The sequence below is a fragment of the Pteronotus mesoamericanus genome, unplaced genomic scaffold, assembly GCF_021234165.1.
Source record: "Pteronotus mesoamericanus isolate MK-2021 breed Mesoamerican mustached bat unplaced genomic scaffold, CSHL_Meso_final scaffold_232, whole genome shotgun sequence".
NCBI classification, from domain to species: Eukaryota; Metazoa; Chordata; class Mammalia; order Chiroptera; family Mormoopidae; genus Pteronotus; species Pteronotus mesoamericanus.
This window is the reverse complement of record NW_026555311.1, coordinates 14,591,111-14,663,199: the sequence shown is the minus strand read 5'-3', so window position 1 is coordinate 14,663,199 and position 72,089 is coordinate 14,591,111. Positions and strand designations below refer to the sequence as shown.

The window sequence follows — 72,089 nt, the reverse complement described above, 5'->3', positions numbered from 1 at the left end:
TTGGAGCTTCTCCTGCTTCTCCTGCCTCTCCTCATTCTCTTGCCCCAGCTTCTGTCATCGGGAGGATGGCCATCCCCACACAGAGGCAGACAACCTCATGTAAACAGACCAGGCAGTATCCCAGGAAGCAAGGCTATGTGGCTGAGATCCTGAGAAGGCAGGATCTTTCCCTGCCCTTCTCTCACCCTGGGTCCTGGGATGGTCTTCGAAAAAATGCCTGGTGGGATCCACTGTTTTCTTCCCAAGAACCATCTCTAAGATGTAGCGGAATCTGAAGCCTTGTTGGAATCCATGCCAAATGCTAATTCTGAAGTGGCCACATTGCTTAATGTGCCGTTGGTGGCCTCCATTATAAAAGGGGATAATAACAGTACTAGGCTTATGATGGTATGGTGAAGATTCAATGGGAACAATACAGGTAGAATATTTAGCATATGTAGTGAGAACTCATCACTCAATTAACTCTTATTATTAATAATACAAGTCATCATCTAGTTTGACCTGATGAGTAGCTGTTTTGTGTGAGGCATCTGCCTCTTAATATTGAAAACAGTTTTGAAAAGCTACATTTTTCATATTCATTTGGAAGGTAGGGGATAATCTGGCTGGATATTGCTGCAAACCAATTTTCACCAAACTAAGGAAGATTCATCTAAGAAAATTCCCTACAGATGCCCTGCTCTGATCTCTGTTAATAGAGTCTGCTCAGTTCCTGGACACTGTGATGCTAAAACACCAACTCCGTTCCATAAGGACATGCTCAGGCAAAGGACTTGAGTAGCATGGTGGTCCTTTGATCACAGACCTATAATGAAAACATGGTTTCTCTTATTTGTTTTAAGGTATTAGTCTTCTTTCGTTCTTGTCCAGATTCTCTCATTTTTCCTGTTTTTCTCCTCTACTCTGTTTACCTTGTTTCCTGCCTTCCAAATGTGATGGGACATCCTTGCCATCCAGAGAAAAAGACCAAGGCTGCCATATGCTTTTCCACCTTGCTCCAGACTAGTGAGATGGCTCCCGAGAGCTATTAAATGGATAAAGTATTTCCAATACTTCTAACGTGAAAAATTATGATACATTGGTAACAGAGGATACCTAATTGAGTTTGACAGAACACTATTTCAACTGGACATGAAAATAAGCTTGTACAAGTAATAAACAACATTTCAAAACTAAATAAATTGAGCTTGTACATAAAATGTACATACGATGGCAAGAGGAGACTTGATAGTGGGTGTTAGGTGATGATGGAAGGTAGTAGGGGGTCAGGTGATTGATTTTCAAGTAAGTAGCCTGTGTATTGTGATTTGTATTAAGAAATAGATTCTTGGTCTTCATTCCATTCCTGGCAGTGCTCCTCAATCTTGGAATTTCCCAAGCAATAAATAAGAGAGATAAAGGTGTTATTTAAAAGAAGCTTTTTCAACCACACCTGAGTTTATCTTAATGAGGTGCCTTTTGCAAATCCCTTAAGGATGCCAGCTGGTTGCCAGGGGCACCATCCCTGTGATAAGAGGGCTCGAACTTTCAGCCTCACCTCCCTCCTCAGGGGACAGGAAGAGGGGCCGGAAATTGAGTACAATGGCCAATGACCAATGGTTTAATCAATTGTGCCCGTGTAATGAAGCCTCCATAAAAATCTGTAAAGCAGCAATTTCAAGCAGTGTGCTGAAACAATTTTTTAAAATACAGAATACCTGACTATTTCATCAGGGGCACTGATCTCTTTTTCCTTAGATTGTCAAATTAAAAAATGACAACAGCCAGCACTACAGTAGCCTTCTGGTGTGAATGCCCTGCCTTGAACAATAAATATCTATGTCATATGGTAGAGCTGCATCTTTTTGGTCACGTCTGATTACAGTTGCATAATAAAGTTGCGTCTGATTAGTTAATTCTTGGTACCAGAAATCCTCATATACAAATATAGGCTCCTGATTTTTTAAAAAGTTGCTTTGAAGCAAAAAGTGTAGGTAATTACTATTCTTATTAATTTTTTGTAAATCAATCAAAATTATACCTATTTTTGTCACATTGGAAAAAAATACATCTTTTGGTATGCCACAGAATTTTAGTAATTAGTTTATGTGCCATGAGATGAAAAAATAATGAGAGCTTCCAGGTTGGTGCACTTGTGGAGGTGCTAGGAAGGTGGCTGGGCCTGGGGAGGGCAGGGAAGCTCTGCCCCCCCGCCCACACAGCCCAATGCCACTCTTCTCTCTCATATGCTTTGTAATAAACCTGTAATCTAATAAATAAACTGTTTTCCTGAGTTCTGCGAGCTGTTCTACAAATGATTTATAGGTGGTCAGTCAGAACTCCAGATAACAAATAGGAGTTGCCATTGGTATCTGAAGTTGATGTGCAGTCTTTTGAGATGAAGCCCTTAAACTGTAGGACCTGACACTTTCCAGGTAGACAGTGTCAGAATTGAGTTAAATTTGTAGGACACACACACACATTTCATGCCCAGATGAACTGATTGTGAGTAGAAGAAAAAACAGTTTTTTCTTTACACAGCATCTTTGGGGCTCAAATTGCACTTAAAGTTATAGACAGAGAAAAGCTAAATAAGAGAGTGCATGAAAAAATGGCTTACAATCACTTCTTTTATATATATAATTTCCACATATTTAAAAATCTGTTGCTGGATTCTCTATTCTGTTCCAATAATCAATGTTTCATGATTATTTACATTGTCATTAAGACCATCCTGTCTACATAACTACATGTTTTTAATAAGGTATGTATTAAAGTAAGCCCCTGAACTTTTATTTTGCCAAAATTTTCTTGGCTCTCCTTGGTTCTTTATGCTTCCATACACACATTAGAATTAAATTTTCAATAAAAAGGAAAAAACCTATTGACTTTTTATTGACATCACATTGATTTATTCTACTAATTTAGAGACATTTGATTGTTTTAAGTTATTGAGTATTCCCATCCAAAGGTATGATATATATTTCTGCTCATTGGCTTTAATTTTTATATTTTATAATTACCTACAAATTAGTCTTGCACATCTTTGGAAAGATTGATTCCTCTTTTATTGTAATTACATTTGTTACAGTTGTTGCTACTGTGTAGGAATGCAATTGATTTTTTAGGCTCTCATATCTGGCAATCTTGCAAAACTCATTGGTTAGTTCTAAAACTTACACTGTGGATTCCCCTGGACTTTCCATGTAGATAATTATAATTTGTGAACAATAGCAGTTTTGATTCTTCCTTGGCAAACTATATATTTTTTACTTTTTTTTTTCAATTTAGCATTTTTAAACTTACTATTCTCATAGGACCTCTAGTACATTATAAAATAGATACAGTGATAGTGGGTATTTTATCTTGTTCCTGATTTGTAATGAAATGCTTTTTACTTTTCATGATTATTTGTGATGTTATTGGTGAGTTTTGGTAGAAACCCTTTATCAGGTTAAGAAAGTTTCTTTTATTACTAGTTTTCTAAATGATTTTTTTTTATCAGAAAATTATGTTCAATTTCATCTAATGCTTTTTAGATTAGATTTTTATATGATCCTGTAGTTTAGTTTTTCTCATAAAATATTAATATAGAGAATTAGAACAAGAGATATCTATCAAAATTATGCAGAACATGGTTTAAAGAGTCAAACAGTTCTATGACACACAATTTGCATGTCTGCCAGGAATGCATGAGCATTCCAGCTACTCCTTGTTCTCATCCACCCGGTATTCTCATCAATATATTTTATGTTAGCCATTCTATTGGGTGGTATCTCATCATCTATAAAATTAGGAGCTCTTTAGTTTCTACTGGGAGTAAAACCAACAAAAATCAACTAGTCTAGGGTGAGCCACACCAAAATGTTTGTAAACTGGTAGATAAATCAACTTGTATAATAATAGCTCAGTTCAAAGTCAGATTCCAAAACTCCTGTGACTGACCATTCCAAGGACTCTGTGAATCCATTATCTGCAAATTGTATCTGTAATAATTTGTGAATCTATTGTTTGTAAACTAAACTGATAAATGGTAACTTTATGTGGGTTCTCAGGTTTTTTTACTGAATTTTTATATCTTGTATTTTTATACCACTTTTCAATTTTCTATAGAACTCTTTTTCCTTTTATATATATATTTTATTGATTATGCTATTATAGTTGTCCCATTTTTTTCTCCCCTTTATTCTCCTCCACCCTATACCACCCTACACCTATACCACATTTAAAATGGGTGTAGTCTTCAGGGGCTAGGAGCACAGGCCAGGCCAGGGCATGGGCTTGAATCCTGGCTCTGACAAATATTATATATGATCTTGTGTAAACTCTAAAACCTGAACTTCAGTCTTTGCATTTGTAAAATGGGAATAGTAGTAGGAGCCACAGAATAGGTTGATTTTGAGAATGAAATTAGATAATCTATATAAAGCATTCAGTCCATGGTCTGGCTTGGAACATGTGCTCATTAAAAGTTTAGTTGTTATTATTTGTCAAAAAATGTGGATATTAGTTGCTTCACTAGTAGAGGAGAAGGGGAGCGGTCAGGCAAATCTCTAGCAGATGCGTATAAAGACTACACAAAAGCGGAGACAAAATTTACAATGTCTGAAAGAAGCCCAAAGTAGACTGAAATCAGAGGAAAATTTAGTTTTAACAAAACTAAAGGCAGAAGGGTTAAAATCTGCAGACACCATGCTTCTTGATCCAAGGAAGTAGCCCGCCTCCCATGGCTATAGCTGTGGGAAAATTAGAAAATTAAAGAAAGCTGTTACATAATCGATGTCCTTGGAACTGGTCTACATTAATGATGTTGTAAGTGGTGGTCTTTAGATGTATAGAAAAGGGAAGATGAAAAGAAAAATATTTTTTTAATTAATTTATTTACTTTTTAAATACATTTGTCTCTGCCTTCCCCCCACCTCTTTCCCTTGCCCCCTCCCACCTTCCCTCCCTCAGCTCTTCCCCTTTGGTTTTGTCCATGAGTCCTTGCTATATGTTCCTTGACTTTCCCCTTCCCTTCCCTTTCCCTGCCCCCCCCTTCCCTCTTGTCTCTGTTGATTTCTTTTCCTTTCAGTGTTGCTGGTCATATTTTCCTTGCTTCTTTGCATTGTTGGTTAGGTTCCGCTTATAGGTGAGATCATATGGTATTTGTCTTTCGCCCCCTGGCTTATTTCGCTTAGCATGATGCTCTCCAGTTCCATCCATGCTGTGGCAAAGTTTAGTACTTCTTTTTTTCTTTCTGCTGCGTAGTATTCCATTGTGTATATGTACATTGTTTTTTGATCCAATCATCTACTGATGGGCATTTATTGCTTCCAACACTTGGCTATTGTAAATTGAGCTGCTATGAACATTGGAGTGCCTAGGTTCTTTTGAATTGGCGTTTTGGGATTCTTAGGGTATAGTCCCAGCAGGGGAATCACTGGATCAAAAGGCAGTTCCATTTTCAGCTTTCTGAGGAAATTCCACACTGCTTTCCATAGTAGCTGCACCAGTCTGCATTCCCACCAACAGTGGACGAGGGTTCCCTTTTCTCCACAGCCTCGCCAGCACCTGTTGTTTGTGGATCTATTTATGATGGCCATTCTGACCGGTGTGAGGTGGTACCTCATGGTGGTTTTGATCTGCATTTCTCTGATGGCTAGAGATGCAGAGCATCCTTTCAAATGCCTCTGGGCCCTCTGTATCTCCTCTTTAGAAAAGCATCTGCCCAGGTCCTTTGCCCATTTTTTGATTGGATCGTTTGTCTTCTTGGAGTAAAGTCGAGTGAGTTCTTTGTATATCTTGGAGATCAAACCTCTATCTGATGTATCATTAGCAAATATATTTTCCCAAGTGGTTGGCTCCCTTTTCATTTTGCTGATGTTTTCTTTAGCCGTGCAGAAGCTTCTTATTTTGATGAGGTCCCACTTGTTTATTCTTTCCTTTATGTCCCTTGCTTTAGGAGACATATCAGTGAAAAAATTGCTGTGTGGGATATCTGAGAGTTTCCTGCCAATGTTCTCCTTGAGGACTTTGATGGTGTTGCGACTTATATTTAAGTCTTTTATCCATCTTGAGTTTATTTTTGTGTATGGTGTCAGCTGATGATCCAATTTCAATATTTTGCATGTAGCCATCCAGCTCTCCCAACACCATTTGTTGAAGAGGCTGTTATTGCTCCATTTTATGCTTCTGCCCCCTTTGTCGAATATTAGATGTCCATAGAGACCTGGGCTTATTTCTGGGCTTTCTATTCTGTTTCACTGGTCTATGGGTCTGTTCTTGTGCCAGTACCAGATTGTTTTGAGTATAGTGGCTTTGTAGTAGAGTTTGATGTCCGGTATTGTGATCCCTCCTACTTTGGGTTTCTTTCTCAAAATTGCTGCGGCTATTCGAGGTCGTTTATGGTTCCATATAAATTTTTGAAATGTCTGTTCTATTTCTGTGAAATACGTCATTGGTATCTTAATAGGGATTGCATTGAATCTATAAATTGCTTTTGGTAGTATGGACATTTTAAGGATATTAATTCTTCCAATCCATGTGCACGGTATATGCTTCCATTTATTTGTGTCTTCCTTAATTTCTTTTTTCAATGTTGTATAGTTTTCTGCATACAGGTCTTTTGTGTCTTTGGTTAAATTTATCCCTAGGTACTTTATCTTTTTTCGTGCTATATCGAATGGTATATTTTTCCTGATTTCTTCTTCTTCTATTGTATTGCTGGTGTACAAAAATGCCTTTGATTTCTGAATGTTGACTTTGTATCCTGCTGTTTTGCCAAATTCACTTATTAGGTTGAGGAGTTTTTTGGTAGAGTCTACAGGGTTCTCTATGTACACTATCATGTCATCTGCAAACAATGATAGTTTTACTTCCTCCTTTCCTATTTGGATGCCTTTTATCTCTTTCTCTTGTCTGACCGCTGTGGCTAGGACTTCCAATACGATGTTGAAAAGAAGCGGTGAGAGCGGACATCCTTGTCGTGTTCCCGATCTTAGTGGGAAAGCTTTCAGTTTTTGCCCATTGAGTATGATATTGGCTGTAGGTTTTTCATATATGGCCTTTATTACATTGAGGAATGCCCCATTTATTCCCATTTTGCTGAGTGTTTTGATCATAAATGGGTGCTGTACCTTGTCAAATGCTTTTTCTTCATCTATCGAGATGATCATGTGGTTTTTGTCTTTTCTTTGATTTATGTGGTGTATCACGTTTACTGATTTGCGTATATTGAACCATCCCTGCATCCCTGGGATGACTCCCACTTGATCGTGATGGATAATCTTTTTAATGTATTGCTGGATGCGGTTTGCCAATATTTTGTGGAGGATTTTAGCATCTATGTTCATCAGCGAAATTGGCCTGTAGTTTTCTTTCTTTGTAGGGTCTTTATCTGGTTTTGGGATCAGGGTGATGCTGGCCTCATAGAAGGAATCTGGGAGTCTTCCCTCCTCTTGGATTTTTTGGAATAGTCTGAGAAGGACAGGGGTTAGCTCTTCCTTAAATGTTTTGTAAAATTCTCCTGGGAAACCGTCTGGCCCTGGGCTTTTGTGTGCTGGGAGTTTCTTGATTACTGCTTCAATTTCCCCAACTGCTATCGGTCTGTTCAAGCTTTCTGTTTCTTCCTCCTTCAGTGTTGGAAGATTATACTTTTCTAAAAATTTGTCCATTTCATCAAGATTTTCAAATTTCTTGGCATATAATTGTTCATAATAGCTTCTGATAATCATTTGTATTTCTGTGGTATCAGTTGTTATTTCTCCTCTTTCATTTCTGATATTATTAATTTGGGTCCTCGCCCTTTTTTGAAAAGAAAAATATTTTATCCAGAGTCATGCAAGGACTCCCTGCCTGGCAGAAACCATTATAAAGGAATTAGTAGAGTATTGCATGCTTGTTGGGCAGCAACTATTCATTCATACGTGTGTTCAGTCACCTCCGCAGTCATTTATTCAACGCATTTTTATCAAGCATGTATGATTTTATCACTAAATGTTAATAATATAAAGGTGAATTTCTGGACTTTCACTATATACTTTCTAGACACTGCTTTGACAAAATCCAGAGATTATTTTAAAACTTTAACTCAAAATCCTGTACCCAGTCTTGGCTTCCACCTGTTCAAATCATCCTCAGCGACAGAGGGTACATGGCAACACCTGCAGTTAGCTTGAATTTCTACTCACTTCCACAGATGTGACAGAGAGTGTCTGTATCCTGACTATCAACCTTGGCTGCACATTGGATTCACCTGGAGAGCTCTAAAAACCCTTATGCTTTGGCTTCTTTCCCAGATCAATCACATCAGAAAATATGAGGGCGGGACCCAGGCATCAGAATTAACAAATTTCCAATTTCCAGTCCGGATGGCAGTGCAGGTAAATGTGGTGCTTGGGAACCTCCCACATTCACATCAAAATTACAACTAAATTACAGAACAACCATCGTTCATAACTGCCTGAAATCTAGCTGAGCAGAAGTCCTACAACTAAGAAGTCCTACAATGGGGTGGAAGTGAATTGTCTGATATCAGGGAGAGGTGTAGGGGCAGCTTTCTCCCCGACGGATGTGGTGATAGAGGCTATTGTTCCTTTTGTGAGCCCTGTCTTCACAGAGCCAGCAGGTGGGCGCCATATCTGTCTCCTTCAACCTTGCTAACACTGTTTGCCCCTGATTTGCCCTTGATTGTTTGCCACTGGGGATACCCTGCACCACCCAACTTGCAGATCCACTGAAGCCATTTCCAGTGGCTTTTCTATACAAATGGCCTCTCTTGCCTCATGCTTCAGACCTTCCTAAAATCTCTAAATTGCACCTTGTACCTCTTGCTAAGTGTCCTCAGGCCAGGCATTAGTGACAGCTGACCCTGATTGACAGCTTGGCCTCTTCTGGGTACCTCCAGGCCCAGCACAAGTAACAGCTATCTGCAGATCACTCTGTAGCTCATGCCAGGTGGCCCCAAGCAAGGCATAGGTGGTGGCTGACCTTGTACCTCCTGGGAGGCCCCAGAGCCAGTGCATCCAGTAAACAGCTTCAGACCACATTGGGTTACAATGCTACCACCTCCATGAGGGACACACTCAAAAAATGGACTTGATGTGCACCAAAGCCTCACCAAAGCAAACCCTGTTCCATAGCATTGGCCCCTGCACAGCAGCTCCTCCACTGTAGTGACAGCCAGTCCTTTCATCCAAATTGTCCTGGAGGTACATCCCTCCCACTGATGTGCCAACAGCAATCAAGGCTCAACTCCAACAGGACAGTGCACACAACCCACACAGGGGATGCACCTGGAGCTCAGGTGACTGGGAAGTTTTGTCACTGGGCCCTACAGGACACCTACTACATAAGGCCACTCTACCAAGACCAGGAGACTGAAAGGCTCTACCTGATACGTAATAACAAACACAGGGAAGCAGCCAAAATGAGGAGACAAAGAAACAGGTCCCAAGTGAATGAATAGGAGAAGCCTCCAGAGAAAGAACTAAGTGAAATGGAGGCCAGCAAACTATCAGATACAGAGTTCAAAACAATGGTTATAAGGATGCTCAAGAAACTTAGTGAGAACTTCCACAGTATAAAAAAGGACATGGAAACCATAAAAAAGAACCAGTTAGAAATGAAAGATACACAAACTGAAATAAAGAATAAATTATAGGGAATCAACAGTAGAGTAGATGAAGCAGAGGATCAAATCAGTGATTTGGAATGTAAGGAAGCAAAAAAAAAAAAAAACAAAACACCCAATCATATCAGCAAAAAGAAAGAAAATCCCCAAAATGAGGATACTATAAGGAGCCTCTGTGACAACTTCAAGCATACCAACCTTTGCATCATAAGGGTGCCAGAAGGAAAGAGAGGGAGAAATTAAAAACCTACTTGAAAATTAATAATGAAAAACTTCCCAAACCTGGTGAAGCAAATTGACACACATGTCCAGGAAACATTGAAAGTCCCAAATGAGATGAACCCAAAGGGACCCATACCAAGACACATCAAAATTAAATTGCCAAAGGTTAAAGACAAAGAGAGAATCTTAAAAGCAGCAAGAGAAAAGCAGTTATTTACCTATAAGAGATCTCCTCTAAGGCTGTCAGCTAATTTCTCAACAGAAATTTTGCAGACCAGAAGGGACTGGCATGAAATATTCAAAGTGATGAGAAGAAAGGACCTACAATCAAGCTTACTCTACCCAACATAGCAATCATTTAGAATTGAAGGACAGATAAAGAGTTTCCCAGACAACAAAAAGCTAAAAAAACCTCATCACCACCAAACCAGTATTATATGAAATGTCAATGTGCCTTTTTTAAGAACTATAAGATAAAAATATGAAAATATAAAAAGATTAAAAATCTAAATAATAAACAGCCATAAAAAAGAACAAAATCTTACAATTTGTGACAGCATTGATAGAACTAGAGGGTATTATACTAAGTGAAATAAGTCAGTCAGAAAAAGACAAATACTATGTGATTTCACTTACATGTGGAATCTAAAGAACAATATGAGTGAACAAACAGAAATAGACTCATAGATAGATACAGAGAACAGACTAGTTTTTGGCAGAGGGGAGGAGGATTGGAGGACTAGGTAAAAAGGTGAAGGGATTGAAAAGTACAGATTGGTTGTTACAAAACAGCCACGGGGATGTAAAATACAGCATAGGCAATATAGTCCAATAATATTGTAATCACTCTGTATGGTGCCAGGGGAAACACTTTTTAACGTATATGATTGTCTAACCACTATACTGTACACGAGAAACTAGTATAAAATATTACTGAATGTAAACTGCAATTGAAATTTTAAAAAAAAAGAATTTGTAGATTTCCTAGGTGATTCTGGGTGCAGCCAAGATGAAGGATCATGGGTCTACATGAATACCACCAGCCTGGCTTAGTTGCATCAGCACAAGAGAGAGCCCCTGGATGATCTCTGGGAGCAGGGAGGTGGCATTGCTACTGATGGTGAGACAGGGTGGAGTAGACACAGGAGGAAGCTTATGGGCAAGTCCTATGACTGCTCTGCACTGATCAGGGTTAATACCTATTAGAAAGTATTGTGAGCTGAATTGTGTCCCCCCAAATTCATACATTGGAGTCCTTAGTCCTAGTACTTTAGAATGTGACTGTATTTGGAGACAGAGTCTTCAAAGAGGTGATAAAGGTGAGCTCTCATCCAATATTACTGATGTCCTTATCAGGAGAGGAGATTAGAACACAGGTATGTGTAGAGGGAAGAGCATGTGAAAACACAGGGAGAAGACAGTCACCAGTAAGCCAAGGAGAGAGGCCTCAGAAAAAAACACTGGCTAACACCTTGATCTCAGATATCTGGCCTCCAGAACTGTGGGAGAATACATTTCCATTGTTTAAGACACCCAATGTGTGATACTTTGTTATGGAAGCCCTAGCAAACCAATAGGAAAAGTATAGGTACCGTGTTGATGATATGGTTGTCTGAATGTCTCATCATTGCTGCTATTGTTAATTTAAACATGTTCATGGTTAAGAAAAAAATTCTACTGATAGAAATGGTATACAATGAAAATTTTAATTTCTTTTTTCTCCCCTGAACACTCTATATTCACTACCTTGAAGTAAGTACTGCCAATAGAGTATTACATTAAGTAATATGTGAGAGTATCAGGGTTTATTTATTCACTGCTCAGTGAGCATGAGTCCCGCCTATGTGCCAGACATTGTGCCCAGCAAGATACAAAGAAAGATAGGACGTTGTTCAGAGCCTTAGTGCTGACAGTGTGGTGGTGCCTGGCTTCTGTCTCTGGGGTCAGGGCACCTCAAACACGAGAGGCCTATGCAGGGGTCAGATTGGAATGAACACAGTTGTTACCTGCAGGAGCCAAAAGCAATCACAACTAAAAGTTTAGTACCAACAGGAGCTAAGGTATGTGCCCAGGCCTGGAGGAAAGATATCCAGCTACATTGCAGGATGGGCATACCAGGCCGTGGAGGGCAAGGCAGGAAGTCATTTCTGGGAGGGCCCCAGGATGAACTGCAGAAATGAAGAACTGTAGGACCCAGGCTGTGACTCAGCAGAGAACAAGGTTTGGCTGAATGGACCCTGGGAGACCAAGCGGGTCAAGGCCTTAGGGCCTCCCATGACAAACACATGTATGTGGGGAGCCAAGCAGACTTAGTAATGAAAAATTACAGCCATGTGAGAATCCCACCCAGAGTGGCGTGGAACACAGAGAAGGACTTGAGAAAGTCAGAGAAGAAGGTGAGGTCAGAAATGGCCCTGAAGAAGAGGCTTTACATCAGATGAGGGTGTGGAAGGACATGATAGGAAAAGGCAGCCAAGTGTAAAGCCACGATGGAAGTACAAATGCAGTATGTTTGGGGGAAAGGGAGCAGTCTGTTGACAGATATAGAAGTGTCTGGAAAGGTACTCAGAGTCAGGCTGGACAGATGGATTAGAAGCAAGTGTGGGCTGCATCCTGAAGAATTTTAATGGGGGAGAGAAGAGCTGGATCTGCCGTGCAAATATGGAGCCCCAACCCCGCTCAGGACAGCGAGGAGACAGGGCTGCACTTGGAAGAGCGTGCTAGCACTGGGGAAACACTTTTAACCAATGGCCCCCTTCTCACCTTCTCCACAGCTGGGGCACTTTCCCTGGCTCTCTTTTCTCTTCCATTCCTGCAGCTCTTTATTTCCCAGCTAGTCACTGCCTGTGACAAAGGCAGGTATGCTCCGTGCAGGAGTCACTGCCGTGCTCCGTGTCCCTGAGGAACGTCCTGGCACAGACTGCCCACCAACGGTCATGCTGAGGCCTCAAAGACAGTGGACAGCTGCAGCCTGGGTTATGGGCACGAGCCCTTTCACAATTTACAGAGTGAAGCACGTGTCCATCTGTCTGGTGACTATGCGTATGTATGGGTCTTCATGATGATCATCAGATTGGGACCGCGGTTTCCTCTCTCTCAAGGATGGCGTGGATGGCTGCCTCACTTAGGATTCCTAGCATGTAAGACAGAACCTCTGCAGGGTTATCTGTGGTTGAGGAGGATCCAACAGCTGCTCCCTGCTGTCTCAGTGGAATAAAATGCTTCCACTGAAGCAAAAATGACACAGTTGCACAAAACAGATAAGCTTGAGATCTGGGTTGTGGGAGGCATGGTTATCTGGAATCCTTTCCTTACCCAGGAGAGAGGCATTTATTTATCTGAGGAGTACTGGAACCATGTACCTCAGATAACAAATTTCCTAGGGAATCCCTCATATCAGTAGTAACTCTTTAAAGGGAAAAAAGTTGAGTGCATTTTTCTTTGTCTTACATGACTGAGAGGACGTGTATGAGTGATGGGGAGAGGAGGATTGCAAAGAGCTTGTTCAGTGTGTGCTAGTCCCTGTCTGTCTTTAGCAAGGGATAGGAAGCTGTGAGAGTTATGAGTGAGGACTGTCTCTCAGTGGGGAGGCGTAGAGGAGGTCTGACTCAAAGGCCCTTGAAGGCCACTGCCCTGTCCCCTCCTCCCCAAAGGAATCCTTTCCCCAGGGATAATGCCTCCAGTTCACTCATTAATGATTCCTTCAGGCTAAAGCAATAGTTTTCAATCTGGGTTGCTTGGAGCTCTGGGAGCTTCAGGGCATGAAAGACCAGGAGAAGGGGGTATCCTATTCCTTCCTCCACCCTTTAAATAGATGGTGCTCCCAATTCCTCATTTATGTATCATGCTTACTTTTGAGGTTACTTTTGGAAAAGTTTTCTCCTTTGTAAATATGATGGTTAATTTTATGTGTCAACTTAACTAGCCCACTGTACCAATACTTGATATTTACCAATGTAGACATCACTGTGAAGGTGTTTTGGGGATGACGGTCACATTTAAATCAGTAGACTTTGAGTAAAGCAGGCTAACCTTCCTAATCTAGGTGGGTCTTATCCAATCAATTGTAGGCCTTCAGAGAAAAAGACTGAGGTCCCCCAGAAAGAAAGAATTCTGACTCGAGTTACAACATCAACTCTTTCCTGGTCTCCAGCCTGCCGGTCTGCCCAGAGGTTTTAGACTTGCCAGCTTCTACAAGCTTACATGCCAACACCTTTAAATAAACCTGTCTCTATTTAGTCACATTTTATTTCTTCTGTTCTCTGGAGAATCCTGCCTAATATAGTAGGTTTATTAAATTTAGTGGTACGGGTGCAACAGTTTGGAAACTATTTTTTATATAATTCAGAATTGAGCAAAAGAACAAATGTATTGATCTTGTTGGGTTCTCACTGTGCAAGCAGGGCCATACAAAAACAAAATGGGTCCAGGCGAGAAAAAATTCTGCAGGAATGGATGGAATTGGAGGTATTGTGCAAACTCAGGATTTCTAAAATAGATATGTGTGTGCATGTATATGTTCATGTGCCCATGTGTGCCTATTTAAGTATGTGTATATATATATATGTTTACATGCATATACATGCTTATATCCTAGTTCTACCTACTGAAAACACCAAGAAGTGAAGACACCCCTGCAGCAACTGCAATGATACACTTGAGCCCAGATAGTGTTTCCAAAATTTCCCATAAAAATGGACCAAGCCTACTCAGAAAAATGGTTGGTTCCAAGACTAGGACAAGGTGGTACAAGATAAGCTGAGACATGCTGTTAAGCCAGGAAGTTAAAAAGTGCACACAAAAAATAACAGAGCATGTTATAAGGACTTGGGAGACAGCTCAAAGATGTCCCACTGACCAATTCGGGTACAAGTGGAACACTAAAATATTGAGTACAATGATAAACTCCTGAGGAATGAAAATACATTAATGCACATTGATGCTTTTAAAAGCTATATAAATAAATAGGGGATAAGGTTATTCTACTTAAGTTAGAACGCTGAGGCCCAAATGGCAATGTGCAGAGAGTGCTGGGGAGGGGGAAAATCATCTCTTTGCAGTCACAGAGTAAAGGTGAGATGACGAAGAAACACCAAGGAGTGCTAAATCTCACCGGGAGACTGTGATGAGGAGCAGATACTCACATGTCTTAAAGTGTCTCCCCACAGGCTGATTATTAGTTCAAGGAAGAAAATAAAACCTAATAACTATTTAGCAGAGATCAGAATTACCCTTACCACCAGTGAACATCTTATGTCTCCTGGTATGCTACCCTGGGAAGAAGGCAACCTCACCTGTGCAGCATTATGGCCAGAAATGCCTCACCATTGTCCGTCACAAAGAAACATCAGACAAACACAAAATGAAGACTTCCATTTTTTTTAAAGGGTGCATAAGTGGGAGTGGAGGACTCTATTTTTCAAAATGTCATGAAATATAATAAAAGACTTTGGATGTACTTCAGATTAAAGGAGACTAAACAAGGAGGATGAAATGCTAAAAAGAACATGATTAGATCAACTGACACCACTGGAATATGGCTCCCAACTTAGATAAAAGTATTATATCAATGTAAATTTATGAAGTTGATAACTGTACTGTGGCTGTGCACTGAAGTAAAGGTAAAATGCCATAATGTAATTTACCTTCCATTGATTCAGGAAAAAAAGAATTTCATACTTGCACACATATACGCGTGTGTCTGGAGATAGACAGATGACAGAGACACAGAGAGAGAGACTGAGAGGAGAGGAAGGGAGGGTAGCAGGAAGGAGAAAGAGCAAGAGGGCGAGAGAACAAAGTTTCCCCAAAGCTCCTTTTGGGGAAACATGATGCTCTGTGAGGGAAGAGAGACATTTGTTCCCTGTGCCTGCAGCAGCATGCGTTCTAGGGACATGGCATGTCAGGCTGGCCTGAAGAAATGACAAAAAATATATGAGGCAACACCAGGGGCGCTGGTTAGAATCAGGTTGGTTAGACCAAGTGACTACACCTAATACACCAGCCTCCCTCGGTGTCCATGAGCCACGATGCATTACACAGAATGCTAGCTAACTTAATCACAGTACCAGTCAGTTTTCCAGCAGAAACAGGTGGCACACTGGAACTAGATAATTGAGGACAATGTAACAAAGGGACTATTTACCAAAGAGTGGGTGTTGCAGAGTTAGAGAAACCAACCAGAAAAGTGCATCTCCCCATGAAAGGTACCAGTGGTGAGCCAGTGCTGTCAGGAAAAAAAAATGAGTGGAGGAAGCTGTTACCAGAATCTGAAGCCAAGAGAAGAGCTGTTTGGAGAGCTGATCTGGCCACCTGATGGGAACTGTGGTCTTTGGAAGAGAGCTACAGCTGACTCTGCAGCCAACCTTCAGCAACACAGCAGAGAGGGGGCCATGGAGCACAATCACCTTGCCCTACTTTCCTTGCACCTCTGGTCTCCTGCCAAGGTTTCCCGTTGGCCAAATCCACCTGGTGGCCAGAGGACAAGGGCGTTGAATGAGGCAGCCTCTATAGGTCAGTCTCCCAGAGAACAGAGCAGGGTGGAGAAAGGTAGAGACTGAATCTGGAAGGGGAGGTGGATTAAGCAACCAGTGACATGAGGCAGCAATGAATGTTTAGCTCTGTGGAAGTGCAGAGAGCTGATGTTTAACATCACCCAACTGATCGTATGTAGATTCGTGGAACTGAAGTGGTTAAAGAGTTTGAGAGGGAAGCTGGAAAAAAAAAGTACTGCTTTCCTGATCATTGGAAATGGGATTTTTAAAAGCCCTATTTTTTCTAAATAAGCTATTTTTCAAATTGTCAACAAAAGTCAGTAGAAAGATAAGTATAGGAGAGTTCATTAACAACATAGCAGTAATATTCAATATGGATAGAGAAATTCTGCCCTTAATTTCTCCTAGAAGTAGAAGACCTGTCATATTTGACTGACGGTGGTAAATTTCTAGAGTGCTCCACCAAAGTGTGGTTCAGTGTCTGTGTATTCAGTGTGTGTGTGAGGAGGGTAGTCTTTGCAGAGGGTTGGGGGCCAAAGCAAGATATTGACAGGACAGCCAGTTTACAAAGAACATTAAAGGGGCAAGGTGAAGCTGTCAACTAGAAGATAAATCACAAAACAAGAAGTTAAAAGATTTGGAGGAAGAGGCATGCTGTGTGACATTGCATGACCAGGGATTTGGGATGGAGGCTGTAAGAAGCCAGTGTTAAAGTGTCATTTACTGTTTGTTTTGGAGGCAGGACTCACTGTGGAAAAGAGGACAGACCTCACTGCAGGCCTATTAAGGCCAAGACTATACCTACACAGCACAGCACTGCCTGGTACAAGAAAGCAAACCCAGGCACGATTTCCAGCACAAAAAACTACACTGATCCTTGATTCTCTAACCTTTCTAACCCCACCTCCCTCCACTGCCAAGAACAGCGCAGCTCCACATGGCCACTCAGGTACCCAGGTTCCTAACATCTTGTGACTTCACCATTTCCAGGGGTATTGCCATCATCCGCAGGGTTGAAGTGGGCAAGAGAGGATAAGCACCTTTGTCTCCAAGGAGAGAACTCAGAAGTTGCACATATAACTTTTGCTCACATCCTCTTGCCTGGAGCTAGTCATGGCGATCTGTAAGGGAGGCTGGAAAGTATTGTCTTTACATGGTGGCTTATGTTCTACCCAAACACATGGTGTTCCATGAAAGGGGGCAATTAGAAGTTTCTGCCACTTGTCTAGTATTTTCTTAGGATAGAATGGCCTTTGCTCACCTTGATCACTTCCCTGACCTTCCCTTTCTGCCCCTTTGTGACTTAATTAAAAATAAATTTCTCAGTTTTTTACCCCTGGCATTTTAATTCCTCTCTGTTATAATTATCTGTGTACAATTTAGACTGTGAGCTGAAGAAGCAGCCAGCAATAAACTACTGAAATCACTCCTGAAATACAACAATTTTATAGTGCCTATAAAACCTCCTAGTTGGTGTTTACTTGGTCACCCTTAAGAACAGTATTGATATTGAAGAAAATTGTTTATAATCCTGAACACACTCTTTTATATACTCCTGAAGTCAAAGATCTTCTGTGTCTGTCTTAGACACTGACTTTACTTTCCTTCTTAGCTGTTATTCTTTGAAGCAACTCGTGTCCCACTCTACCACTGTTCTCTAAGACCTGCTCAACTTTAGGAACCAGACATCACAGTAATCACAAGATGCTCTCATCTATATAAAAATAAAAAAGAATAAAGTAGGCCTTCACTGAGTGTTTAGTGAATGAATGATTTACTTATTGAACAAATGAACAAATAAATAAATGAAAGAATAAAACTGGTTAATATTTTAACCAAAAGCTAGTTGTAGAGCCTGGTTCCTTCAATTGTCTTAATCATTACATGGCATTTGCAGGTGGCACATCTGCTCACTAGCTTTCCATTGAACAAAGCAGGTTGTCATGTTGCATAGACTCTGATCTTGAGGAAGGGGTAATACAGGGTTTCATGCTTTCTTGAAATCTTGGAAGTTAGAAGGAGTAAATCCTATTGGACTGCTTGTGTGGAAGGTGGCCTAGGAACGTGCTTTTTCTGGCTTACAGGACAACTGTCCTCTCCCCCAACCATTTTGTATAGCCTTTATTTAAGGCAGAGAGGTGACAGCAGAGCACACAGTCCTCCTGACACTTCAGAACCCACCCAGGGCTGCTTCATGTAGTGCAAGTTCCCAAGAGCCAACATATGTATAGGCTGGCATCTCCACCCAAAACAGGTTTGCTTGAGCTTGAAAATTTAGGAGAGCAAGGTAAATAAGAAAAATAACCTGATATCAGGATTCATATTTAAAGACAAAACAACCAACCTGCTACCTCCTAGCATCAATAAACATTCAGCCCTCACTACAATAATATCCAAAACACCCTGTAAAAATCACTTCCAGTGATCTTACTGGTTAACAATGTTGCTCAGGCTCTAGAAGACACCAAATCATCATAGAGTCGGTCATGATCAGATTCCTATACTTCTCAAACATGGGGAGGAAAGATGGCGGAGGAGTGAATGGGAGTCACGCTGACCTCCTCCTCCCAAGACCAAACTGGAATTGCGACTAAATAGTGGAGTAATCACGTGGAAAACAATGGAACGATAGTGGGAGAGGAGCCTTGGAACCGCAGACAGACAGTGGATTCAACTCTCACACATCCCAATGGGTGAGAAGTGCGGTGGAGGCTCGAGAGGGTGGGCTGGGTTCCCAGGGCATCAGCACCAGAGGGACATTGAAACGGCCAGTTAGCTCTCCCCGAGAAGAACGGGGTCTGAATCATAAACAGGGACCTCTAAACTACAGCAGATAAAACCAGGAAAACACACAGGCAAAACGCAACCCCGAAAAGCTTAGGGGCGCTCTCTGCCAGAGACAGGCAGCTGGGGATGCAAAGAGACATTTAAAGGGCCAACGCAAAAATTGCAGTGGCAGCCACCCTCCTTGACCTCTGGGTAGAGGCGGCAGCAGGGTGGGCTGGTGCCTGGGAAAAGAATGGTGAGGAAAACTTTGTGAAGAGAACTGAGACGGTAGCCAGCAGAGCCCCGGTGATAATACACCTCCCACTCTGCAGATACCATCTCACTCAGGCATGAGGGAATCAATTAACCTGCCTTTTGTGCACCCCACACACAGCTTGTGCACGTGTGAGCTGGGGGGCTAAGTGCAGTGTGGCTGGGAGAGCCTTGAAGAGAGACTGGAGACGGAGGCGTTGGGGAAAGAATGGGAGGAGGAACCAGGGAGTCCCCACTCCCTCCCCATTCTGCAGTCTCCATTGTGCAGGAAGAGGACACACCCCCAAAGAGCCAAAAGCCGAAAAACACACAATAGAGAGCCCAAAACCACCCAGTGCAGGAGAGCACACTTGCACCGAGTGGCTGGCAAGGGTTGGCGAGTGTGTGGGTGGATCCGCGTGGGCTGGAGAGGGCTTGCGCTGGCTGGCAAGGCCTCCCACAGGTTGGCACCGATGAGGCCTTTGAGGGAGTGCACAGATCGGCAAGGGGAGGTGTAAATCGGCAAGGGGAGGTGGGCCCGGGAGTGCAGAGCAGTCCGCAGAAATAGTGGATCCCAGGCCGAAGGGGTCACAGAGCTCCTCAGAGTCCCTGGAGGAGAGACTGGAGACAGGATTAACCACAGCGTCCTGGAGCTGACTTCCTCCCATTTCCGTAGTCCTCATTTGGAGAGGGCAAGCAATGCACCCAAAGAGCCAAAAGCGGGAAAAGCACGCAATAGAAGACCCTAAAGAGACCAGTGCCAGGGTGCCCGCCAGCCTGGGGGGCCAGACGAGTACCTGAGGTTGCGTATAAGCTCCCTGGGCTGGGGCAAGCACGCGGGAGCCCAGGTGGGCGGGGGATCCTGCCCCGCCTGAGAGCGCAATCAAGGAGCCGGCAGGAGAGTGCAGAGCGATCCACAGAAATAGTGGACCCCTGGCCGAAGGGGTCACAGAGCTACCCAAAGCAGGAGTCGGACTCAGCCAGTAGACTCCTGGAAGGCTCAAACAAACGACCCAAGGTCACGTGGGGTCAACAACTGACATCATCAGAAGCAGGCCCAGAAAGAAAAGTAAAGGAAAAATAAATAAACAAACAAACAAATAAATTACTTAACAGACTCTCACAAAAATGGGAAGAAAAAGAAGTTCCCCCCAAATGAGTGGAAAAGGGGACTCCCCACAGAGAGAGCTAAATGAAATAGAGGCAAGGGAACTATCAGATATTGAATTGAAAACAATGGTTCTAAAAAAGCTCAATGAACTCAGCCAGCTCAAAGAGAACTATGAGAAACTGCAGAGAAACTATCAGGATCTTACAGCAAACTATATCAACCTGGAAAAAGACATAGAAACTATCAAGAAGACACAAGAGGATATGAAGAATACCATTTCTGAATTGAAGAACACAGTAGAAGGAATCCAAAGCAGGCTGGATGAACCCGAGGCTCGAATCAGTGAGATGGAGGATAAGGTAGAAAAGAGCTCCCAGAAAGAACAAGAAATGGAAAAAAGACTCAGAAAGAACGAAGAGGCATTTAGGGAAATGCAGGACAACCTGAAATGCAATAATATCCGCATAACAGGGATACCAGAAGGAGAAGAAGAGGAGCAAGGGATAGAGAACCTCCTCGAAAAAGTAATGATGGAAAATGTCCCTAATTTGAGGAAAGAAAGGGTCTCATGGATCCAGGAGGCACAGAGGACCCCACTCAAGAGCGACTCAAGGAGGTCCACTCCAAGACATATCATCATTAAAATGGCAACTATCAAAGACAAAGAGAGAATCCTAAAGGAAGCAAGGGAAAAGGAGAAAGTAAGATACAAGGGGGCCCCGATACGCCTAGGAGCTGACTTCTCAACAGAAACACTACAAGCCAGAAGGGAATGGCAACAAATATTCCAAGTCATGAAAAGACAGGGCCTACAGCCAAGGCTGCTCTACCCAGCAAGGCTCTGAATTAAAATAGAAGGGGAAATAAGGAGTTTCCCAGAAAAAAGAAGGCTAAAAGAATACATCTCTACCAAACCAGCACTCCAAGATATGCTAAAGGGACTGGTTTAAGAAGATGAAGGAAAAGAGTGAGAAAGAGAAAAACACAGGTACAAAGAGAAAAAATGAATAGGTTTCTATCAGTAATAACTCTCAATGTAAATGGACTAAATGCCCCAATCAAAAGACACAGGGTAGCTGAATGGATAAGAAAACATGACCCACACATATGCTGCCTACAAGAGACCCACCTCAGAGCAAAAGACCTACACAGATTGAAAGTAAAGGGATGGAAAAAAATATTCCAAGCAAATGGGCAAGAGAAAAAGGCCGGCGTTGCCATACTTGTATCAGACAAAGTAGATTTCAAAACAAAGGCCATAAAGAGACCCAGAGGGGCACTTTATAATACTTAAAGGAAGAATCTATCAAGAAGACATCAACATTGTAAACTTATATGCTCCCAGTATAGGAGCCCCCAAGTATATAAGGCAATTGTTGGACGACTTCAAAAAAGATACAGACAGCAACACAGTGATAGTAGGGGATTTCAACACCCCACTGTCAAAAATGGACAGATCTTCCAAACAAAACATTAATAAAGATATTGCGCAGCTGAATGACACACTGAATCAAAGAGACTTAACTGGCATATATAGAACCTTACATCCCAAAGAAGAAAAATACACATTCTTTTCAAATGCTCATGGAAGTTTTTCAAAGATAGACCACATGATAAGACACAAAACAAACCTCAGCAAATTCAGGAAAATTGAAATAATACCAAACTTTTTCTCAGACCACAAAGGCTTGAAACTGGAAATCGACCTCAAAGAGAAACTTCAAAAACTTGCAAACTCATGGAGACTGAACAGTACACTATTAAACAATGAATGGGTCAATAATGAGATAAGAGAAGAAATAAAAAAATTTCTGGAAACAAATGAAAATGAGCAGACAACAGTCCAAAACCTATGGGACACAGCAAAGGCGGTCCTGAGAGGGAAGTTCATAGCAATACAGGCTTACCTAAAAAAGATAGAAACATTTCAAATAAAAGACCTAACCCTACAACTTCAAGAATTGGAGAAACAACAACAAATAAATCCTAGAACGAGTAGAAGGAAGGAAATAGTCAAGATTAGAGCAGAACTGAATGACATAGAGACGAAAAGAACAATTCAAAGGATCAACCAAGCCAGAAGCTGGTTCTTTGAAAAGATAAATAAAAGTGACAAGCCTTTAAGCAGACTCATCAAGAAAAAAAGGGAGAGGACCCAAATTAATAATATCAGAAATGAAAGAGGAGAAATAAGAACGGATACCACAGAAATACAAATGATCATCAGAAACTATTATGAACAATTATATGCCAAGAAATTTGAAAACCTTGATGAAATGGACAAATTTTTAGAAAAGTATAATCTTCCAACACTGAAGGAGGAAGAAACAGAAAGCTTGAACAGACCGATAACAGCTGGGGAAATTGAAGCAGTCATCAAGAAACTCCCGGCACACAAAAGCCCAGGGCCAGACGGTTTCCCAGGAGAATTTTACAAAACATTTAAGGAAGAACTAACCGCTGTCCTTCTCAGACTATTCCAAAAAATCCAAGAGGAGGGAAGACTCCCAGACTCTTTCTATGAGGCCAGCATCACCCTGATCCCAAAACCAGATAAAGACCCTACAAAGAAAGAAAACTACAGGCCAATTTCGCTGATGAACATAGATGCTAAAATCCTCCACAAAATATTGGCAAACCGCATCCAGCAATACATTCAAAAGATTATCCACCACGATCAAATGGGATTCATCCCAGGGATGCAGGGATGGTTCAATATACGCAAGTCAATAAACGTAATACATCACATAAATAAAAGATAAAAACCACATGATCATCTCGATAGATGCAGAAAAAGCATTCGATAAGGTACAGCACCCATTTATGATCAAAACACTCAGCAAAATGGGAATAAAGGGGGCATTCCTCAACATAATAAAGGTCATATATGAAAAACCTAGAGCCAACATCATACTCAACGGGCAAAAACTAAAAGCTTTCCCACTAAGATCGGGAACACAACATGGATGTCCGCTTTCACCGCTTCTTTTCAACATCGTATTGGAAGTCCTAGCCACAGAGGTCAGACAAGAAAAAGAAATAAAAAGCATCCAAATAGGAAAGGAGGAAGTAAAGCTATCATTGTTTGCAGATGACATGATAGTGTACATAGAGAACCCTGTAGACTCTACCAAAAAACTCCTCAACCTAATAAGTGAATTTGGCAAAACAGCAGGATACAAAGTCAATATTCAGAAATCAAAGGCATTTTTGTACACCAGCAATGCAATAGAAGAAGAAGAAATCAGAAAAAAAATACCATTTGATATAGCAAGAAGAAAAATAAAGTACCTAGGAATAAATTTAACCAAAGAGGTAAAAGACCTGTATGCAGAAAACTATACAACATTGAAGAAAGAAATTAAGGAAGACACAAATAAATGGAAGCATATACCGTGCTCATGGATTGGAAGAATTAATATCATCAAAATGTCCACACTACCCAAAGCAATTTATAGATTCAACGCAATCCCTATTAAGATACCAATGACGTATTTCACAGAAATAGAACAGACATTTCAAAAATTTATATGGAACCATAACCGACCCCGAATAGCTGCAGCAATTTTGAGAAAGAAAAATAAAGTAGGAGGGATCACAATACTGGGCATCAAACTATAGTACAAAGCCACTATACTCAAAACAATCTGGTACTGGCACAAGAACAGACCCATAGACCAGTAGAACAGAATAGAAAGCCCAGAAATAAGCCCAGGTCTCTATGGGCATCTAATATTTGACAAAGGGGGCAGAAGCATAAAATGGAGCAATAACAGCCTCTTCACCAAATGGTGTTGGGAGAGCTGGACGGCTACATGCAAAAAAATTGAAATTGGATCATCAGCTGACACCATACACAAAAATAAACTCAAGATGGATAAAAGACTTAAGTATAAGTCACAACACCATAAAAGTCCTAGAGGAGAACATTGGCAGGAAACTCAGATATCCCACGCAGCAATTTTTTTCACTGATATGTCTCCTAAATCAAAGGACATAAAGGAAAGAATAAACAAGTGGGACCTCATCAAAATAAGAGGCTTCTGCACGGCTAAAGAAAACATCAGCAAAATGAAAAGGGAGCCAACCCTATGGGAAAATATATTCGCTAATGATACATCAGATAGAGGTTTGATCTTCAAGATACCAGCCCGTGCTAGCCCATCTATAAATGTTTTGTAAAAGAGGAGGGGAGTACCAGATTTCCTCCGTTAGTTGATCCCTGGACAAATATGTGTGAGCTGGAATTTCAGCCCCACCAGCCCTCAGTGGACACTTTTGTGCAATGAAACTGCACAAACATCTACTAATTTGAGTGGTTAGAAAAGTAATTACTTTCAGGATTCTGAGCTATGAATTAAAAAATTTTATGAACATTGACTGTCCTTACATCCACAGAAAAGAAAATAACTCCTGTATTAATTTTCAGAAGAGCTTCAAAGGAACTCAGGCCTGGTATATTTTTGAAAATTTCATATCCAGCTTAAGTAAACTTTGCTTTGTTTTTTTCTATTTCAAACAATCATATAGGAATGTTTTATATTTCATCTTTAAATTTCATCTTTTTAAGAGAAATTTTGGAGGCAGGTGTTCTATTAAAAGAGAAAATGCAAAAGTTTGTATTTGTTATTTCATTTTGAATATTAAGTAACCCAAGTAATATCTTACTAATGAACGATCTTTATGTTTTGGATGCGGAGAGAGAGAACCAAGCCAGGGGGCCTCCCCTCCCCACCTCAGTGCCTGTCTTGCTGCCAAGAGATGAATTGAAGCGGGAGACAAACATGTATAGTGGAAGGGAGAAAGCAAGTTTACTTATGAAATACATACAAGCACAAAGCTGCAAGCAGGGACCCAGCTAGTCTATATGCCCCACATACAGAGGAAAGAAAGTTGTTTGTAAGTTTGTTCTATACACTTGAGACGAGGCTACAAGTAGGTACTTGGCTAATCTAAGTAAGCTGATTATTGGGTTCAGGGGTTATTTACCTCAGATGGTTTCTATAGGTATCCCTCCTTCTTCTAAATCTTGGAGATAATATACAGCTACAAAGGCTTTCTTTCTCAGGTAGTAAAAGCCTTTCATCTTAGTGAAATTGTTACAGAGGCCCCCATTCCCATCATAGGCCTCCCTTTTTCTCCTGTGCAGCTCCCACTTGTGATATTCAGAACGCCTGGCAATCTTAGTAAGATTGTTACAGAAGCCCCTTTTCTTGCCACAGTCTCAAGGATTATCCCTTCCTTCTGCACTATTTTGCTTGTAAACTGCTGAGTTAATCGGTGAGATGTGTCCTTTTGCTTCTAGCCTCCTTTCTTTGTTAGATTGATGTTGTGAGGGTTCTGCCTTCATTTCCCCTCTGGCCGCTCATTCCTAGCCGATACCTAACATTTAAAGGAGTCTTTTTCCCCCTTTCCCATTGAGCCCACTCATGTATGCATACACACATATTCCATCTGTGCTAGTACAAATATTAATTTAAAATTTGGCAGCATGATTATTTTTTAATGAGATAAGTCATCAATTGCCAAACTGGGAGTTAACAAATCCTGCCATTTAAAATTATCATTAGTGTTTTTAGTGTGTGTGGAAATTTTAATTTTTAAATGAAGGAAAGATGATATTGTTTGTATCTTAAAGAAAGTAAATAAAAATTTAAGTAATTTTCCAATTATGCCCTCAAAATTCATTTTGGTTAATAATAAAATTACTCATGTATACTATAGTGCTATGTTTTGAAAATACTCAATGATTTTAAAAACTTTAAAATTCATATCCTCTCACCTAGAAATAAATAACATGAACATTTTTGTTTTTCTTCTTGTCTATCTTCTCTGCATGAATAGGCACACCCAGACAATAACATGAAAAGCTAATTTTAATATCTGTGGCTGGCTAGCTGGCTGGATCAATTGGTTGGAGCATTGTCCTGGTACATGAAAGTTGCAGGTCCAATTCATGGTCAGGGCACATACAAGAATCAAGCAATGAATGCATCAATGAGTGGAACAACAAATTGATGTTTCTCTCTCTCCCCTCTCATCCTCTCTTTCTAAAAAAAAAAAACCCATAAAAAGCTATTTTTAATAATTCTGAGATTATACTGAATTAAATGTTTTGAATCTTTCTTTCATCTAACCTATTATCAAAGCTCTTTCAAGCACATTAGTTTAGATTACTTGCCATACTTATTTATCATCATTGTGGTAGCCAGCCTTCAGGATAGTTCCCCATGATTATTGCCTCCTGGTACCCATGACCCTATGCAGTATCCTGCCCCATTGAATAGATCTGAACTGTGCAACCAATAATATGCTTAAGAAACAAGAGAGTGTGGCTCCCAAGACTGTGTCATAAAAGATGTTATAGCTTGTGCCTTGCTCTTTTTTGGATTACTCACTGTAGGAGGAGCCAACGGACATGTTGTAAGGATCACACATCCCTCTAGAGAGGTCTACAGAGTAAAGAATGGAGACCTCCTGCCAACAACTAGCACTAACTTGCTGGTATTTGAGTTTGTCACCGTGTAAGTAGATCCTCCCACTCATCAGGTTATTAGATGATCCCAAGCCTGGATGACACCTTGAGTGTAACCTGATGACTCTGAGATAAAACCACCAAACTAGTCTGCTCCTGGGTTCCCACTCAACAGAAATTGTGTGAATTAATAAATATTTATTATTTTAAACATCTAAATTTTGGGGTAATTTGTTGCAGATAAACTTATGTTGCACGTAAGTTTGATGTCAGAAGTGGGGTACTACCATAACAAAAGACGTAAAATGTGGGAGTGGCTTACAATAGCATGAAGGGAATACGTGGAGAAGTGAAAATATAAAGTGCATTGAAGAAATTGCTAACAGAAGCCTGATTACCTTCAAGGATGCTATTGACGAGAGCTTGGAGGGAAATCTGGAAAACATTACTGGAAACTAGAAGATGAGAGATTCTTTTTAGATAGGACAAAAAATTCAGCAACACATGCAAAAAAGAAAAAAAGAAAGAAAGAAAAATATCTAATTAACTAAGTGATTAAACTAAGGAGATTTTCAGGCACAATGTTGAAAGTGCGTTAGTTTTCCTCTGGTTGCTTATAGCAATAAGTGAGGAGAGATAAGCAAAGGGAGAACTGTTAAACAAAAAGTAGTCAAGGCTTTCTGCTTTTGAAATTTTCCAGATGACAGAAAATGCTAAAATTGTAAAATGGCTTCCAGGCCAAAAAAAAAAAAAAAAATCAAATCCAGAACTCTTCTAAGAAAGCCTGGCCTAAGGATGAAGTTGAGGCTGTGACTGTAAAATCCTATTTTAATGATTTCTTTTTTAAATCCTAGGGCATACTTACTTCAGAGAACTCTAGGGTTTCTAAGAAGCTCAAGGGCATTGTCCCTCTGTAATTTTGAAAAAACACAAAGTAGAATATAGCTTATCTTGAAGAGAAATATTAGTGTAGCTTTTGTCCAATGGAATGAATGCCACCTACAATCCTTTTATGACCTACAAAGTTGTGTATAGGTCACAAAAGGGTTGTAACACTACCAGGTTGGACTGAGTGGACGAGAAACATACAAAATAAAAGGAGACCCCTAGACTCCCTAACTTTGATATGCAGGGGGCAGGCAAAGACTGTCTCTCAGCTGCACAACATGGGTTACCTCTCAGGAACAGGAAGGAAGAATAAATGGCCGGAAATGAAAACTCAGAGGGGAGAGCTGAGAGCCATGGAGAATCATTCCCAGAAAAGAGGAGGTCTGAGTTCTGGGGAACTTGCAACATTTGCCTGGCCGGATTTTAGAACTGCTATGATGCAGTGACCTCTGTGTGCCTCCTGTCCCTCCTATCCTGAGTAGGAATATGTGCAGCAAGTTACCCGGCGCCTTTCCCCGCAGCATACATCAGACGCCAGGTCTTCTCGTTGAGAGGAACTACGCTTGAACTTTACTTGAAACTAAATTCTGAAGGAACTATATCCAAAGAGCTTCATCTGCCCCAGGACCTGATTTAGATGCTGAGACTCTGCACTTGGAACTGGTGTTGTAACAGGTTGAAACTTTCTGGGGCCTTGTGAAAGGGTGAGTGAATTTCGTGTATTTGAGGCACATGAATCATTCGGGGGCAGAGCACAGACTGTAGTAACTAGCCTCCCTGATGACTCCTAGTAATTCTTGCCTTCTGCTACTCATGTCCCTAATTAGCCCCCTACCACAATGAATAGGAACGATCTGTGCAACCCAGAGGATATTGTGAAGAGCAAAGTGCTCCTTCATAATAGACATTGCAGTTTCTATTTTACTTTTTCTAGGATCACTCACTATGGCAGAAAGCCAGCTGCTATGTCGTGAGAGGACACTGCAGTCTTATGGGGAGGTCCGTGTGGTAAGGAATTGAAAACTCCTGCCAGCAATCAGCACTGTCTTCCCAAGTATGTGTATGACCTACCTTGGAAGCAGAACCTCCAGCCCATCAAGCCTTCATACGGCTATCGCCCTGGTCAACATCTTGACCTAAACCTCATGATATATCCTGAGGCAGAACCATCCAGCTAAGCTTCTTCTGAGTTCCTGACCACATGAATTGTGAGAGATTATAAATGTTTATTGTTTTTAGCCACTAAATTTTACGGTCATTTGTTATGTATTACTAGGTAAATAACACAGCCTTATTTTATCATATGGATATGCCCCAATTGACTTAACCTTCCTTCAGTGTAGAACATTTAGATTACTTCTAATTTTTTATTATTATAAATATTACTGCTATGGAGAAACTGTCAACATAATAAGTTGTTATTCATTTATCTATAAGTATATCTCTAGACTAAATTCTTAGACATGAAATTATTAGGTATGAACAATGGATGTTTCTAACTGCATTATAAAGTAGGTTTATAGTTGTGAGCACAAAACACAGAGTTTATTCTTGTATTATTATTTATATGTTATTGTATTATTTTCCATATGAACATGTAAACCTACTTTTGTCCCACCCTGTACAAGAGTATGCATTTTACTGCAAGTTCAGCCATACTTTTAAAATCACGAGACAGGAATACCCACTACCACTCTTCTTATTTAACACTGTACTGGAATAAACAAACTTAGAAAAGAAAAGAAAATTAAAAGTATAAAAGAGAGGAAAAATTTAAATCTCCACTTTTGGAAAACATAAGAGAAACTATTAAAAATCTATTATAAACAATAAGAGAATTAGGTCAGGTGACAAGAGACCAAAGAACTATATCTCCACCCTAAATGCATTCAAGAAGCTTTGAGCAGAGTTCTGACTGGGTGTGTTCCAGGCAGTGGTAGGAGGAAAGCAGGACTGCTCCTTGATCATATCCTGCTGAATTCATCTCACTCAACATACAAGTTTCACAAATACAAACATTTTAGTTGTATAACACTTGAATAGTACATGTATCATTCTCCAATGTGTGCATAGGCATTTATAATCCCTCACCATTATGAGGGGAGTTGCTGCTGATTTTGAAACTGCATTTAGCAGGAGGGAAACAAGGGGGTATGCAATGACTGAAGCAGTCTGTCAGCCTCAACTACCTCATTTCTTCCCTCAATCCCTGCAGCTTCTCATACTCTTTCAGATAATCTTTGACACTAACAAGCCAGGTCTTCACTGTTTAGCATTTTGCTTCCTGAGCCACTGCTGAGTCAGTCACTCTCTCATCCTGGCAAGCCCTCACATGTGAGGTTTCTGCTACGTTAGCTGGTTCCTATGTTCAAGCCCAGAAGCCTAACTAGGTTTCTTCTTGAAGCTTGAACTTACAGGATTGTGTGTTGGAAACTCTCAACTACCCATGGTCACAAGTCTCAGGAATATGTGGAGCTTGATGCTGAACCACAAATTGGATTCTGCCTATGAGATTAGCCTCCTTTACCATATCAACTAGCAAGTGATAGGCTTAACCAGGATGTGTTGTCTTTGTTCATTCTACCACACACCCTCTAAAGAAGACATTAATGATAAGGAAAATGGATAAAAATGAGGAAGGGAATAAGGAGAGGGAATGGGTCCAACAAATAAACTGCAACTCTCTGGAGCAATGAGGACTGTCTGTAATATCACCTGGCACTCTAGGTCCCACCTCCAGGCTCAGAGCCCTTGTAGTCATGTTTTATACACAGTTGAACGGTAGGGAGATATTGGGGTGTTTCTTCCTGCAGCCTTGCCAGACATGAGAGAGCTGAGTGTCCTGGTCACTAAGAAGACCCTCCAGATCCCTTCCTCTCCCCACAGGGTGGAGGTAGGGGCACATTATGAAGGGAGAGGGTTGTTTAAATCGTTTTTCCAGCACACAGAGGGAGAGGACTTGTTTCTTCACAGACAAAGGTGACAAGCCCCCTGAAGCCAAAGGCAGACTGTAATTTGTGTGCTTTCTCTGAAGTGAACTGCAGAGATCATATCCTCCAGTTTTAGGAAGCAAAGGTCAGGCTTGTGAGAATCTTTCATTCTAGCTTGGAGACCTCCATGCTGAAATATACACCATGTTTACTCACAAAAAAACCCCCCTCCAATCTTAGCCTATAAAGAACAGAGCAACTGGGTTTCAAATGGTTAGAAAGAGAGAAAATATGAGATAGTCATCAACAGCATGCACCCATCTATGAAGCTATTAAAATATCACATCCTGGAATCTCCAGAGTGTGAATTTTTCATCAGTTTCACAACACCATATGATCTCTCTGTTTATCCCATGGGATATAGGAATTCACAAAACAGATTTACAATTAATTTTATTTCAAATGGATATACAGCATATCACATTTGGTGAGTCAGAAAGAGGAAATTAGAAATAAAGTAAAAATAAAATGTTGAAAATCATGGCCCTTTAGATAACTCTGGCATATTAAATGTATGTAGAGCAGAAGAATGCATTGATGTCCTCTTTGAAAGCCAGGGATGTTTTAATTCTTTGGGGTTTAACCTTGGTTCATATTAAATTTCAAAAGCATATGTCTTGGTCCCCAATTCAGTAAGGTTTGTGACACGATAATAAGAAGTTAGAAAAATTCCTGAGCAAGTGAAATAGGGGAACTGAGACAAGAAAATTAAACAAGGCTGAACAGTCTGGGCAACTTACAGCCAGCTGGTGAATCACAAGCTGGCTTATCTCCCCTAATCAAGGACACTCTGAGAGCAAATGGTTTATACCTCCCCTCCCTAACCAGAGAATACATAGCTTAAATCTCCATGGCCTGGGAAATAGAGTACAGAGACCCAACTGACATCATTTGTGCCAACTAAACCCAAGGACAGATGAAGTCAGGGGAAAAAATAACAAAAACCCCCATTAAAAGCCAGACAGACTCAAGATAAAAGTAAAACATTATAGCAGATCAAAGAATATTCCCAAACCTCACTATGTGCTCATTTTGATGCATCAGCAAATTAAAAATGCACCTGGAAAGCTGATAAATACTCTCTGAAACCCTTCCCTAAGATTCCCACCTGCAGAAAAATGATAAAATGCCCTCAAGACAAAGACTCAGAGCTGACTTGCTCTAGAGCACACCCAAGCCCCTTCCTCCTAAACTTTTCACTTCTTTCCAAATTCTAAGGGTCCCCAGGAGACTTGCAGCCAGGGGAGCAATGGGCAGTGGCATCTCAACCCAGGCTTACCCCCTGCTCCTGTCTCCAAGGGCCCACTTTTTCTCTCACTTTCCAGGTGAGCTAGAAGCAGCCTCGCGTTGGCTCACTCCCTTCCTATAATGTTTCTAGGGGGCCAAAGCAGAGCCCTGCCTAGTCTCTCTCCTGTTCCTTCTTCTACCCTAAGTCATTCCTTTGTTTTGTTGTCCCCAGGCTTACTAAAAATACTCTCAAAATCACCTGGGTTTGTGTTGTGAAATCTTTCCTACATAAAGTCAAGAACTCACACACTACAGGCTGGCCTGAGGCTGACCCGCTCCAGGTTTGTTTCTGTCTGGTAACAGGTTCAGCCTCTCCCAGTGCTTGGTGCTGAGCTAGGTACTGGTGGTACAGAGGAATAACACACATCTGCTCCAAGGAGAATCTAGAAGATGACATTTTTGCTATTTTGCTAGCAAAAGAAACACTGCACCAAGTCAATTCAGCAAACATTTTGAAGGGCTGGCTGAAGGTTCTGGGCAAGGCCTTGATAACCCCCAAATAATGCCAAGCAGCAAATGGCTTTTTAAAGCCATACTATGGATTGACTTTGTAATGTATAATGTATCTCTGGGAACAGCAGATTTACTTCTCTAATTATGTTTTACTTATACTAATATTAAAATTGGCCTGTATTCCCTGATCACCTTCAGAGGAGGAAGTGACTTTAGAAGCATACTGGACAACAAGATTAAAAAAAATTCCAAGATGCCCAGGGCAAGAAAACATGGCTTCTCCGTCCCACCCTCCATGCCTCCCTCTAAAAGTCTTTTTTTTTTTTTTCATTTTCTTTTTATTTTCTTTGGGTTTTGTGTGTGTGTGTTTTTTTTTTTTTTTGAGAAATTATATGTGACTCCTTAGGAATATGAAAAATGTTTTTAGTAATCTTTATGAAATCCTGGGAAGAGAGTCCTGGGAGGACTTTCAATTTATTGAATCCCCACTAAAGGTCAGACACTGTACTAAGAGTGTTGCATGTGATCCCTTTTAATCCTTCTTAGAGCCCTGTAAAGTCAGCCCTGTTATCTTCAGTTTAGAGATGAGGAAACTGAAGCACATAATCAATAAAAGATTAAACCAGAATTTGAGTACCAGTCCACCAACTTTAAGAACTATTTCTTTCCACTATCCAATACACTCTAATCTTTAACATCCCAATTTAACAACAGCCCGAAAGAGAAATGGGCAAAGGAGAGAAACCAACAATTCACAGAAAAAGCTCTTAAACATACTTTTAGATCTTCAATTATACTCACAACAAGAGAAATGTAAATTAAAACTTCATCTATAAAAATAGCAGAGCTGTAGAACATTTGGTATCACATTGTGTTGGTAAGGGTGTGGGAACAGGCTTGCTCATCCATTTCTGGCAAGAGTAAGGGCCCTTCAACAATTCCCACCAAAATTGCTCTTCTATGATTTCATCCTTCAGGTATATTTGCATTTGTGAGAAATGACATATGCACAAGACTTTGTCTATAATACCAAAGGAATGAAACAAACTGACTTTTGACAAAATTTAATCAACTCTGCATTTCCAGACCAGAGCAGAAGGTGTGGAAACAAGTAGGGTGAAAGGACTGAGAAATCTTCCATATCTTCTGTGGACTTCCAGGTAGGAAGGAGGTGTAAGTAGACACACTTTGCTTCTTGCACAACCAAGAGAAGGAAAACAACAAATTTAAAAACAAAAAACAAGAACTTCCAGAAAATCAAAGTGTATGGAAGTCTGACAGCTAAGAAGCTAAAGAAGAGACATTCAGATCAGTAGAAGGGGTGGAGATGGGCAGCAGGGGCGGAGAGGATGCGCAGCAAGGTGGTGGCTAGAGGACCAGGTGGGTGAGGCAGTGGCTGGTGGTCTGGGCAGTCCCACATTTGCGTGCGGATAAACCAGGAGAAACAGCTGGGGAGAGACAGACTGCACAATCCAGGGTTCCAGTGAGGGAAAAGAAAGCCTCAAAACCTCTGGCTGTGAAAACCTACGGGGGTTGTGGTGGGAGTAGAAGCTCTCAGCCTCACAAGAGAGTCCTTTGGAGAGACTGGTGGGGTCCTAGAATGTACACAAACCCACCCATCTGGGAATCAACACTAGAAGTACCCAGTTTGCTTGTGGGTAGCAGGGGAAGTAACTGAAAACCCATGGAGAGCCTAGCAAGTGGCATTGTTCCCCCTCAGGCCCCTCCCTAACACACAGAGTCACAATGCAGTGACCTGGGTTGCCTTGCCCTGGCAAATACTTAAGGCTCTGTCCCTTCCAATGTAACTGGCCCACTGAGACAAAGAAATATGGTCCAAATGAAAGAAGAGATCAAAACTCCAAAAAATAGAACTAAGTGAGGAGGAGCTAGCCAACCTATCAGATGCACAGTTCAAAACACTGGTAATCTGGATGCTCACTGAATTGGTTGAGGATGGTCACAAAAACGGAGGAAAGAGTGAAGGCTATGCAAAGTAAAATAAAGAAAAATATACAGGGAACCAACAGTAAGGGAAGGAAACCGGGACTCAAATCAACAATTGGGAGTGGAAGGAAGAGATAAACATTCAACCAGAATAGAATGAAGAAACAAGAGTTCAGAAAAATGAAGAGAGGCTTAGGAACCTCTGGGACCACTTTAAACATTCCAATATCTGAATCATAGGGGTGCTAGAAGGAGAAGAAGAAAAGCAAGAATTTGAAAACTTATTTCAACAAATAATGAAGGAGAAACTTCTCCAATTTGGCAAAGGAGATAGACTTCCAGGAAGTCCAGAAAGCTCAGAAAGTCCCAAAGAGGTTGGACCCAAGGAAGCACACACCAAGGCACATCATAATTACATTACCCAAGATTAAAGATAAAGAGAGAATCTTAAAATCAGCAAAAGAAAAGGAGACATTTAGCTACAAAGGAGTTCCCATAAGACTATCAGCTGATTTCTCAAAAGAAACCTTGCAGGCAAGAAGGGGTTGGAAAGAAGTATTCAAAGTCAGGAAAGACAAGGACCTACATCCAAGATTACTCTATTCAGCAAAGCTATCACTTAGAATGGAAGGGCAGGTAAAGTGCTCCCCAGATAAGGTCAAGTTAAAGGAGTTCTTCATCACCAAGCCCTTATTCTATGAAATGTTAAAGGGACTTGTTTAAGAAAAAGAAGAATATCAAAAACTATGAATAGTGAAATGACGACAAACTCACAACTATCAACAACTGAACCTAATAAAAAACAAAAACAAAGACAAACTAAGCAAACAACTAGAACAGGAACAGAATCATAGAAATGGAAATCAGAGGGAAGGGAAGGCGGAAGAATCGGGGAAAAGGTACAAAGAATAAGAAGCATAAATGGTAGGTACAAAATAGACAGGGGGAGGTTAAGAATAGTATAGGAAATAGAGAAGCCCAAGAACTTATAAGTATGAGCCCTGGACTTGAACTAAGGGGGTGGGGGTGCTAGGAGAAGGGGTAGTGCAGGGTGGAGGGGAATAAAGAGGAGGAAAAATATGGGACAACTTCAACAGCATAATCAATAAAATATATATTAAAAAAATAAAAAAGAGAGAGAAATCTTCTAGACCTTCTAATCTGAGCCGAGCAACTGGCCGAAGGGTGGATCTGTGGGTCGATTGGAGGGCACAGGTGGAGTGGCACCAGGCCTCCCCCATCAGATTCCTGGCTAGTCCCTGGCCCAGGGAGGTAGCTGGAGAGTTTGCCAAGGGCTGCAGAGCTGTTTACTTCATTCACAGAGGAAAGCGACTTTTGTGCTATTGTTGGAGCTGTGGCCAATTATCAGGGAGGCAGGATGCAAAAAAAAAAAAAAGAGAGAGAGAGAGAGAGAGAGAAGTTAATTACTTTTACTAAACTGACTTTAATTAATTGGAGATTTATCAATTATGGTCACCTTTACAAGAATTATATACAACCACAAAAAAATGAGGATCATTGTTGATATAATTTGCTAAGTGAAAACAGGGAGATGCAGAGCAGCAAATGCTATGTGCTTCAGTTAGTGTGAAGGGCGAAATATATATAAATCCTTGTTTTTAACTAGACTAGTAAGAAATCAGTAACACTTGCTGTTACCAAGCTGGGGTCTGGGTACCAGGGGGAAGGTAGCAGACTTATCTCTGTACACCCTTTGTGCTATTTAAATTTTGAAACATGTAAATGCATAGTCTATTTTTTTAAAAGTAAAACTTAAAAATTAAAAGAATACAAATTAGTTGCCTTTAACTACTAAATAATAGAAGAAGAGCAATGATGCTTTACTGGCTTGTGCAAACTGATAGAAAATCACCACCAGCTAGCTTTCTATGACTACACATGTCTGTGGAACCACTTCTTCTTAAATTGTTGTCAAGGCTATGAGTTGAGTACTTTACTTTTGTTCCTTCTCCATAAAACGATATTATAACAATAATGAGAACATTTATGGAAGGGCTCCTCTTTTCAAGAATCTGAGCTTAGAGCTGTATTTATATTGCCTTATTTAATCTTCATAATAACCGTATGCAGTGAGGATATCAGTCCTACTTAAAAGGTAGGAAAATAGATACTTTAGCAATTAGTATTTTATATTTGCATTGATGTCAAGATGCTATGAAGCAACTGTTTTCTAATGTGTCCGTCTTTGAGAGGAAAGAGAAGTTAGAAAAAAAAAGAAGGACTTTTAAAGTCCACCATGCCACACAAAGAAAAACAAAGATGCTGGCACAAAATTTGTTCCACACAGATTATTCTAAAGGACGCTTATGACATTCAAGTGCTACTCAGTAAAAATAGTCTGTGGATTATATAAGAGATGCTAATGTTTTAAAGGAAGAAAAATCCCATAAACTACAGCAGCCAGAGACTCCTCCCTAATTCCCATCAATTTCTCACTTACAATGTGCACAGAGCAAGTGCTGTTTTAACACAAAGAGAACCAAATTCCTTTCTTACCACACTCTGATAAAAAAAAAATCACATAGTACAGGTTTCCACTGCTATCTGAAAGTAGAACATTCCTATGAGAACTTTCGTAAGCTGAAGTGATGTAAAAAGAAAAAGAAATTACCGTTAACTTATACGGAAAAATGTTTGAATGTCCCTAGACCCAAAATTCAACATGCACTGCCTTTATTTCATTCACCATGATGGAGATACTTAATTGGGTCCAGTTTCACATCAAGCATAACACCCTTATGAGGCTTTTCTGATACCTCAGGACACATCTTGCTGACAGGAACACAGAAAAAATGGAGATAAAGCACAGATGTTCACAGACATAATTCAAAGCTCTGGGGCTGCATACTGAGATGCATAGTGTGGATTCCGGGGAAGGAGCCTGGTGGAGCCACTCTCGCTACTTGGAATGAAAGTTGCCTCTATAAGGGCTCAGGCAAAACAAACACTGAGTGAACACTGTTTTCGCTTTTTGCCTTTTTTTCAAACAAATGAAAATCTTCTGATTTCTTTCTGTCAGTAAAAACAGGTTCTAATGTAGGTCTTTGGTAATAGCAAAGTGGCATACATAATGTGAATTTTTGAAAACTGGGGATACCTGTATATCCTCTTCACCATGCCCTGCACTAGCCTCAGGCATTTTCTTACAGTTAGAGTCCAGGATAAAAGCCTGACATACTAAACAGTATATCAGAAACTTTCCACTAAAATATACTTGGTGTTTTATTTTTGAAATAAAGACAACAGAATCAACCATTCAGCCCTAGGTTTTTTCCCATCACTGTGTAGGAGGCTTGCAAGAAATGCTTACAAAACTGACCTTTGGTTCCCTGTTGCCCCAGCTGATATCCTAATCAGCCTGAGTTCTGCAACCTCCTCTCTCTTAGCAAGAAGTGTGTCACACCTCACTAAGGAGCTCCCAAGAGAAGGGTGACTGTGTTCACATTCAAAAATGAAGAAGACTGAATACAGTTTTCCCATAAAGTTGCCATTTGGGTTTTCAGTGTGCTATGAGAGCTGTGTTCTAGTTCAGACTTCTTGATGACAAAAACTCCTTGTTGATATTGGTGAACTGAAATGACTTAACCACTACTCTCAGGGCAGAAGATAGTGTGTGGAGCACAAGATAAGGACATCATAAAAACAGTTCAGTTCTCCTTTCGGTTTTGGTGGCTATGGATTTTATTTATTGCTTCCACATAATTTAGTCCACTGGGACATATTAAGATCACCACCTATTTATGACAAGGCATGGTCCTAGGCACTGAGGATTCAGGCAAATACAAAACCAAGTCTTTGCCCTCAAAGAGTTTAATATTCTACCAGATGACAAAGAAATATACAAGGTCAGGTAAATGATATGTGATATCTGAAAAAATTAAACCAAATAAGGGAGTGGAGACTAACAAGGGGTATGTTTTAGTTAAGGTAGCTAGGAAAGGTGTCTCTGAGGAGGGACCACTTCCTAAGAAATCTGAATGAAGCCTGGGATTATCCTGGAAAGCGAGTCTAGTGCAGAGGGAACAGCAAGTTGAAAGCCCCAAGAGAGGAGTGGTTTGGCAGAAATAGCGGAGGCCTGTATAGGAAAGGTACAGGAAGCAAAGGGGAGAGTGGAAGGAAAGAAAAGGGGTCAGAAAAATAACTGAGCTCCCTGAAGGGCCTTGTAGGTCATGATAAGGGCTTCAGACATTGGGAAGCAGTTGAAAGGTTTTAAGCAGGTGAGTTACATGATCTGACTTATATTTCAAAATGATGTATTTGGAATCTATCATGATCTCAAATTTTAAAGTTTTTTAAAAATTTTATCTCTGACTGCTGCATGGGGACATGGTAGGTTGACTCCGAGATGGCCCCCATTGATCCCACCTTTGGTGTCCCACCCTTCTCTGATGCCTCTTCTTGTGTACGGGCTATACTTATTAACTCACAATGAACAGAGTATGACAGAAGTAATGGGATGTCACTTATGAGATTAGGCTATAAAAATACTATGGTTTCATCCTGAACATAATCTCTTGCATTCTCTCTCTCTCCCTCCCTGTGTCTCTCTCCTTCTCTCTCACATCACTCACTCTGAGGGAAGCCAGCTACCATACCATGAGCCACTTTAGGGAGAGGTCCCCATGATGTGACAAGGAACTGAGCCCCGTAGTCAAAAGCCATGAGAAGCTGAAGTCTGTGACAGTCACGTGAGTAATCTTAGAAGTACACCCTTCTGCCCCAGTCAAATGTCGAGATAACCAAAGCCCTGACCGACAGGTGAACCGCAATGTCACAAGACATTGAGCGCCAGAGGCACCCGGTTAAGCTGCTCTCTGCTTCCTGACCCACAGAAACTGGGATAATAGATGCTTGCTGTTTTTAAGTCATTGTGTTTTGGAATAAGTTGCCACAAAGCAATGGGTAATTAATAAAAGAAAATAAGAGTAGAAGCAGAAAAATCAGTTAAAGGTCATTGCTGTAGTCAAGAGACAATGACTTAGAGAAGGGCAGTAATGGTGGAAGTGGTCTGAAGGGGGCCTAGGTAGGACAGACAAAGGAGACAAGGAAAGCAACATGCAATTTGTGACCTGGAAAAGGAAAGAAAAAAAAATTATGGTCCTGATTTCCACTCAGCAAAGAATAACCATCAAGTCCCCCTGTGGGACAGAATGTTTGCAGTGATAGAAGGAGAGAATAGCTCTAGAAAAATTTTGCCACTGGCTCCTATGGAAAGGTGTAAGCACAAGGAGTTGCAGTAAATGGCTTGAACTGCGCCCTTTCTACATCTGTGTGGCAGAGAGTAAGAGCTGATTCAAAAAGCTGAGAAAGTGAAAACGACAGGACCTAGCATCAGTCTGGATTTATGGAGCAAAGGACAATGGTGACAAGAATACCTTTGTTTGGTTAAAATAATCAGAGAAAATCTGAATAAATATGTCAGTCCAAGTGGATAGGACAAAAAATTATTAAAAAGTCATATTCTTAAGTGCTCCTGTATCCAGGATAGATCACCAGGTAGCTGCAAAAACATGAACTCACCTGTACACAGGGTCGGGATGCTGCTGGACAGGCAAGCATTGGCCCTGGAGACAGTTTAGCCTAGTGGTTAAGACATGGGTTTTGATGGGTTGGGGTAGGAAGTCTAGTTCTTCTATTGCTAACTGTGTGACTTCAGCAAACTTATTTAAATTCCTCAAGTTTCAGTTTCCTTGACTGCAAAATGAGGATAATAAAAGGACTTGCTCTTAGTGCCTTTAATACAACGCTGGATGATTAGAAGAACTTGATAAGCTAGCGTATGTTTTCCTTAGCACAGTGCCTGGCATATAGTAAGTTCTCAATCACTATATGATGGGAGCGACCATGATGGAAACTGTCACCTGTCACTGCTGTTCGGACTTTCTGGAGAAACATATGACAACTGAAGGAGGAGGCAGTGCCCTTTATCTCAAAGCAAGCTGTACTGCTGTGTCAGAGATTAAACCCAGAAAGGTACACACATCCTTGTACAGCTATTCTTCTAGGAAAAGCTGTGATCAAAAGCCTACTTTACCCCATCAGCAAACACAGCTGCTGGTTTCCTCTGCTCTCTTCTCACCCTTGATAAGGGAGCTTTTAAAATGCCTTAAAGATAAGTCCTGCCGCTGAGTTAAAGGAGGCCCAAATGGGTGCAGGGCTGAGTCATTGGAGAAGCAATAGTCCACAGAGTGTCACTTCTTCCAAACCATCCCACTGCATGCCGTGTCACCATGTCCACTTCCCTGGCCTTCACTGCCTGCTTTGTGACCATTGGTGTATAAGGAGACACTCACAGAATAAGCATGTCAAGATGTTCATGGGTCACTGAAGGACAAAGCCCACCAGGGCACCCACAGCCACAGGCTAAGACACTCAGGCGGCATACCCCTCACCTTGTCAATAAGACCTAATGCATGGTACTGAAGGGTAAGACAGACTTAGCAGCTGATAGGCTCAGAAACAGAAATCATCACAACATAAAGCCACCAATATGACTCTGCTGGAAAAAGTGGTCACTTTTGTGAATGATAATACAATTCAAGACCACCATGAATACATAGAACGATGTTACAGACAAGCCAAAAATATATGAAATTATATAAAGACACATCATGTATTATAATCAAAAACTCAATACTAATGTTTGCAACAGGAAATAACAACTGCAAAGGACAAAATGTTTGTTTTATGTACACGTCTAATCTCAAAGTCCACTATTAAAGATATCTACCTGACTCCAAGAGGATTATCGGCTTGGCTTCCTGGCTTAAAATGAAAGATTTTAGAACTCCAAATGTACTTGTAAACCTACATGCTTTTCAGTTAGGCTTATAATTAATCCATAACCTGCTAACACCCACAAACAATTTAAATTTGAAAAGAGGAGTATCAAAATTTACACAATTTGTTAATTTTCTTAAAATTTTTCTCCACTGTGGATCTCTGCCAGCATTCTGTCATGTCTAATCTGTAATGTCAGTTTGACAGTTAAAACAAACAAGAGCTAATGTTTATGTCAGGGGAAAATAATCAGCACATCCATTCATTAGCTTCCTGCTCACACATTCATTGTCAATTATAAATATTTGCTTGGGCTAAATTCTGCCACCATCATTGGAGCTATTACTGCCTGTAATGAAGTGATATATTTGAGGAGTCAAGCTTCTGGCATTTTGCAGCTGTGACTCAAGAATAATCAAATGTTCATAAACTAACACTTGAGTCCCAGCAGAGTGTCTTGCTCAAGATAACAAATGATTATCCTAGACAATGGAACTACAAGTCAAACCCTGATTCATGAGTTTCACAATTATGTTTCTGGACTACATCCATTAGCTTTTGTTGAAAGCCTTTTCACTTGCTATTTGGGGACATTTTTAGGGGACATTCAAGTACACAGTTGGCATTGTTCATTGGCAGATACTGTAGGATGCTTGGGGGAACTCTGGATTCTACTAAATGCAATCAATGAAAGTTGTTGGCGCCCCTGACCTTCAGCTGCTATGAGTTATGGCTGCTAAATGACTTGCAGCTGCCCCTTATTGAGAGCACTGCCTTTGGCCAAGCAGAAACCATCTTGACCTGGAAGCTGTATCTTCCCATTCAGCCTCAGACCTTAGCCAATGACTTACCGACTGAAGTATGAAGGACAAGTTGCTTCTCTCAGGAGAGAAACAGTCGGTTCTGTGGTATGGTTCATGCTCCAGAGCTTCCCCCTGGGCCATGTTGAAGTTGGTCTCTGGAGGAGACCACATACTTGCTTAGTTTTTCTCCTTTGACCTATTCTGGTTCTCTCACTCATCCTCTCCTGAGTAGACTCTGAAAAAAGCACTTGAAAAACAACCTCCATCTTAGAACCTGCTTCTAGGGACCCAAATGTAAGATGCTAAGAACTTCTCTGCCCTGGATGAGACTGTGCTTCTGCCGAGGCCCACCATGACCACTAAGCACCAACACCTTGAACTGGTTGCTATTTCCCAAATACTTGGAACAGGTGAGTCTTTTCACTTGTGGTAATCTAGACTTCTTCCCCACAGACTGGGAAATACCCAGTCCAAGGACTGGGTCCTATCCATCCCTAGGACCTAGCACAGTTCTGTAAAAATTCCTCATCTCAGCCATGGCCAAAAAAATCATTCTCAATCTTTCTTAGAAATCAGAAAAAGACATAAACCCAACAGAAAAATAGGCATAGGGTACAAATAAAAACCCACTGAAATGCAAATAGAGACATGAAAAAATAAGAGATGCTCATTTTCACTCATAATACATGAAATATAAATTAAAACTGCAGTGAGACACCATATTTCAACCTTGAGAGAATTTTGAAATGTAAGTTTTTATTCTATCCATATACCCTGACCAGTGATAATGGATTCTTTTTTCTCCCATTATGAATGAACTATTTGTCCAAGACATGCCATTGTGGGATTCCACTGTTGGGGAATGAATCTGATAAAGCTCTACAAAACCCTTTGGGGCTGTGGGTGAAAGGAGAGTACAAACCTTAATCTGAACATCTACCTCCTCTGGAATGTTATGTATTATACTGTTTCTTCTCCAAGTCTTAAAGAACATGCTGCTTTCCTTGTTTCCTTTGTCTTACCCAGGCAAGAATCCTTCTTATCACTTTATCACTCACTTCCATCTGATATCTTTCTCTCTTCAAGACCATAAAATGTCTTGGTAGCATAAGGGTCACACCCTTAAATTTGTCATATTTTTCCACCCATCTTACTACAAAATAGGATTAAATGAGGCATACATTTTCCTCTCTCATACCATGCCTGCAAGTTAAGTGTATACATGTCTGTTCCCTCCATTAATTTTTTCAAATATTTGCTTCCTCTCTCTGTAGAAGGACCATACTACTTTGCCCCAATAGTATCAAATTTGGTCTTATAACTTGCATAGGTCAGTGAAATGTGAGCAGAAGTGACAGAGGCCACTTCCTGTCAGAAGCTTTAAGACCAATTATGTGGTTCCACAATCTTGTTCCTTTCTCTTCTGCAAGACCACCCCAAGATTAGCACATTCCAGAAAATGTTTATTCCTTTAGCCTGGGTCCTCAAATAAAGACTACATAGAGCAGAGACGTAAAGGACATAAAACATGAGTGAGAAATACACCCTTGTGGTCTTAAGCTCTTGAGACTTGGGAGTCATTTGTTACTGTAGTATAAACTGGCCCAGCTGTCTGCTAGATTGGTAAGTTCCAATGCCTCTCCGTTGTAGCCCAACAGCACCTAGCATAATCCTTTAGCCATAGTACACATTCAATAAAAATTGGCTACATAGAATTTTTCTCTTGCTCTTTTGTTTCCCTCCTCTTTACTTTCTGAAAAATTCAGTCCAAAATCTGTTATGAGGGGCCAAGGAAGGCAATTGTTTGGTAAAGGTGTGAAGTGGAGCTATGCTGCCCAGAGCCCAGTGTCAGAGCCTGAGCAGATTGAAGAGGCTTAATCAGACAAGTAAATAGTACATGATGGATCATGGGAATCAAGTTTCTTACTATCAGATAAGGGAATTATAAATATGGAAAGAGAAAATTATATTCTGTTTGATTGGAATTGGAACTATTTAATGGTTTTTAATATATGTATAAATAAACAAATAAATATAATTGTAAACATGTGTGTACATATAAATTAGCTAGCTCTGTCCCCTGAAAGGCCTAGGAGTAGCAACTCCCCAATGGAAATGACCATATCTAGCACCAAGGCCTTGGTTTCTAAGCACCATTCTCTAGTGAAGGAATCGGGGTTCTTTGGAAACTAGCTGATTTCAGAGCTCTGACAGGGAAAGTAAAAGGCTAGCCTGGAACATCTTGTTCTTCTATAACTAAGAACATACTCATAAAAAGAAAAAAAAGTGCCTGTCAAGGGATACAGAAGCCACTTTGTACACGCTCCCACTGGCTAAATCAAAATAAATAGAGTAATGAATTAAAACCCATAAAGCAACATAGGAACATAGTATACATAAATATCTAAATATTTAGATAGATAGAGAAATTGAAAGTTTGTTGAGAAACAGGATATTTATATAATCTCAAAGGACCACCCTCAAAATACTTCTCCATTATTAAGGAAAACACAGTAAATTTACATTGGAGAAGCCTGGCAAACACCATGTTAATCAAGTAATCAAAGCTGACATCACCAGTAATGGGACAAAGTGAAATGTGTACATTAACAGACTGCAGTGAGCCACACAGCACGATATCCGTGATGTCCCTTCCAAGGAAACATAACCAGAATTTACTCATGAGGAGGTACAGACAACCAAAACTGAGGGATATTCTATAAAATGACTAGCCTGCAATCTTCAAAATTGTCAAGGTCATGATAGTCAAGGGAAAACTTAAAATCTGTTCTAGATTGAAAGCAATTAAAGAGAAATGACAACTAATGTGGCCAGGGAGTCAGAAGTTGGAGGATGGGACCACCAGTCTAGGAATACCAACAACTCCCAGAAGCTGGAAGAGACAAGGAATGGATTGCATCTTAGAGATCATTTATTTTGCCTTAGTGAAACTGGTCTTCGATTTCTGGCCTCAATAACTGCGAGAGGAGGCTTTTCTGCTGTTTTAAACAGCTTATGGTAATTTGTTGCAACAACCATTGGGAACTAATACAGAATCATTTCCTAATACAATAGTTGTTGTCTTATCTGGCCTTTTCTCCTCTACCAATGAATTGAAGTAAGACTGGGGATAGTCAGCATTTCCCACATCATCATGCATGAAGATTCAAGGGAAATCCCAGATCTGATACACTGTTAAAGTGGGATCATCTTAAAAAAGAAGGTTACAGAACATCTGGAATCACAGAAACAAACAAAAAGAGTCACCTAAAATGGGGAGACAAAGAAAGAACCTGCAATCAAAAGGAATGGAAGACTCCCCAGTAAAAGAGTTAAATTAAATGGAGGTAAGTAAACTATCAGATATAGAATTCAAAAGAATGGTTGTAAGGATGCTCAAGGAACTCACTGACACCTACAAGGAACGGAGTGGGAACTACAACAGTACAAAAAAGGAAATAGAAACTATAAACAAGAACCAGGAAGAAATGAAGAATATAATACCTGAAATTAAAAATACACTAGAAAGAATTACTAGCAGGCTGGATGAAGCAGAGCACCAAATTAATGAGCTGGAAGACAAGGTAGAAAGAAATACCCAGGTAGAGCAACTGCACACAAAAAAAAAGACTAAAAACATATGAAGAAAGCTTAAGGGAACTGCAAGACATACATGAAATGCAACAACATTCAAATCATAGGAATACCTGAAGGAGAAGGAAAGGAGCAAGGGAGAGAGGCCCTATTTGAAAAAATGACAGAAACTTTCCCTAACCTGGAGAGGGGAAAAGCCACCCAAGTTCAGGAAGCACAGAGTGTCCCAATCAAGATGGACCCAAACAGGTCTACTCCAAGACACATCATAATTAAAATGGCAAATATCAAAGACAAAGAGAGAATCTTAAAGGCAACAAGGGAGAACCAGGAAGTCACATACAAGGGCACTCCGATAAGGCTAGAGCTGATATCTCAACAGAAACAGTACAAGCCAGAAGGGGATGGCAAGAAATATTCCAAGTCATGAAAAGCAAAGGCCTGCAGCCAACACTGCTCTACACAGCAAGGCTCTCAATTCAAATGGAAGGCGAAATAAGGAGTTTCCCAGACCAAAGAAGGCTGAAAGGATACACCTCCACCAAACCAGCATTGCAAGAAATGCTAAAGGAACTGTTTAAAGAAGAGGGGAAAAAAAAGAGCAAGAAAGAGAGGAATACAGGTACAAAGGGGGGGAAAATTAATAAGTACCTATCAATAATAACCTTGAATGTTAATGGATTAAATGCTCTGATCAAAAGACAAAGGGTAGCTGAATGGATAAGAAAACATGACTTGCACATATGCTGCCTACAAGAGACCCACCTCAGAACAAAAGATTTACACAGACTGAAAGTAAAGGGAGGGGAAAAGATATCCCAAGAAAATCAACAGGAAAAAAAAAAGCTGGGGTAACAAAACTTAGACAAAACAGACATCAAAACAGAGGCTATGAAAAGAGACACAGAAGGACACTTCATAATAATCAAGGGAAGAACCCATCAAGAAGAACTAAACATTATAAACATATATGCACCTAACATAGGAGCATGCAAATATGTACGGAAAATCTTGGAAGACCTCAAGAAAGATACAGACAGCAAGACACTGATAGGGGATCTTAACACCCCACTAACAAAAATGAATAGATCTTCCAAACAAAATGTTAACAAAGATATTGCAGCATTAAACAATGCCCTAGATCAAATGTACTTAACTGATATATTCTTCATCCTAAAGAAGCAATATATAATTCCCTTCAAGTACATATGGAAGATTTTCAAACATAAATCACATGATAGGAAACAAAACAGGCCTCAACAAATTCAAGAAAATTGAAATCATAACAAGCATTTTCTTGGACCACAAGGGCTTGAAACTAGAAACCAACCTCAAGGAAAAAACTCAAAAACAGTCAAATTCATGGAGACTGAATAATATGCTGCTAAACAATGAATGGGTTAATAATGAGATCAAAGAGAAATCAAAAAGTTTCTGGAAACAAATGTAAATGAACTCACAACAGTGACAAAACTTACAGGACACAGCAAAGGCAGTCCTGAGAGGGAAGTTCATAGCAATACAGGCCTACCTAAAAAAGACAGAAACATTTCAAATAAACGACGTAACCCTACATCTACAATTGGAGGAACAAAAACAAATGAAGCCCAGAGCAAGTGGAAGGAAGGAAATAACCAAGATCAGAGCAGAATTAAATGACACAGGGACTAAAAGAACAATTCAAAGGGTCAACAAATCCATGCGTTGGTTCTTTGAAAAGATAAACAAAACCAACAAGCCTTTAAGCAGACTCATCAAGAAAAAAAGGGAGAGGACCCAAATAAATAATATCAGAAATGAAAGAGGAGAAATAACAACTGATACCACAGAAATACAGAGGATTTTAAGAAATTAATATCAGCAATTATATGCCAAGAAATTTGAAAACCTCGATGAAATGGACAAATTTCTAGAAAAATATAATCTTCCAACACTGAATGAAGACGAAGCAGAAAACCTAAGCAGACTGATAACAGCTGGTGAAATCAAAGCAGCAATCAAAAAACTCCTGGCATGCAAAAGCCCTGAGCTGGATGCTTTCACAAGAGAATTTTAAAAATATTTAAGGAAGAGCTAATCCCTGTCCTTCTTAGACTATTCCAAAAAATCTAAGAGGGAAGACTCCAAAACTCTTTTTATAAAGCCAACATCATCCTAATTCCAAAACCAGATAAAGACACTACAAAGAAAGAAAACTACTGGCCAATATCACTGATGAACATAGATGTTAAAATCCTCAACAAAATATTGGCAAACCACATCTAGCAATGCAATAAAAAGATCATACAGCATGATAAAGTGGGATTCATCCCATATATGCAAGGATGGTAAAATATTTGCAAATCAATAAATATAATATATCACATAAACAAAAGGAAAGACAAAAAAATCACATGATCATATCAATAGATGCAGAAAAAGCATTTGATAAGGGACAGCACCCATTTATGATAAAAAACACTCAGCAAAGTGGGAATAAAGCAGGCATACCTCAACATAATAAAGGCCATATATGACAACCTACAGCCAACATTGTACTCAACAGGCAAAAACTAAAAGCTTTCCCACTAAGATCTGAAACAAGACAAGGATGTCCACTTTCATCACTTCTATTCAATATAGTATTGGAAGTCCTAGCCACAGTGATCAGACAAGAAAAGGAATAAAAGGCATCCAAATTGAAAAGGAGGAAGTAAAACTATCCTTGTTTGCAGATGACATGATAGTATACATAGAACACCCTATAGACTCCACCAAAAAACTACTCAACCTAATAAGTGAATAGGGCAAAACAGCAGGATACAAAGTCAATATGCAGAAATAGAAAGCGTTTTTGTACACCAAGAATGAAATATCAAAGTCAGAAATCAGGAAACAAATCCCATTTGCTATAGCAACAAGAAAAAAAAGTACCTAGGAATAAACTTAACCAAGAAGGTAAAACACCCATACTCAGAAAACTATAGAACACTAAAGAAAGAAATTAAGGAAGACACAGATAAAAGAAAGCATATACCATGTTCATGGATTGAAAGAATTAACATCATGAAAAGGTCCATACTACCCAAAACAATTTATAGTTTTAATGCAATCCCTATTAAAATACCAATGACATATTTTGCAAATATAGAAGAAACATTTCAACAATTTATATTGAACTATAAATGACCCCAAATAATGGCAGCAATTTTAGGAAAGAAAAACAAAGTAGGAGGGATCACAATACCTGACCTCAAACTATATTACAAAGCCACTGTAATCAAAACAGTCTGGTAGTGGCATAGGAACAGACACAGAGATCAATGGAAAAGAATAGAGAGCCCAGATATAAACCCATGTCACTATGGTCAATTAATATTCAACAAAGTGGGCAGAAGCATAAAATGGAGTAAAAATAGCCTCTTCAACAAATGGTCTTGGGAGATCTGGACAGCTTCATGCAAAATAATGAAATTTGACCACCAGCTTACACCATACACAAAAATAAACTCAAGTTGGATAAAAGATATAAATGTAAGTTGCAAAACCATAAAAGTCCTAGAGGAGAATGTAGGCAGGAAACTCTCAGATATTCCACACAGCAATATTTTCACTGATATATCCCCTAAAGCACAAGACATAAAAGAAAGAATAAACAAATGAGACTTCATCAAAATAAAAATCATCTGCATGGCTAAAGAGAACATCAGCAAAATGGAAAGGGAACCAACCGTATGGGAAAATATATTTGCAAATGATACCTCAGACAGGGTTTTGATCTCCAAAATACATAAAGAACTCACATGACTACACTCTAGGAAGACAAACAACCCAATTTAAAAAATGGGCAAAGACCTGAACAGACACTTCTTCAAGGAGGACATATAGAGGGCCCAGAGACATATGGAAGGATGATCAGCATCACTAGCCATCAGAGATGCACATTAAAATCATAATGAGATATCACTTCACATCAGTCAGAATGACCATCATAAACAAACCAACAAACAAGTGCTGGCAAGGTTGTACAGGAAAGCGAACTTTAGTACACTGTTGATGGGAATGCAGACTGGTGCGACTACTGTGGAAAACATTTTGGAATTTCCTCAGAAAACTAAAAATGGAACTGCCTTTTTATCCAGTGATCTCACTGATGGGATTATACACTAAGAATCCTGAAACACCAATTCAAAAGAACCTATGCACCCCAATGTTCATAGCAGCACAATTTACAATAACCAAGTGCTGGAAGCAACCTAAGTGTCCATCAGTAAATGAGTGGATCAAAAAACTGTAGTACATTTACACAGTGGAACACTATGCAGCAGAAAGAAAGAATGAGTTCCTACCCTCATGATAGCATGAATGGATCTGGAGAGCATTATGCTAAGTGAAATAAGCCAGGGGGCAAAAGACAAATACCATGTGATCTCACCTATAAGTGAAACCTAATTAACAAAAAAAGCAAGCACGCAAAACATAACCAAAGACATTGAATAAAGAACAAACTGACAGTAACCAGAGGGGAGGGGGATAACGTGGGAAAGAAGGGAAGGGTCGTCAAGGAACATGTATAAAGGACACATGGACAAAGCCAAAGGTGGGTAGGACTGAGGGTGGGAGTTGGGGGTCAGAGGGGAGCAGGGAGTAGTGGGGTGAAAATGGAGACAACTGTACTCAAAGAATAAAAAAATAATAAAAAAATAAAACTAAAGAGGGAAAATAAAGAAGGTTAATAATGAAATATTTAATGTTCTTTTTTTAATATTTAATATTCTTAAAGAGGTCAATGTCCTTGTTAATAATTAAGGATTGTACTCTCCTTTCACCCACAGATCAGAAGGGTTTTATTCAGCTTTATGAAATGCATTTCCCAGCTGTAAGATGTCACAGGGGCATCACTTGATTTAACAATTCAACTGTAGCAGGGATATTAGTCAGGGTTCTCCAGCAGAATGTGTGTATATATAAAGAGAATGATTTATTTTAAGAATCGGTTCACATGATTTGGAGGCTTAACAGATCCAAAACCTGCAGGGTAGCCTGCCAGGCTGGAGGCTCAAAAGGAATTGCAGTTTGAATCCAAAAGCAGTCTGCTCATAGAATTCTTTCTTGCTTTTGAAAGTCAGTCTTTTTCTAGAAAGGCCTTCATGAATGGATGGGGTTCACCCATCCCATGGAGGGTAACTTGCTTAACTTAAAGTCTACTAATTTAAATGTTAATCTTGCTAAAAATACCATTACAGAAATATCTACAATAAAGTTTAACCAAATATCTGGGTCTACCCATGTTGACATGTAAAATTAACCATCACACAGGGAAAAAACAATGCACTATCATTGGGCTGGACATATGCACAGAATAAGAGCTCATCTTTTTGGAGTTAGGGTCATTCACTTTGGTCTCATTCAGTGGTATGTATACTTTTAGCTCATGTTTCTTTCCTATTTTAAAGATTTTATTCATTTATTTTTAAAAAGAGGGGAAAGGAGGGAGAAAGAGAAGAAAAGGGGAAACATGGATGTGCAAGAAAATTGGTTGCCCCCAACTGGGGACCTAGCCCACAACACAGGCATGTGCCCTGACAGAAAATCAAACCAGCAATCTTTTGGTTCACAGGCTGGCACTCAGTCCACTGAGCCACACCAGCCAGGACTCTTTCTTTCGGGTTGTTTTTTTTTTTTTAACCTAGTTTTTATATTCAGGAGGAAAAGCAGGCCCGAGCATCATCAAAGTTTAGGGCTCATTTCACCAAAGTGTCTAATATATTTTGTAACTATCTTATTAGCATAAGGGCATGTGGAAACCTTTGTTATTAGTCATTTAAGGAGCAAGAAAATGTAGGCCCATCTGCTCTATAGGCCTGAATCAAGAAAAGCTACTCTCAGGACCAATTCTCAAGGCATTTAGAGAACAGATTTAAGACATGAGGATGTTTTCACCTAAAAGTTTTCAACTTAATTTTTTTAGCACAGTCTAATCCATTCACTATAGAAAAGAAAGACCAGAGTTCACCTGTGGCAGAAATATCCACCACAAAGTACTCATTCTTTTTCAGAAGATGATGCAATGCTATTTCTTCTGCTAGGGACAGAAATGACAATCACATCTTGGATCCAACTTCTGATCATGAAGCCATGAGCAAGAAAACGGGAAGTCCTTGATGGGGTTGAGAAATGTCTCTGCCTTCAGGCTCTCTAGTTCTTTGGTTCTCAGAAACGTCAGCTGGGAAAGGATATGTATTCCAAATAAGAGGACCAAGGGGATAGTAAACTGAGTCAGCCAATAACCATAATAATGATGAATGAAATAGCTGTTTTGTACCAGATACTGTCCTGAATTCCAGGGAGACAGGATGACAAAACATGGCCCTGCTCCTCTGTCCACTGGGAATAACAGATAACTGAGTCACTGTGATGCATGAGTAAGAGAGCTGCATGCAAAGGAGGGCGTGACTAACCCTGTCTGAGGGTATAGGGGGGTTTCACAAAGGAGGTGACCCTTGACCTATACATTGGAAGATACTTGAGTCCAGCAGACAGTGTAACAGGAGACAGAGGATTCCAGAAACTTGGAGTTTAATTTTTATTTACTTACTGGTTTTATTATTGATTACTAAAGTACTAAATATCCACTTATGATACATGTAAATGTAAAGAAGTAATGTAAAAAAATGTAAAGAAGTAAAAAAAAAAAAGACTCTGAAAAGACCCATAACTCCAATATCAGAAGGTAAACTACAACAGTAATAATTTTGCCATAATTCATTGTTTTTTTCTATGCATTGTAATATAATATTGTGTTTATACTACATTTATAACTCTGTACATTGTTTATCCTCAAGATATTATATCATTAAAAAAACTATTTGATAGCTTCTTAAAATCTCACCAGGTTTATCATAATTTGCAAGAATTAATCTATTGTGGATTTTTCTGCTCCAAGTTTTCATACATATAAAGGATGTCTTTGTGTGTAAATTTTTGTTGTATTTTTAAAAGTGGAAACCCTGAACTTTACTAACACTCTTGATAACTAACCATATTGCTTTCTAGAAATGTTGCTGCAATTTAAATTATTACCAGCAAAGTACAAAAAGTGCCTTTCTTACTAAATTCCTACCAACATTGCACAGAATTTTTAAAAACGGATTTTAGCATATATTCAGTAAAATGTACTAATCTCAAAAGTATACCTTACTGGAATCATTTTTAAATTTTTTAAATATTTGATAATTTAATAGAAGAAATTTGTATTCCTTATATTTCTATAAAAGTTAAATGTTTTCTTATATACATTATACTCTTGAACTTGTTTTTTGTGATGTCAGTGCATGACACTTATCTGTTAACACCTAAGTGGTCTTCTAAAGTGTGTTTGTGTGTATGTGTGTGTGTTTAAAGAAACCACTCAGACTGCGTTCTCTCCCTCTTACTCTTCCAAAGGAAAAGAAGAACAATCACCAGTGGCTATTAGCAATTACAAAAGCAACACCAAAGCCAGCTTCACACTCAGGAGAACACTATGGCTCCTCCTCATGGTTTCAGGCGCTCTACACATTCATAGAAACTTCTCTAGTAACAAACTATAGAAATGATCCCTGAAAGTATAGTATTAACATGTGTGTTTTAATTATACTTGTCATGTTTGCTATAAATATTTTTCTAGCTTGTTTTTTTCCATTTTCTTTTCTAAAAATATATTTTATTGATCATGCTACTACAGGTATCCCAGTTTTCTGCCTTTGCCCTCCTCCACTCAGTACCCTATTCCCTCCAGCAATCCCCGCCCCTTAGTTCATGTCAATGGGTCATGCATACAAGTTCTTTGGTGACTCCATTACCTATACTATTCTTAACATCTTCTTGTCTGTTTTGTACCTACCTTTTAATCCCTGCTTCTTAATCCCTGAACCTTTTCCCAAAATCTACCCCTTCCCCATCCCAACTGATAATGATCTCCATATCTATGATTCTGCTCCTCTTCTGCTTGTTTGCTTAGTTTGTTACTTGGATTCAATTATTGATAGTTGTGAATTTATCACCATTTCAATGTTCATCATTTTGATCTTCTTTTTCTTATATAATTCCCTTTAGGATTTCATATAATAATGGCTTCGTGATGATGAACTCCTTTAGTTTTATCTTGCCTGGGAAGCACTTTATCTGCTCTTCAATTCTAAATGATAGCTTTGCTGAATAGAGTAATCTAGGTTGTAGGTCCTTGCTTTTCATAGTTTTGAACACTGCTTGCCAGTCCCTTCTAGCCTGCAAAGTTTCTTTTGAGAAATCAGCTGACAGTCTTATGGGAACTCCCCTGTGGGTAATTTATGTCTTTTCTCTTGCTGCTTTTAAAATTCTCTCTTTATCTTTAATCTTTGGCATTTTAATTATGATGTGTCTTTGTGTGGTCCTCTTTGGGTCCATCCTGTTTGGGACTTTCTGTCCTTCCTGGACTTGTATGTCTATTTCCTTTGCCAAATTAGGGAAGTTTTCTTTCACTATTTTTTCAAATGAGTTTTCAATTTCTTGCCCTTCCTCTTCTCATTCTGGCACCCCTATGAGTCAGATGTTGGCATGTTTAAAGATGTCCTAGAGTTTCCTAAGCCTATCCTTGTTGTTTTGAATTCTTTTTTTCTTCCTGCTGCTCTCTGATTGAACACTTTTTCCGTTCTTGTGTCCAAACTGTTTTGATTCTTGGCTTCATCCCCTCCACTGTTGGTGCCCTATTGATTTTTCTTTTTTTCACTTAATGTATTCCTCATTTCTGCCTGGGTCTTTTTTTATGCTGTTGAAGTACCCAGTGAGTTCCTGGAGCATCCTGATAACTAGTGCTGTGCATCTGATATGTTGTCATCTCCATTTCATTTAGTTCTTTTTCTGGAATTTTGTTCTGTTCTTTCATCTGGGCCATACTTCTTTGTCTCTTCATGTTGGTAGCCTCCCTGTGTTTGTTTCTGTGTATTAGGTAGACCTGTTTTGACTCCCTATCTTAGTAGTGTGGCCTATTGCAGAAAAGCGCACCTGTTAAATTGCTAGGGGCAGAGCCTAAGTAATTTCCAGGGCAAGGCAACCCGTGTCACAGCTTTGTTGCTCTGTGTCTGGGCATGCTCGAAGAGGGCACAATGCTGCTGCCTGACCTCTGGAGTTTTGTGGAGGAGGAAGCTGTCTCATGGTACTTGCCCTGTTGCCAGTCTCTTCACTTTCTCCATTTTCTCTCCATATGCCACTGGTGCCCTTCCAGCTGCTGCCCTGGTGCTGAAACCCAGGGTGGGGGTGGTTCTGCATAAGTCCTAAGTCCATTGCAGGCCTTATAAGAGGTGTCTCTTGAAAATACCACAGTTCCTTCCACTGCCCCAACCACCACTGGTTTTTATAGCCAGAAGTTACAGAGACCTATCTTGCTGGCACTAGAACCCTGGGCTGGGTGGCCCAGTCTGGGGCTGGGATTCCTCACTCCTTCGCTCCCAATTTTTATCCACCACACATAGATGTGGGATCACCCATTCCTGCCTCCACACCTCTCCATGCCTCTCCACCTCTCCATGCCTCTCCACATGTCTCCACGTCTCTTCACCCCTTACCTGTCTAGATGAATGTGGCTTCTTTAAATCCTTGGTTGTTGGACTTCCACACAACTCGATTTTCTGACAATTCTGGGTGATATTTGTTTTTAGAGTCAAGTATTTTTTGCTATAGGTGTGCATAGAGGCAAGTCATGTTTACCTACACCTCCATCTTAATCAGAGTGACCTTTTTCTATTTTCTTTATGATGTTTTTGTCAGTCAAGGCTTTTTTTGCTTATACGGTCAATTTTCTAAATTTTTTCCTTTGTAATTTCTTGCAAGCATAATTAAAATATTATTAGATTCTTTGAAAATTCTTTAACTTGTGGGTTACTTAGAAATGTGTTGTGTAATCTCTAAATATTTGGGGAATTACCTAGCTATCTTTCTACTCTTGATCTCTAGTTTAATTTCATTGTGATCTGGGATCATTCTTTGTATAATATCTGTATTTTTAAATTTGTTAAGATGGGTTTTATGCCCTACAATGTGGTCTATCTTGTTGAATATTCCATGTAAGCTTGAGAAGAATGTGAATTCTGCTGTTGTTGGGTGGAGTATTCTGTAGATATCAATAGATCCAGTTGATTGATAGGGCTGTTTATATCATTTATATCTTTACTGATTTACTGCCGGCTTGATTTCTCAGTTACTAGCAGAGGATGTTGAAGTCTTCAAGTGTAATAGTGGATTGTTCTACAGCTCCTTTCAGTTCTATCAGTTTTTGATTTATGAATTTTGATGCATATTTAGGTGCACAAGTGTTTGGGATTGTCATGTCTTCCTGGAGAATTAAATCCTTTGGTATTACATAATACCACATTTTATTCCCAATATTCTTTTTTGGTCAGAAGCCAACTTTGTCTGAAATTAATATAGATACTACAGCTTTCTTTAATTAATGCTAGCATGGTATATATATTTCTCTGTTCTTTTACTTATAATCTAACTGGTTCTTTATATTTAAAATGGGTTTCTTATACTTAGGTCTTGTTTTTTTAATCCGCAATGACAATCTGTCATTAGTATATTTAGACCATTCACATTCAGATCTTCACTATGAAAACCTGCTGGGTTCCTGGAGGTATAGACCACAAAAATATAGGGGCTTACCCTGAAACTGTGGCCCCAGGAGTTTTTCTCGTATATTAGTACACAGTCGGCCTCTGGAAATGCATTCAAAATTACCATTTAAGTGCAATATTTTAATTGACCGATGTTGATGGAAATTTAAGGCAAGAAGATAATAATTCAACATATCTAGAAGATCATTTGTTTTCAGGTGCATAAACATGGCATAAGCATTCTGCCTAAAAGTGTCTGTGAATCATCCCTTAAAAAAATGGATTAGTTTCTATGGACACCAAGAGCATGATGCCACTTTTGATTTAATGAAAACCTCACAAAGCCTAGTTTTGGTAGCAGAGAGCCAAGCAGGAGTGGTTTGGAAGGCAGAGTGCTTTCCTGCAGCCCCTCGGGCTATGCTTCTGAGGAGTACATCTCTTAAGAGCTTCATAGAAATAGCAAACTAAGTATGAATTTTATATCTAATGCCTAAAATACCCTCCCTTTTTCTTGTTGGTGGCTTAGTCTGTGTTTATTTAGAGCTGCTTAGTTTACAGATCTGGCCAATGTCACACCATGTCATTATACCCTAAAGGAATTTTAGTTTCTTATATACCTCCTATCTTCCTCCTGTGGCAAGTGAATAAAGTTCCAGTCCAATACGAAGCACAATGAAAATCTAGACAACTCTGGGTGAGGTCAACTGGACAGCCTCTTGCAGCTCACCAGTGTATTGTGTTAATGATATTACTAAAATACTCAAGCCGCAATCAAACTGTAAGTAAGACAATAATTTACTGGATTGAAGATAGACATGTAGATGAAGAGAACAAATTTGAGAAGCCAGAAATAAACCCTTATATTTTCAACAAGGATATCAAAACAATTCAGTGCAGAAAGAGTAATTTTGCCAACGAATGGTGCTAGGACAACTGGATATCCATATGCAAAAGAATAAGGTTGAACCATTACCTCACAAAATAAAAAATGCAAAAATTAACAGAAAATGGGTCAAAGATCTAAATGAAAAAGCTAAAGCTATAAAAGTCTCAGAAGAAAACATAGGCATAAATTTTCATCACCTTGGATTAGGCAATTGTTTCTTAGATATAATACCAAAAAAAGCAACAAGTGACAAAAGAAAAAATAGATAATTACATTTCATCAGAAAATAAAACTTTTGTGCTTCAGGAGACCTTATTAAGAAAGTGAAAAGACTACACAAGAGTGAGAGAAAATATTTATAAATCATATATATGGTCAGGGAATTGCATATAGAATATATGAAGAAGTCTTACAGTTCAGCAATAAAATAAAAATAACCCGAGAGCCCAGATCTTGGTTTCTAATACATTCTCCAAAGGTATAAATAAAATGAACATGGCTCCTTAAAGAAATGGTTGATACCAAGACTGATGCAAGAAGTAGAGCAGATGAGCCTGGAGCATCTTATAGTGCCAGAAAGTAAGGCAGTGCTCAAACATACACACACACATACACACGCAATGATAGGGATATATCAAAGAAATTCAGGAATTAACCGAAAGAGTCCCCAGTGGCCAAAGTTAGAACATATTGAACAACAAGACAAAATACTATTAGATTATAAATCAAAACCTAAAATAACTAACAACAAGCCCAAAAAGAATATGAATTAGTGAATGAATGAATGAGTGAGTGAATGAATGAATGAATAAGGAAGAAGAGACAAATCTTCCATGCAGAGGAATTCCAAATAATGTAGATAGGTATTCTGCTTTCAGAAGGTGGTACATAACTCCTTACTCTTTAGAAGATTATGCAAAGTGATTTCCTTGCAAAGAGTGCAGTATGGAAAGGGAAATGAAAGGAACTGTACAAGCACTGCCTCATCCAGGTGAAGTAGGTCAGCATCAACAATGGTAAGCCATGTCTATAGTGTGTAATGAAAATGACACTTTACCTTTGTGACCTCTTCTCCAAAACACATAACCCCAGGCTAATCATGAGAAAACATTAGAAAATCCCAACAGAAAAATATTCTGCAAAATATTTGACCAACATTCCTCAGAACTGTCAAGATGATCAAAAACAAGGAATGTTTGAGAAACTGTCATAGACAAGAAGAGCCAAAGGAGGCCTGACAACTAAATGTAATATTGTATCATTAATTGTAAGAAATATACCATACTAATGTAAGATTTTTCTTAATTAATTGGGAAATTTTAATTAATAAGCATCGAGTGCATTTTACATTGATAACTGCAATACTGAAAATGTGACATTTTAAATGTTCTTTTCAAAAAAAGTTAGTGATTTGTTTTTTCTGGGAAACATCCACCTATGAGCATTTATGTGGCCAGTATAGGTCACTATGATTTACTTAATGCTAGTACCTAAATGAGTGTTCACATTTTATGTCTACAGTAAGGCAGACTTTGAACTTCTGCATCATTGAATTTAAGCAAAAATTCCATGAGATAATTCAAAGGACTGTCAAACTCCTGAAGTACAAACACATAAACCACATAGGGGTCACTTTTTACTTGAAGTACATCTGACCTGAGAATACAGGTGATTTTTCTTAATTCTTTGGAAAAATATTTTTGCAGTAGGTCTCATGTCTTATCTACTACAACTGGGTGTTTTTTTAAAGAAAGATTATCAGATCTGTGGTTGGTTTCCCACAACTGATAAAAATCTATCAAAAACATCATAATATAATTTGCAAAGAAAAAAGTTGTTTTTCAAAGGCTGCAGGAACAGGAAAGAAATAACACTTCTTATTTGTATAAGCACAAGCATTTCATAGCTTATCATACTGCAAATAAATCCAATATAGTGTTCAATAGTTCTATAAAAATGAACTAAATATATATGCTTACTTCCACTACTCCAATAGTAAAAAATTAGATCTGGGTGAGAGATGCACTGTACTAGTCTGCTGGTCCAATTTAAGGGTTTGAAGTCATTTTTGTGTATTTGGCCCAATGGTGTCCTCATTCCAGATAAATGCAGTTTGAAAAATGGAAATTAGGGCAAAAACTCCATGCAACAAAACACAAGGATATGCTACTAGAGGTTGCTGCTGTTCCATGGCGAGTGCAGAAATAGAAACTGTGGAAGCAGAAAAATGACATCATCTAATATTTTCAGCAGTGAGAATGATTCCTACCATTCCTTGCAAAGAAAATATCACCTCAACTAAAAAGTAGGATCGTGGGAAGAAGACAAATCCAAGGACACTTGCCACACAACCAAATGAAACACCTGTCATACTCATTAAGTTTAATAAACAAAACACCCCTAGACATCCAATTGTACTGATCCCATACACATAGCCAAACTGGATATGCCAGCCAGTAACAGTGTGACTCCAAAGGCAAGGCAAAAAACCATGGGTCCTGCCAGATCACTCTCATTCATGATGCTGCCATCTGCTATTTTAATGAATGTAACACTGTTAGTGTTTTTGCCCGATGTGGTCAAAATTGATACCTAATTCTTCTAACAAAAGTGGTTCATTCTCAAAGTTGTTCTCATAGAATGGCTGAGGTATAGTTGGAGTATATGCCCCAGCTGGCTGGAAAATCTGCCCAGGGTATGACAGTTAAGATTGCATCAAGCCTGGAGGGCCAAATCAGCTTTGTAGTGATGAGTGACAGCCAGCCTACTGTTTGCTATAGGGGTCTCCACTTCCTCCATAATCATAGCACTGCTATGATTGGCCATCAATGCTGTAACTCCCTGGTAATAATCCATATTTAAGTTATCAAAGCCTGTCATTGCAATGATCAAAAGTGGAGGTGACGTCTGCTATCCAGCAGCCACAGATAACCCCCAAACTCCGCTTAAGATCCTGCACTAGCACCTGTTGCTATGTGTCACAGGCCAAAGATGTTAATAATAGAGGAAATTCATGCAGGGCAAATAAAAACTCTGAACTCTCTTCACAACTTTTCTGAAAGTAGGAAACTTCTAAAAAAATAGTTTTCTTTTAAAAAAACAATAAGCAAAGTTTAAAGAAAAACAAATAAACAAATGTAAAAATAGGTAAAGGTTTGAATAGACATTTAGCCAAAAGAAATATAGCCAGTAAGCACATGAAAAGCTGTTCAACATTTTTAACCTATAGGAAAATGCTAATCAAAATCACAATGAGACACTACTTCACACCCACTTGGATGACCATAATCAAAAGATGGACAATAGCAGGTGTTGACAAGGATTCAAAGAAACTAGAACCCTCATACATAGCTGGTAGAAATGAAAAATTGTGCGCCATATTTGGGAAATAATCTGGCAGTTCCTCAAAAAGTTAAACATGGAGCTACCAAATGACCCAAGAATTCCATTCTTAGGTATATAACCAAGAAAATTTAAAATGTATGTTTACATAAAAATTGGCACACAAATAATTCATTTCAGCATTATTCGTAACAACTAAGCAATAGAAACAACCCAAATATCTATCAACTGATAAGTGGATAAAGAAAATATAGTATATCTATACAATGGTATGTTATTCAGCTCTAAAAAATGACATATTAATAAATGCTAATACATAGAGAACCTTGAAACCATTATGCTAAGTGAAAGAAGCCAGGCACAAATGGTTACCTATTGTGTGATTCCATTTTTATGAAATGTTCTTAATAGACAAAGCCATAGAGACTGACAGTAAACTAGTAATTTCCATAGGCTAAGGGGAGTAGAAAATGGGGAATGACTGCTAGTGGGTAAAGAGGTTCTTCTTGGGGCGATGAAAATTTTCTGGAATTTAATAGTGTCACAACTTTGTGGATATACTAAAATCTACTGAGTTGTACACTACAATTAATAAAATAAGAAAAATAAGAGTCAAGTCACACTATAAACTGTCCTCAACATTTTCCTTCAAAGAAAGGAGGAAGTTGTTTTATGTAACACATATTCTATTTATAGAAAAGTTAAAGCACCAAGTGGACAGCCAAGCCACCATCATCTTGACCAGCAATCAGTGGGCACTGGCTTTAGATAGGAATGCTACAAAGCATGTCCCTCGAGAAGGTAGTGCAGGAAAAGGCAAAGAAAATTCACTCTCTCCATCAAGTGGGAAAAATGAACATAGATCCTATCTATTAAAGGGAAGGAACAGGTCAAGCCAAGGAACATGTATAAAGGACCCATGGACAAAGCCAAAGTGAGAAAGGATTGAGGGAGGGAGGTCGGGGAGGGGGCAGGGGAAAGTGGTGGCGGGAAAATGGAAACAAGTGTATTTGAACAATAAAAAAATTTTAAAAATTAAAAAATATGTCCATTTTTATATGTCAATCATACTTCAATAAAGATAAAAAAGGAATTGGAAAAAATAAAATAAAACAACTAATGGAACCTGGGTTGACTTTAACCACTCATTTAGAAAACTACAAGCTTATTATGATTGCTTGTATCTGACTAGCTATGAATACAACTGAAAATATGAGATCTACACTCTGTGCTCGACATTTCTATAGCTACTTAGAATAGCCCCCATTTCCATGGGTGAATGGAACAGAATACCAGATGCCAGTTTGAGCAACAAATATCTGCAAGTGAGGCTTTTTATGCTTTTTGTCAAGTTCAAAGAACCAATGCTTCAGAGTCAGCTGTTTTCAAGGGAAGGGGAGAAAAGAGGCCACCTGGTTTCCCAATCTTGAAGAAAACAATATTTTTAGAAAAGAGAAGCAGAAAATAAAAGCTATATAAGAATGTAATGAAGAAAATGCATGTGGTGTCAACATGAAGATCCTCTCATAGCACAGTGAGAGACTGTAATATGTTGACCTGCATTCACAGATGCTGGAGGAGAGTGAGCCCCATCAGATGCAACTGTGCTCTTTGGGAGGAGGGCACAGTATGAGGCCCAGGCCAGAGAAGGCTTGTAGAAGGAGTAACAGTGGTGAAGTCTGACTAGCATTCAACTGAGACAGGAACTCCCTGATGATGTATCAGTGGCAACAGCCCGGATGTGTATCAGAATATGAGAAGAGGACCCAGCCCTCCCTGACCTGGGAAATGAAGTCATTGCTGGGTAAATGGCCCAAGTTGGTTGTTGCTATGGAAACCACAATGCTCTTGGTTTCTCAAATCAAGGTTAAGAAGAGATAGTTCCAGCTGTCTGTGGGGAAAATAAGAACTCAGATAGACCTACTTCTAAAGTCCACTCCAGATTCATCTTCTCATCCACCATGGTATAATAATTCCTGGATTCCTTCCCACCTGACTTTGGTGAAGACACAGTGGGAAACAGAGTCTCAAGAGAAGGTCTTTTTGTTTTTGGTTTCATTGACAAAATGCCACGCATTAACCATAATGTTGCTATGCCAGGAACTCAGAATGATATTCTTCCCATTTTCCAACAGTGAAGAAAAGTTGACATTGAATAGAAATATAAACAGCTACATGTATAATAAGGTGGGTGTGGTGAACACATGAAGTTTAGTCCTATTTGATATCCATTGCCCCTTTTACTGGTAAGAACATCCTGATTTTCCTTTGAGATATACCACTTCCTCATTCTTGGTCCACATGCTTCAAGTGGAGCCACCTCCAGCCCACAAAATACAAGAATGGGCATATGACTAAGGTGTGGCCAATGAAAACATAGTAATTTGTCCACAATACCCAAGGTGTACCATTGGGTCACAGGACTTTGGCTAAGCTGAAGCAGTAAGCCTGGAGCTGCCAGGAGACCTCTTCCCTAACTGAATGGAGAAAGCCAATCTGCAGTGGAAAGTAATGAGGCCAACAACAAAGGACAGTAAATCTGAGAGAAAGAGAAAGCCCTGACGACATCATTTGATCCTTGATCGAGCTGTACCTGAAGATAAAGCTACCTGTAGATGTCCCTACTACATGAGCCTATTGATTATCAGGTAATCTGACCATTACCTACTAACAGTATTAGGTTATTTTTATACTTCAGTGGTACAAATCATCAACATTACAAGATCTCAGTGAAGAGAAAGATTGCCATAGGCTGGAATGATCAGAAAACATTGAAAAGGTGAGTTTTATGCAAGACCCCAAAGGAAAAAAAAAGGTAGAGAGGAAGCAGATTTCAGAAAGGAGGAAATGGCTCCAAGGTGGCGGGAAACAGCAACCTGGCCTTGCTGCAATAGCAGACTTCTGCTAAGGTAAAATAGTGATGGGCAGAGATCAATAAGGTAAACCCTTAGATTCAAGGTGAAGGAATTTAAATTTAACCTTGTATTGAAGAAGCAAGAAACTGAGCTCAAGGAGCCAGATCAAGATAAATATATTAATGAGGCAACATCTTGAAGTTCCACTGTAGGAAGCTGTTAAGAATTAAACCTTTAAAATGTTAAGGATTTAGAGTAATTGGAGAAATATGCATAATGAGTAACCACATAAGCAATATTTTAGGACCATAGAATGCCTACATTGAAGCTAGGAGACACCCCAAACAAGGGAACAGCCCAGTGCAAGCTGTATCAATGACTCAAAATCAAATCAAGTGCATGTCTAATTTCTTTTTCCTGTGTTTCTTTTATTTCTTCTTTCCTGCTCTTTCCATCTCATTTTCTCCTCCTTTGCCATGACTATCCCTCCCACTATGCTGTCTTTCTCCATATCTTCTCTCTTTTATTCTCTTATTCACAAGCTATCTTTTGTGCTCAAACATGTTGAGACCTCATTATCTCTTCCTTTCTGCCCTATTTTAAATCCCTTCTTTGGGCTCCTCCTATCTCTCAAAACGTTGATGTAGCCTCAATGTTTTCCGTGTGTATGTGTAGAGAGAAAAATGGAAGTAGGTGCTGGTCTATGTGATTCTGGTTGTCTGGAGGCAACAGAAGCTACAAATGTCCTAAAATATTTATTAGTCCCTTCCCCTCCCTAAAATCAAGCAGAGGCACTTTGGGTGAATGAGGAGAGAAGCATAAGGACTTACTGAAGTCTTCAGTACCAGAAAAGGAAAATCTCCTTTGTCTATATTATTAGTTCAGGACAGTTATTCCCTATGAATGGAAGTTAGTTATTCTATATTTCCTATAACTAAATTGATCTTTTTTAAAGGAGGAGAATAATATGTTCCAGGGGAAGATTCATTGAATCTCTGATGAAAACATCTTAAAAAGGCAAGAAAGAAAAATAAACAAATGTACTATATGTGCTTACTCACTTTCAAAAAGTACTCATACATTTTAAAAGGTAACGAGGTGAACTTGGGTGCACAATATTTCTGCATCTCTCCTACTCCATGACCTTGCTCAAGCTCCCACAGGTGAGGATGCACCAGGCCACTGAGGACAGGGAGCTGCAACATGTTTGATAAAACCTCATGCCCTTTTAAGTAGGGTCAGTATGACCGTATCTTTTCCTTAACTCTCTATAGAAAAAAAGAGTCTAAATTTGAGTGGGAAAATTAGAAATGAACAAAGCTGCCAAAGCAACACAGGAATACTTTTGAGCCTAGCAGACACATGAACCAGGAGCATGGCTCTCTGTAGGAGAGGGACTCACCTTCTAAAACACTGTAACTATTCCCCTTAAAAATATCATGAAAATTTTAAAAATGCTGTGTCTCCAAGTATATTCATGTAGGAGTGTGGATTGTCTTCCTACAACACCAATAAGTCCAGGAGCAAAATGCATATAAAGTCTATTTAATTGATTATAAATAGATTTAATTGAAAGTTAAATTCTCGGATGAGTTTGGTATTTCTGGAGAGCCTATGTGCCAGGATCTGTGCTAAGGCTTACCTACTTCGCCTTCTGTATTCTTCATGAGCTCCCCAGCAGGCAGGAAGCATTATTGCCGCTTTTTACATGAAAAAGCTGAGATTCGAAAGAACTAATTTGTCCAAGATCAAATGTACCTGAGATTCAAACCTAGGCTAGATTCCTCAAACCACTATTTCTGATTTATTTCACTGTTTAGGGGTTCAAAAAGCAGAATCCATCTGAACAAGGTCATGTTTGTAATCAGCAGTGGAAAGAATCCTGAACTGAGGTCCAAGTTCTAGCATTGGTTCTGCCCCAGTTCAGCGGTCAAAGGACACTTCCCTGCTATTCACTCTGAATTGTCAAGGTTGAAATAATAAAATTATTTTGCAAAAAATAATTCATAAAATAAATACATGGGATGATGCCTTGAATCATTCATCCAGTCCATGTGCTTTTTCCCTGATTGAACTTGATGAAGTTCTTTCCACCACTCAGGACCTTGGCAATGGCATGCTCCAGCCTAGAATGTCCATCACATGACTGGAAACTTCACATCCCCCTCAATGCCTGCAGTGCCACCTCTTCAAAAGCATCTCCTGATCACTCTTTGTAAAGTCATTGCCTTCTGACACTGTCGCAGCTCCCTTTTTACTGACTTCTTATATCTTAACTTACCTAATGACTCTTTTATATGTTTACTTGTGTATTGCTTGTGTTCTCCACCAGAATATAGGGACTACACCTGCCCTGTTCCCCACTATATCCCCCTTTTGCCAGGCATAGCACATAGCAGGTGCTTAATCAGTATTTATTGAATATAAGAATACTGCTCACTCAATGTCCATTGAATATTTTAGCTTCTTAGAGGTATTTTTCTAATATAAAAACAAACAAACAAACAAAACAACACCCAACAGGCTCAAAAATAGACCTATCAGCATGAAAAGATTTTCAAAACTTAATTAAATATAAAAACAATTTAAAATATAATCCCATTTTTATAATAAACATGTAATGCATACTAAAATAAATGAAGCAAGAGGTAGAAAATAAATGCTTATAATAGTGTGGGATTATCTGAGTTGTTTATATAATTTTCTTTTTGCTTGTCTAATTTTCCTGTAATGAGCGTGTATATTACTTTTGTAACATGAATACACAATAAAGTATATTTGGGAGATGGGGGTAGGACTGACTAACAACCTTGAATAAACACAACTTAGAACAAAAGTAAACTCTATAGGCTGCACCAAAAAGGTGTTTAGGGATTTTTAGCCTTATCCCTTTTATTTAATAATTGCAACTGATATTTTCTCAAAATCTTGTAAGGTGAAAAAAATGAAATTTTAATCCTCCATGTCTATTTAGTTTCCTCACTTAAGCTTCTCTTGGTAGAATATTGGGAAGCACTCAACATAAATGACTTTATAATACCATGTTGTTGCAATTTAAAAAATAAAGGTGAGTGGGGACAATAGACTCCCTCAGAAGTCAGATGTGCACAGTAAATCCCAGCCTCAGTTTCCCCTATGACAGAGAAGAAGTAGACTGGAGCATTTCTAAGGTATCATCAGTTCCTATAATTTTATCAGCCTATCAGCCACATAATAGGTAGAAGAGTGTGTAAGCTTTAAAAAATGATAGATAATAGTTACATAGAGACAGAGAGGTGTATATTCCTGTATATTGAATTTTTTTATACAAGTGTACAAGCAGGCTACATTATATTTAACAATGCTAATCGTGCTAAAACCCACAGCATTTCCATAAGAAGCAATTCAAATGCTGAAATACATAACCCATGATTACCCCCAAAAAATTAAGGAAAAAATTACCATCTGATAATTTTAAATATTTTCTGTACTTGAAATATTTTAATAATAATATTTAGGAAAGAGTCACCCTGACCAGTGTGGCTCAGTTGGTTGGGCATGACCCCACAAAGTGAAAGGTCACTGGCTTGATTCCTGGTCAGGGCACATGCCTGGGGCACAGGTTCAGTCCCCAGTTGGGGTGTGTACAAGAGGCAACTGACTGATGTTTCCTTCACTTCAATGTTTCTTTCCCTCTCTTTTCCCTGCCCTTCCCCTCACTCTAAAAAGAAATAAATAAAATATTTAATAATACTTAGGAAAGAGTCATTCCATGTAAGTTTAGAAAATGGTCATAACATTCAGAGCTCAAGACCATGACTTGTTGGCTCAAGCAGTTATTAACATAACTCAAGCTCAGTTCTCTTGGAATTTGTAACAGGAAGAACTAGGTAGGCATTAGTAATTTCTCTTCAATAAGAGACAGTGCCTGGCATATTGTAGCTATCCAAAACCTTTCTGCTGAAAGGAAGAAACGCAGTATAATGAATACAAAGGACTTCAAACCCACGGAATACTCATGTGCCGGAGGAACACGAGAAGGAACGGGTCCAACTTTAGAGAACTGCCAATTCCCACAGATTTGTACCAGCATATTCCTGCTGAGGATAGTAACTCTACCTCATGAAGTTTTCCCCCTACTACCCTTGAAAGAACTTATTCATAATATACTAAGACAAAATAGGGAAAATAGAACAAATATTAAATTGACATTGTCACTACCTAGTGTATTATAAAGTGAAGAGTTTGGTCCCAGGCTCACAACTCCAGTTTAAATCTAGGCTCTAGCATGGCCTTTAAACATGTCATTGAATCTCTTTGACCCTCAATCTTCTCAGATGTCATACTGAGTTGCTGATTATTCGTGGATATATTTCTCTTTTCATAAAATAACAGCCTATTAAAATATCATTCATGTACCAACCTATTCAGAGTATAATTCAATGGTTTCTAGTATATTCACAGAGTTCAGAATTCTAAAACATCTTCATCACCCTAAAAAGAAACTCTGTACCTGCCTATTAGCAGTCAGTTCATCTTTCCCCTCACCCTCTCTCCCACAGCTCTAGGAAATCGCCAATCTATCATCTATGTCTATAAATTTGCCCATCCTGGACACTTCATATAAATAGGAACATACAATATGAGGTCTTTTATGACTGGCTTCTTTCATTAGCATAATGTTTTCAAGGCATACTATGTTATAGCACGTATCAATACTTCATTCCTTTTTATTGCCAAATGATACTCAATTTTCTAGATGTAGCACACTCTATTTATCCATTAATGGGTATTTTAAAATATTTTAAAAGTAGTTTTGGATGCTTGGAGTGATATTTATATTCAGGTGGATTGCTTTATTTCCCCTTCAGCTACCTTCTCCACATTAGGGTGGCATGTTAGTTTGGGTCTCCCAAACAGCTAAATCATAATGAAATTCCTCATTAAGGTAGGTAAAGTTAGTACCACCAATAAAGTGTCCTTTACTTGTCATCATTGTACTTTGCTATATAAATCAGAAAATCGCAGGCTCCTGCCATTTTTTTCCATTCTGACCTCCCTCGCGGTCATATTTAGACACTGTCGTTACCAACACTATCATTTTCAAATTGACTTCATTTCACTCCCTCAACTATCATCACTCCAACAACTCTTTGCCCTTCCAGGATATCCATTCCGTCTACTTTACTGCCTTTTAACTACCCAGTAACCCTTTCACATCTTCATTTTCTTCCTTATCCAGTTTAGATGCCATAATCCATCATCATCATGATCCATCATCATCATCATCATCGTGCTCTTGCATAACACCTCCTCTCCCAGCCATTCTGCCTTCTGTTGTCCTTGCCTGGCAAAGTTATGACCCTGATCTAATGGTCTGCCTACTCTGCTCACAAATCTGAGCAGCTGAACATGGCGACAAAGAAACCACCCAACACACTGAGGGGCAATACTCTAAACTGTCAATCGCAAATCTCAAGAGGGGCCCCAGTATGCCTGGGAAATCCTATTTCATTTTTCTTGTTTATTTACTCTCCAGTTTCCTCTACAGCTGTTTATTCTCTCTTCTTAAATTTCCAGCCCCTTGACCTTTCTCACTCTCACTGATGAACTGATGGACTTGCTTTTCATTCAACTGAGAAAACAGCTGCAATCAGAAAATAACTTTCTCAACATCCCTCCAACACATCTACCAGTTTACTCTCATCTAGATGTATACATTTTACCTTCCTTCTGATTTCAAGGGATGAACCAATTTCATTAATATGAAAAAATATATAACACTTATGAAAGTTCTGAAAAGCAATTTAGACAATGGTGGAGAGTTTAGAGTTGAGTTAGTGTGAAGTACATTAGAAAACTAATTCTAGGGCCAAATTCTCCATTTGTGTGCTAGATTCCAACTCCTCTTGCATTCTGCAGTAATGTGCATAGCAAAGGAAAAATTTACCACCTGGTTCATCTATGGATAGGATTCACATAGTCGTAATAAAGTAAACCCTGAATATTGATTGAGCTAAAATTATGGAGTTATGAATCATCTATTTACCTCCCACATGGAAGATGAGAATTTAACTTTTGTTTCTCCCCCTCATCCTCTCTGATAAAAATAAAAACTTAAGAAAGCAATCATCTCTACTTTGTCATTCTTTTCTCACAGGCACATAGGAGTTCTTGGTCATCTTATCTCTTACAGTTCTCTATCACTGAAACTGCAAGGGATAAGATGATCAATGAATTCTATGTGACCATATCAGTGAACAAGTCTCAGTCCTTACCTTACACATACTGGCAGCAGCATTTGCACAGTTGATCCTTGACATATTTCCTGAAACAACTTTCCTGACTTCACTTTTAAGACGTCACACTCCCTTGGCTTTCCTGATACCTGGTCAGGAATGGCAGACCCAGTAGTCAATAAAACTCAAGACACTTGCAACAATTTGGGAGAACCACATCCAGAGCCCTTTCAGGCACTTTCCTTCATAAGGAAGTCTTCAGGGGTGATTCTGAAAGAAAAGGCTCATTAATGTCCCTTCTGCCTCTGTACCACTGGGATCTAGGGTGTTCCCTCCCCAAGTGCTTTGTTGTTGCTCTCGCTCCATTGCAACAAAACCTGTGTTTCCCAGTTTGGTAGCTATAACTTCACCTTTTTTCCAATCATATCCTACTTACGCCCACACATTTTTTCTGGAAAGGTTAGGTGCCAGATAAACCTGGACATTTACAATAAAATTTACAGAGACCATTATGTCCTCCACACTGGCCACATAGGGACTTGGTAAACAGTGTGCTCAACTAAGTGGTTATTATCTTATAATCTAGGTCCTTATCAATTGAAAAGAGAATCCAAGTACCTGAACCAGAATTAAGTTTATAGCCTCTATGCCCACTTTTGACTGGGCTGCTACTGGAGGGTATATCAACCTGGTTGGCCCAAGATTGCTGTTAGGGGAAAGAAAGGTGCATCATGCCTAGAAATGGTCAGGGTTAAAATCCATTAAGTCTATATAATCCCTTAAACCTGCCCAGAAAGACATTGAGAAGAGCTGATCCCTTTCTGGGCACAGCTGAATTACCAAACCAGAAGGTGGTGAAATCAGAAATATTTTTGAGTAACAGGTTTTTTTGGAGGTCATTCCAACATGCAACACCACCAGATGACTATCAGTCATAGAGACCATGAATTTCTTAGAAATTAGCCATTTGTTGAGTGGCTTTTGTGACAAAAGATATCTATCATCAGATTGCAAATGATCCAAAAGTCCAAATACATAACACAGGTTATTTTCAAGGGCCATAATAGTGGACAGTAAATGAACTTTTTCTCTACTCCAGAGGAAGAGGTCATCTTTATTTTCCAAGGCTGTTCACTGCAACAACTTGAAAAAGGTGTCCGGACAGAGGCAGACAGGGCCTCCACTCACAAGATGTGCAGAAACACAAGACACTACTGTCTCCCAGCAGGGGGCTGAGTACAAAATGAACACCAGAAGCAATGATAATTACATATGTATAGATACTATATTAACTAATTAGAAGATATGATAGAAGAAACAAACGGATTAATGCTTGAAATTAATAACACCAAGCCCTGGCCGGTGTGGCTCAGTTGGTTGGAGTGTCATCCCATGACTGAAGGTTTGCAAGTCTGATTCTCAGTCAGGACACATGCCTACTTTGCAGGTTCAATCCCAGGTTGGGACAGGTATGATCCCAGGTCCAGGCATGTATGGGATAGTTCTCTCTCTCATTGATGTTTCTCCTTCTCCTTTCTTCTCTCCCTAAAAGCAAGTTTTAAAAAAATGTCCTCACGTGAGGATTAAAAAAATTAGTGTCATCAAAATAAGAAATAAATGAACGTAAATGAGTCTATGACTATGATACCCTGAGAACACAATTGTGTTTATATTGTTTCCAACCAAAAGTTCATATTCTAAATCTAACTATGATTATAAAAACCAAACTGTAAAACAATTGACAGGTACTCTTGAAAAATATTATTGTCATGAAAGACAAAGAAAGTCTGAGGAACTGCTCACAACCAACATAGTACATGGTCCTTGACTGGCTCCTGTACCAGGAAAGAAAAAAATGGCCACCAAGAAAATTATTGGGACAACTGAAAAGTAGAAATATGAACTTCAAGTTAAATAAGAGTATTGTATAAATTCTAAGTTTCTCACATTCAGTTACTCTAGTTTTTATATAAGAGAATACCTTTGAAGGATTAAGGTAGAGGGATATGATAAACACAACATACTCTCGAAAGTTCAGGGGAAAACATATATTTATATCAAGAAAGAGAATACTAAACTAAATATTGCAAAATGTTGAAAACTGGTGATTCTGGGTAAGGGGAATATGAAAGCTCTTAGTTTTATTTTTGCAACTTTTCTGTAAGTTTGAATTTTCGTCAAAATAAAAAGCAAAAAGATTTAAGATAACAAGTATTTGAGAATAAGCATAAATAAAAATGTTCATGATCTCTATGAATAAAACTATAAAACTGTACTGAGGTACATGAAAGAATTCTTGAATAACTAAAAGACATATCTTAGGAAAAAATATCATAACTCATTTAGATGTCAATTCTCCTTAAGTAAGTGCAAAAATTTAATGTGATCTCAGTTAAGATACAAACTGCAAAAATAGTAGGAAATTTTTTTAAATATCATACTGAATATTAAACTGTATTATATAAAGCCACAGTTGAGTAAAGCTATATGACCAGGTAGGCTG

At 39.3% G+C, this 72,089-nt stretch overlaps 1 non-coding gene and 1 pseudogene across 1 annotated transcript; both read right to left on the bottom strand.

Moving 5' to 3' along the window:
* Positions 1 to 53,060: 53,060 nt before the first annotated feature.
* Positions 53,061 to 53,271, bottom strand: LOC129085444 (small nucleolar RNA U3). Its single transcript, XR_008530701.1, has one exon. It is a non-coding gene; the product is annotated as a small nucleolar RNA U3 (small nucleolar RNA).
* A 5,962-nt stretch (positions 53,272 to 59,233) lies between these two features.
* On the bottom strand, positions 59,234 to 64,573 carry LOC129085249 (protein YIPF5-like; annotated as a pseudogene).
* Positions 64,574 to 72,089: the final 7,516 nt, after the last annotated feature.